Below are 72,089 nucleotides of genomic sequence, written 5' to 3'. Positions count from 1 at the left end.
GAATAACATGAAGACCATGCAATTCTCATATGTAAGAAAATTCAAACACCATTGCTACTTGTCATATTTAGAAATCTTCATGCTAAACCCATGCACTTGTCATATGTAAGCAAATTAAACAATATTGTAATAGCAAATGAAATTCGGCATGAACTTTGCTTACAAAGTTGACAAATGGAGTGACAGAAATTTGGCGAAACAGAAATGAATCAATGTTTGCAAAAACTTTGTCACTCTTTTTCCTATCCCTATGAATAACATGAAGCCCATGCACTTCTCATATGTAAGAAAATTCAAACATCATTGCCACTTGTCATATTTAGCAATGTTCCAAATATTCAGACACCTACCGATACAAAAAAGAGCTATTTCAATTATCTAGTATTGGTCCTGCTGTTGTGCTGCTCTATTATATGATGTACAACTAGTACTATTGCTAAAGTTGAAACCCCAAAATATAAGTTAATCTAGAAATTAATAAGATGTAAATTCTAAACCCTAGAGCGTAATTTATTCACCGAGATAGTATACCATTGGCGGCTTTTCCGGCCGCGGACGTGACGGCGGTCGAGGCAGAGGACGGCGGCGGTGGTTCAGGTGGAGGATGGAGGCGGCGGTCGATGCAGAGGATGGGGGTTGCGCGTGGTTGAAAGTGCAATCATGCCCTTACATCAAGTTTTGATTTTGGTGACAATATACATGTAAGGGACTAACTATGTTCGTCAAGTGAATCTCAGGTGTTAGTCCCCGGATGACAAAGGTGTGTGGATCATGAACATACGGAGTTGATTTTACTCAAGGAAGAAACACCAAAAGGATTGTATCTATGTTTGCTCTTGAGTATAGGGATCCCGCACTATTAAGAGGGCATCGGTAGGGGTAGTGAAGGACTTGCTCATGTCAAAAAACCTAGCTTCTCTATCCCAGTCTCACTCTCTAAAAACAACAGTCAAAACGTTGCCTCTGCTCCTGCACCGGATGTCCGGCCAGCTCGCCGGATGTCCTGCCCGCACGAAGGATATCCGGGTTGCTCCACCGGATTTACGGCCCCTGCTATCCAGAGAACACCGAATGGGTGGTGAAATCCCCGGAAGTCCGGCCTCCTTGCCAGATGTTCGGGCTCTCCTGTGTCCCCAGATATCCGGGATGTCCTGCCGGATGTCCGACTCCTTGCTGTCCAGAGAGCATCTGTTCTGTGATGTTATATCCGGATGTCCGGGCACCACGCCGGATGTCCGGGCTTTACCCCAGATGTCCGGTCTCTCTGTTTTATTCTTGCCTCTCTGCTTTATTACACAGTCGTCACACTATGCCGGATGTCCTGCCCCAGGCCCGAATGTCTGGCCTACCTCTGTCACTTACACTACAACGGCCATATTTGCTCCAATACTATATAGAGCCTTCTTCCTCCACAGGAGAGAGTTGACCATTCACTTTGAGCAATCCCTAGAACACATTTCACTCTCTCTCTCTCTCACTCATACACCAAATCTTAGATCCCGAAGGGATTTGAGAACATTTGTGAGAAGTTGTCCAATCAAGTGATAGATCCACTCATTCCCCTTCTTTGCACCAGAGGAATTCGTGATTTGAGCAAGTCTTGAGCTTTTCCCCATCGTTCTTGTTACTCTTGGAGGCTGGAGATTCCTAGGCGGTAGGAGTTCCTCGGAGAGGAATCGACCATTGTGATTACCCCCAGAAAGTTTGTGAGGGTTTGGAGACCACCCCAAGGTCTACCACTAGTGGTTGAGAATCGCCTTCATGGTGGTATCTCAAAGAGAGCATAGGGTGAGCCTTCGTGGCGTTGGTGTGCCTTCATGGTAACACCCACCTCTCTAAATGGTGACGTAGCTTCCCTCCAAGAAAGTGAACATCGACATACATCCGCATCTCTCAGAGTTGCGGTTATTCCTAACCCTAACTCCCTACTTGTGGTTACTTGTCTCTTAGTCTTTACTTATCATATGTTGTGCTTGGTTACTCATATCCTCGTAGTACTTGTTCACCTTGCTTAGCTCTTAGTATCATACTTGCAATTGTTAGGCTCACCTTTGTATTCCGCTTTATTGCCTAAAATTGCTAAGTAACAATTAAAATTTGTAATTGTACCTATTCACCCCCCCTCTAGGTCCATCTCGATCCTTTCAACGGTCGAGGCAAAGAACGGCGCGGCGGCGATCGAGGCGGACGACGTGGCGAGCAGATCTGGCGGCGGTCGCGGCGTCGGACACGTGGAAGGAGCCGCCGGCTACTCGGAGGGACGGCAGCGGCGGTCGAGGTGCAGGACGGCGCGGAAGGGGAGACGGGAAGAATTGGCAGAGAAAACAGAAATGGTGGAAATGAAAAGGTTCTGGACGGTTGGGCGGGTACGAAAGGGGAACTGTCCGTGGAGAGCAGTGGCGGGCGACAACATACGCCCGCCAGAACAAACTTTTTCAAAAATTTGATTTATTTGGCGCGGCTTGCCAAAATTTCGTTGTGGCGGGCACCTGATTGGGCCTGCCACTACTTACCCATAAGCCAGTGGCGGGCACTAGCTTACCGCTCGCCACTACAATTTCCATCCCGCGGGCATATTTGGAAGAGCCTACCTGTGACGGGTGCTTGGTAGCGCCCGCCACTGGATTTCCCGTAGCTATGATGGATACGTCCAGGTACGCCACTGCTATTTTGAGAAAGTAGCAACAGCGGGTGACCTGCCCTGCCCGCCACTATTTATAGTTCACCTATAGGGCTTTTACCGGTAGTGCACCATCATTCCTCCCCACGACAAGTTACAACAACGAGGATTAAGGGTTACCCCATGGACGCGTTGAATGGTCGGTTCTCTGTTATTCCCCTATAAGTGCTCTAGGAAGGAAGGGAGGATATTACTTTCACCTCTTTTATCTACCCATCCCACCATTGCAACAATAGTAATGTTCCTCATGGACATAAAGGAAAAATGTTGAGTGGTTGTAGCGACCCGGCCTCAGACGGTCAAGTCTCTATGCTTAAGTGTCATCCCTGGATCGGTATGCTGACACACACAGTACTCGAGGATTTGTAACAGAGGAAAATCACATGTATAAAGTAACGTAAATACTATTACCTCAATCCATATAGCGGAAGTAACAACACGGTTGTGGATTCCCATCAACACCAACGGCAAAGTTGAGTGTACAAATCGTAACCCTAAGGTATCACTTACTCGTCGTAAGAATCCTGCAACATATTCAACTATGCTAGAGCCCATAATAGCTTGTGGCTGCACACGAAAGTTTCTAGCATGAATAATCTTATGATCCCTTTGAGCCTGGGTGGCATTCCATAGGGTGATCACACGGGTACTCCGGGATCCCCTTGGGCAAGCACTGGGTTCTCCAGGTGCCCAGACAACCACTGGGTGCTCCAGGGTGCCTCAACCAATCCACCCAGATGTGTATTTAAGTAGCCACCTTAAGTTAAACCTTAGTTAACAATAACTCTCACATCTTTCATGAATTCTCTCAAACCAATCCACGTCTACGAGCATAGCATAGCGGTATAAGCATAACATAGAAGTACCTCCCAAGGTTTTGATATAAATAACAATAGATTCTACCTCATCAACTACTTCCCAATACCCACATCTTATCAATCCTACTCATGCAATGTTTGAGGGTTGAAACTAATGCATAAAAACTGGGTAATAAAGGGATATGATCAAAGTGTGAACTTGCCTCGTACTGTTAATGAAGATGATTCGCACTCATAATTCCTGATAGTTCTACTTGTCACACTCCGGTCAATCTATCGTAAGCAAGCAATAGTAACCACACATAAGAAATCACTCAAAAGATCAGGAAGAACGAAGAGGACAATTTGTAAAACATCAAAACCAAGCAAATAACTCTTCCAACATAAAACAATTTCTAACAGTACCAAAATTAGGTGAATTTGGCCTTACCGGAAATTTTAGGTCAAGAGCTTCGATTTGCAAAAAGAACAACTAAATCGGGGTTATAAAACTTATGTTATGATCAAACTAAATTCAAATACAAATCTGTTTGAATTCAAATTTTAGAACTTTCAAAAACATGTTTAAGTTGTTTTACTGGGTAGAGGGGATCATAACTAAGAAGTGGGCATTGGTTTCGTTGGATTTGGAATAACGGGTAAAAAGATGTGGTCGTTTGAAACCCAGGGGCTAGACTGTAAAAGAAAAACTACAAATAGGTCCCTGGACAGGAAATAAAAATAAAAAGAAAACCCTAAAGAACGAACGTTCGTTATAGAACGCTACGAATGAAAATCGTTCACTGTGTAGACCTAACCAGTGAACGTTCGCAAATTAAAACTAACTAAAAAGAAAACCGAATTTAAAAGGAAAAACCGACGAAAACCGGATCGAGCGGCGGTTATACCGGTTCGCGGCGGTTTGGCGGTTTTCGCGAGAAAACCGGCGACGGTGAGGACGAACTCCGGCGACAGCGGGCTGCGGCGGCGAAGCGGCTCCGGCGGGCGAGCGGTGTGGCACGGAGGTGAGCGCGCGGCAAGGCGGCGGAGGGGCGCGGCGCGGGCGCGGCAGCGGCGACGGTGAGATGTGCGGCGGCGGCGAGACGGCTTGCGCGACAGCAGCGGCGACTGCGCGGAAAAGAGGGGGCGGTGGCGACTTTATAGGAGGGGAGGGGAGCAGGCGGCCTTGGAGGAGGGGAAAAAGGAGAGGTGGCGGCGGGTGGAGTCCGCGTCGGGGACGGCGGCGGCGTCCGGCGCGCGTACGCAAGGTAGGCGGCGGCGTCGTGGGCCGGCTGGGCCTTCGGCCCAGTTCGGTCCGCGGGGATTTTGTTTTTTTATTTTTATCATTTTCAGACGAAAGAAATAATAAAACGATGTAAAATAAAAAAATATACTATAGGCATATAAGATATGAAAAATATCAGAAAAAGATTTTCTACGACATGAACATTTTTCTAAAGTCAAATAAAATCCACACAAATTTAAAATAAAGCAAAAGTGCTACTGCTATAATAAAACCCAATAAAAATCATTTTAAAAATACCAAAATAAATTCAAGTTTATTTCTCTCCAATTTTCTATTGTAGGGAATCATTTTACCCTATATTTCATATATTTTATTTTTGGAGAAAATAATTTGAATAAAAACCAAATAATTCCAATGGGATTTTAAATTTGATTCTTTGAAACTTCCAACTCATATTTCATATGATTTGAAGAGGTCATTTTATCTTCTCTCATGAAAATCATTGAGTTGCCTAAAGTTTCTAAATTTGAAAATAGTTCCAAATGAAATTCAAATATTTTCAAATACCCTTTTCATTTAATTTAATGGAAGAAGTCATGTCAGCTTCTCTCTAGGGTTTTGTATTTGAAAAGAATTTGAATTCACGAAGATCATAAAAGAGAATGAAAGTTTGGGAAAGTCCTTTTATTCCCTCTCATTTAACTTTCAAAAAGTTTCAAACTTCACTCACTTTCAGTCAATCAATCACACAACAATCAAACAAACTATCTATTTAACATAACATTCCAAAGTTTAGAATTTTGGGATGTTATAAACCTACCACCCTTAAAATGAATCTCGTCCTCGAGATTCGGAGAGGCTAGCAAGAAATAGGTTAAGTTCGGGGTCTTCTCAAAATCCATCGATTGTTTCTGGGGTCTGGGGTGTTACCACCCTTAGAAACATCGTTACGGTCCCATCAATACTCATATAGTCCATCCTTATCGTTGACAGTGTCCATCTTCTCAGATCTTCAGGATAATTCCTTCTCTGGGCTCTTCCGGTAGTGGCATAACCTTTTCCTCAATTCATGTGTCCTTTCATCTTGGTACGGTTCTTCCGTGACCGGGTCTTCTTAGCTGACAGGTCTGGCGCCAATACTAAACAACTATCGATATCTCATGGCGGTCATCCATTTATGGTTTCTCCTGCAGGAAATGGGTCTGGGTTGATCCTCACCGTATAACCTACGGTTGGCAACAACTGCCTTGTACAAGGGGAAAAAATTGTCATACCATTCTAAGGTTTAACATCGTCGTCTCTCCACTATAGGCAAGTCACTCAGATTTACCATCCCATATAGCAAGGTGAATAATAAGAGTAAGTCGGTATGGTGATCAATCCATCCCGCACCCAAATCATTACCTTGTATATGGTTTAGCGAATCTCGCAGTCTAACACTCGGTCATCCTCACAAGCATTGCATAATTTCTCTTGTCGACGAACCAAGTTTGGATAAATCCATTGATTCTGCAAACCAACAAACATCTATCGTTCCTTCACAACTCTTGGGTTTTGGCGTTGCTCCTATAAGATCGTCTATTGATAACATCATAACTACTTCCAGGGTTTTTCCTTCAGCAAGAGTGTGCTTGCTTCTTGGCAGGTCCTAGGGCCTGTGGGTTATGGCCCATCTCATCACTTGTAAACCTTGATCTCATCCTCGGGGCAACTGATCATTATTCCAACATCCTGCTTCCTAGCATTCTTAAATCCATCCAATTGTATTGTCTCCCTTCCTTCTACGGGTACCAAGCTAAGACGTGATTACTCAGACTCATCATGGAGTTACAATTGCTCCATATTACCAACATTATACCTCCTTTATATCCAATAGTACTTCATCCCTTCATATTCTTGGGATACCCCTAATATCGAGACAAAACTCGTACTCATTCTGTCCGAAGTCCACTCCGTGGAATATCACTATCTTTTCTAGAGGTCAAGTGTCCCCATAGGGTACTACCACCCTTGAAATGCACAAATTTATCCATAGACCATATTTCTCATATCCTCAAAAATGGTCCAAAATCTTCCTTCATAGAGTCACTACTCATCAAATCCAATTTAGTACCACGATGCTATCATTATTGATTCTCAAATTATTACAATCTCCTGCATTTCCATCACATGCCTCAACTTAACACCTCACTAATAAAATGTCTCCACTACTACTACTGTATTTCTCGTTGCAACTCAACTATTTATCACAAGTCTCCTTCTCCTTGGGGCATTCTCTGGCAAAGTGCCCTGCTTCATTACAACGAAAACATGTTACTTCTGACAAGTCTCGAGGTTCCCTTTTTGGGCAACCGCTGAAGTAGTGCCCTGACTCCTTGCACCTGAGACAGGTGATATGACTCAGGTCCTTCCTGGAATCCAATCTATTTCTCTTCCTGGACTTTTCCGTGCCAATCAGGGCTTCTATTTCCTGTGGGTCATACTCTACTTCCACTATCGGGAATTCTACTAGATCCCTTTTCAAACAATTTTGGGAGATGTGTCCTTCTTCTCCACATGAATAGCAAGACCTGGTGCAGGCTTTAATTGTGTTTCCTTCGGGTGTGTCCTCCACCTCTTCCTTCATCACAGGTTCTTCTAAGATTTCCATGAGGGCTCCTTTCATTGCTTCTTTCTTCTGCTGGATGGTTTGTTGTACCATGGGGTAAATGCGACACTGAGCAGGGTAGTGGGTAGTCCCTTCACACAAGACACAAGTAATCTGCCTAGTTGGGCATTCTACAGCTGGGTGGCTTCTTCACAATGAGGGCATTCATCCTTGCGTTCTTTATGGTTGTGTCCTATTTCTCTACAAAGCTTGCATGCACAAGGTTTCTTCATATCTTTTCCATAAGGCTTCAATTTCTGGGACACAAACCGAGACTTTAGCAGAGTCAACTTAAATTCTTCCCAAGTGGTTACTCTTTGCCATCCATTGATGGTTTGGTACATCCTCCGCCAAGTAGCAGCACCTCTTTCAAAACACTGCAGAGCATGCGGGGCCATATTCTTTCCAGCTATAGTGTTATTCTCCATGTGATCCTCCATGTTCTGAATCCATCGGTCTGTCTCCAATTGACTCATCGGTCCAGAAAATACAAGCTCATCTCCATTCATCCTCTATTGGGTCCAAGGGTTTTGGGGTGAGATGAGAGAGATAGAGAGGAATACACACAATGCAAACAATAGTTTTGAAAAGACAGATTTTATTTTGTGGCTGTCGGAAAAACATCAAAAAAATGACAGCTCACAATCGTCGCATCTAACACAGGTATATAACGGGGTTTGGTCTTCTAAGGGTCAATAAATCTTCAAGGTCGTCAAACTCTTCAAATATTTTTCATGTCTCCTATGGCTTCTTCTGATCGTGCTTGTCCTTCTCAAATTCTTCTACCAGGCCATCTCTGTTGATGCGAAGTCTCTCGTGACGTTCTTTAATATAGTGGAGTTGCATTACAAACTTCTGGTTTCGACATCCTTGGCATGAACCATGGTCCTACTGTCCTTCAGTTCCTGACGAATCTCCGGTATCTCGAGGTTTTGTTCCTCCAGTTTGGCTACTTCAGCTTCTGGGTCCTAAGTTCTTCACGGAATGCTTTCTCGTCAAATACGGCTTCTTGCATGTCCATCTTAAAATTCTTGATGTAATACTCCAGATCCTGGCAATACACCAGCTAAGGTTAAAACTGCATCCTTTGCTGACAGATGCTCCATCAGCCTTCTACCATCCAATCATTCCGAAGAAATGCATGTTTAACTCAGTATGGTGACCATAGCATCAGCGGGCGATGACATCACGGATAACCGTGTTTCTGCCCTTGTCATTGCCATGAGCTATCATTCCATAATTGATATCTCCTACCTTAGGGTTTTCTTGACAAAAACTTCGAGTTTTAATGCTCCATGTTCCGGTCTTTCTCCAACACACCTTGATCTCGGGTATTGACAGCTTCAATAGTCTGACAAGTTCAATAAGGGTAGCTTTCCTAGGTCATACCAATCTGGACATTCTATAGAGCCTTCAAATTCTCCTAGTCTTCGGAGTCTTCAACCATTGTAGTTTCCATTATTATAATGCACGGTAAAATCTCCTTCATTCTGAAATGGTCTTAGTTATCCGATATCTTGTCCTTCTCGGAGTGGTCTCATCAGCTGAATCTTAGTGTGGTCAAAGGGGAAAGGAGTATGGTCTAACTAAAAGGGGATATTTTGATAAAGCACGGAAAAGAAGAGAGGTAAAAGATCTTTTTGAAAATAAGATTTGAGAGAAAATCTTTTCTATGGGCTTGCCAGTTTCTAGGGGTCGCGTCCTACAGTCAACATATGCTCTGATACCATCTTTTAGCGACCCGACTTCAGACGATCAAGTCTCTGTGCTTAAGTGTCATCCCGGGATCGGTATGCTGACACACATAGTACTCGAGGATTTATAACAGAGGAAAATCACATGTATAAAGTAACGTAAATACTATTACCTCAATCCATATAGCAGAAGTAACAACAAGGTTGTGGATTCCCATCATCACCAACGGCAAAGTTGAGTGTAGAAATCGTAACCCTAACGTATCACTTACTCGTCGTAAGAATCCTGCAACATACTCAACTATGCTAGAGCCCATAATAGCTTGTCGCTGCACACGGAAGTTTCTAGCATGAATAATCTTATGATCCCTTTAAGCCTGGGTGGCATTCCATAGGGTGATCACACGGGTACTCCGGGATCCCATTGGGCAAGCACTGGGTTCTCCAGGTGCCCAGACAACCACTGGGTGCTCCAGGGTGCCTCAACCAATCCACCCAGATGTGTATTTAAGTAGCCACCTTAAGTTAAACCTTAGTTAACAATAACTCTCACATCTTTCATGAATTCTCTCAAACCAATCCACGTCTATGAGCATAGCATAGTGGTATAAGCATAACGTAGAAGTAACTCCCAAGGGTTTGATATAAAGAACAATAGGTTCTACCTCAGCAACTACTTTCCAATACCCACATGTTATCAATCCTACTCATGCAATGTTTGAGGGTTGAAACTAATGCATAAAAACTGGGTAATAAAGGGATATGATCAAAGTGTGAACTTGCCCCGTACTGTTGATGAAGATTATTCGCACTCATAACTCCTGATAGTTCTACTCGTCACGCTCCGGTCAATCTATCGTAAGCAAGCAATAGTAACCACACATAAGAAATCACTCAAAAGATCGGGAAGAACGAAGAGGACAATTCGGAAAACATCAAAACCAAGCAAATAACTCTTGCAACATAAAACAATTTCTAACAGTACCAAAATTAGGTGAATTTGGCCTTCGAAAGTTTAGGTCAAGAGCTTCGATTTGCAAAAAGAATCAACTAAATCGGGGTTATAAAACTTAAGTTATGATCAAACTAAATTCAAATACAAATATGTTTGCATTCGAATTTTAAAACTCTCAAAAACATGTTTAAGTTGTTTTACTGGTAGAGGGGGTCATAACGAAGAAGTGGGCATTGGTTTCGTTGGATTTGGAATAACGGGTAAAAAGATGTGGTCGTTTGAAACCTAGGGGCTAGACTATAAAAGAAAAACTATAAATAGGTCCCTAAAAAGGAAATAAAAATAAAAAGGAAAAACCTAAAGAACGAACGTTCGTTACAGAACGCTAACGAACGAAAATCGTTCGTTGTGTAGACCTAACTAGTGAACGTTCGCAAATAAAAACTAACTAAAAAGAAAACCAAATTTAAAAGGAAAAACCGACGAAAACTGGATCGGGCGGCGGTTATACCGGTTCGCGGCGGTTTGGCGGTTTTCGTGAGAAAACCGGCGGCAGCGAGGATGAACTTCGGCGACAGCGGGCTGCGGCGGCGAAGCAGCTCCGGCGGGCGAGCGGTGCGGCGCGGAGGCGAGCGCGCGGCGAGGCGACGGAGGGGCGCGGCGCGGGCGCGTCTGCGCGGCGGCGTGAAGTGCGGCGCGGCAGCGGCGACGGCGAGATGTGCGGCGGCGGCGAGACGGCCTGCGCGGCAGCGGTGGCGACTACGGGGAAAAGAGGGGGGCGGCGGAGACTTTATAGAAGGGGACGGGAGCAGGCGGCCTTGGAGGAGGGGAAAAAGGAGAGGCGGCGGCAGGTGGAGTCCGCGTCGGGGACGGCGACGGCGTCCGGCGCGCGTACGCGAGGTAGGCGGCGGCGTCGTGGGCCGGCTGGGCCTTCTGCCCAGTTCGGTCCGTGGGGATTTTGTTTTTTTATCATTTTGCAGACGAATGAAATAATAAAACGATATAAAATAAAAAATATATACTATAGGCATATAATATATCAAAAATTTCAGAAAAAGATTTTCTACGACATGAACATTTTTCTAAAGTCAAATAAAATCCACACAAATTTAAAATAAAGCAAAAGTGCTACTTCTATAATAAAACCCAATAAAAATTATTTTAAAAATACCAAAATAAATTCAAATTTATTTCTCTCCAATTTTCTATTGTAGGGAATCATTTTACCCTTTTTCGTATATTTTATTTTTGGAGAAAGTAATTTGAATAAAAATCAAATAACACCAAATTGAAAATAATTCCAATGGGATTTTAAATTTGATTCTTTGAAACTTCCAACTCATATTTCATATGATTTGAAGAGGTCATTTTATCTTCTCTCATGAAAATCATTGAGTTGCTTAAAGTTTCTGAATTTGAAAATAGTTCCAAATGAAATTCAAATATTTTCAAATACCCTTTTCATTTAATTTAATGGAAGAAGTCATGTCATCTTATCTCCAGGGTTTTGTATTTGAAAAGAATTTGAATTCACGGAGATCATAAAAGAGAATGAAAGTTTGGGAAAGTCCTTTTATTCCCTCTCATTTAACTTTCAAAAAGTTTCAAACTTCACTCACTTTCAGTCAATCAATCACACAGCAATCAAACAAACTATCTATTTAATATAACATTCCAAAGTTTAGAATTTTAGGATGTTACAGTGGTCGACCTTACACAACACTAATGAAGAACATTAACGTAAACATGCAAAGGAGGATTATATGTACTTTTGGCGTTTAGCCCCTAAACATACTAGGGTTCCTCCATATCCCTAAGAACCAGGGGTTTTACTCGTACACGGAGACAACAAACATCAAAAGGATAATCGTGGTAATCATGGATGAACGGTCAAAGTAATACACATAGGAATCCACCTAGAATTTGGTATTACAAAGACATGAATAGGGAGATGGTGATGACGATGGTTGATACGGGAGTCTCCTTGATCGGGTTGACGGCGTAGCGGAGCCCTTCTATCAATCCTCGGCATGGATCCCTCCCGGAGGCTAGGGTTCTTGGTTCCAGGGAAGTTTCTAATCTCTATGTTGCTCTCATTTGTGATTCGAAGCCACCGGGGTAAAATATTCAACTAGGGGGAGGGGTCGCCAGCTGGACGAGCGGGCACGCTCATACTAGGCATTGACTTTCTCTTGGAAGCATTGTTGTGGCTGGAATTTGCTTCGTTTGATCGCCGCTTCTTATGGTAGGTTCCCGTCACACCAATTAACGTGATTTTGACATGTATACTTGTTTTCTCCTTTATGCTACAGATGTCCTCCTCAGTTAAGATCTTGGTGAAATCAAACAAAAGGTTGTGCGAACTCGGTAAAGTCCTATAAATCCTGCTACTATTGCACAACTTAAAAGAAAAATGTGATGTAATTTTGGACTCATCGGTAGCCATGTCCACGGTTTGGATGGATTCTATACAATTCACACTATTCGGTCATTGTCAACTTGGATGAACAAATCAAATTTAACAAAACCAAGGTGAAATGGATATATTCTAGGAATGTTGAAAATTGTGCACGATGCACCATGATGACAGTCAAAATATCATTTATGTGTACCAATACACAAAGTTAGATAAGATGGAGAAATGCTGGCATGGGAGGCCACAATGAGACTGGTTATGATCTGAGGCAGATGTAAGAAAACCTTGAAGATATCGTTCCTTTATGTTGTATTGCTTTACTGTTAGTTAAAGTTGTATTCTTTTTAACACGGTACAATCGAAGTCGCTCACATACACAAACATACACTCAGCCCTATGAGCGTAGGCACGCAGACTCTAACATTATGAGCACCTTCGAGAGACTGAGCGGACATATCATCTCGAGATTTACAAACTCGCCATAGACGCCTTCGTAGTTGACGGGAACATCTTCTTCCACTGAATACACATCATCGAAAGGCCTGAAAATAAATTCAGGAAAATACGAGCATCAATGTCAAGTCTGGGACTTGAATTCTGATAAGCTGAGGATAGCACTGTCATTCTAACCATCCAACCACATGTTGATCCATAGTCAAGGTTATGTTTGATAAGTTAGAACTGCTATGCTTTCAAGCCATGTATTGCTTTAGAACTGCTATGATTTCAAGCCTCGTATTGCTTTACTCGGTGATATACGTTATTTCGGGTTAACTTGCAAGTACTCACTTGCTCGTTAGTGTAGCTAGATACAAAGTGAGGATTCACCTTTCTTCTGCAAAAATATTAAAGCATGGATGTTACCCCAAATCGAATGTTGGAATGTTTTCTAGCATCGTTTTTATGGCAAATTATGTTGTCGCGAGTGGGGATAGGTTCCGTGTCGGGGAGCCTGGGACTAGCAGGGTGGATGTCGTTCTTCTTTTTGCGTTTGATTTCATCCGTAGTCAGATTCTGCTCTTCTGTATGATGATTGCTATGTATTGATGAACTGTTGTATTGATGTTGTAGCTTGTGGCGAGTGTAAGCCTTTATATTGTATTCTCATCTATTCAGTACATGGTATGTTGTAATGATATCCACCTTGCTATGCGCTCGAAATGCGATTGTGCCCCAATCATGAATTCATCACGTGACTGGGATAGAATCGCATCTTGGGCGCTACAAGTTGGTATCAAAGCCAGGTTCAAGTTATTCCATCGTTTCACCGTCCCGAGCAGTTTTGTTTTCCCACCCGCCCGCTCTTTTCTTCTTGGAACCGGAACCCGTAATCGAGTATCCATCCTACTCATGCGAAGCCCTTGCATTCTTTCCTCACTTATTTCAACCAATGTTTTTCTCTTCAAGTTATTCGTCGGTTCCCCGTTCCAAGTTACTTTGTTTTTGCCACCCACCCGCCCTTTTCTTCCCAGAGTTGAAGAATCTAATCGAGTATCCTTTTGTTCGTGTGAAGCCTCTTCATTCTTTCCTTAATTGCTTCAACCGGTGATTTCTCGTCTAGTTCGTCATTCTCTCTCATTTTCTTCTCCGGAGGATTAACTCAAGTTTTCGGGTCAATCATGTTCCTTTTCCTTTACTCAAATGTTTCCCCTTGCTCGTTCGCCTCTCGCAACTCAATTGTTCCGGAGCTCTGAAGAAATCTCATGCGATTCGTGTTTTCGCTCAAGACTCATTCGTTCTATTCGAGGTTGTCACCTCATAAGTCTTTGATTTGTTCCGGTGCATCATCTCTTCTTCAATCCTTCTCAACGGTGTTTATTTTGAGTGGGCCCATAACCCACAGGTCTTTCCCAAGATCTTACGTGACTCTTCTAACTTCTTTTCCGGAGTTATTCTCTAATTATTTCCAAGTTTGATGTAAGAATGAATTTTCATCAATCAATTGCCGTCTCTGAGATCGCTTTCAAATTCTTTTCAACTTCGGCTCAACATTTCTAGTATTCATTGTTCCGGAGCATCTCTCTAATTATTCACAGTATTTCTCATCGTCATAATCAGCCTTGAAGACCGAAGAAGAGTTTTCCTCTAAATCTTGTCCGTTCTCTCGGAGATTCGCGGTGCTAGCTCGATGTTATCTTCTCAAATTGTTTCCAATCGTGCGATTCTTTTCTTACCCATCCGGACTATTTTAGGAGTTATTTTCCGTTTCGTTTCACCGAAGGTCGTCACTTCAGAAGAATTATTCATTCACGACATTCTTTTCGCGTTCTTAAATTTTTCCGGTGTTTCGATATTCCCTCAAGTATCTTTGTTCGTGTTATAGCTCTTTCCGGCGATTCATTCTCTTTTCATCATCCATTTCAATTCTCACGGTGGATCATTCAAGATTCCTTTTCTGTTGTTATCGTATCAATTCATTCGTTCTTTCCAATCCTACCGGTGGTTCAAGAAGACCTTCCTAAGTTTTTGCGCTATATATCCCCTTAATCTTTCCAACGCGAATAAGTAGTATGCAAATTTACTTGTCATCAATTTAAATTGGTGAAGGATACGCATAACATAATGCTTATTATTGTTTCATCCAAATGATCTAATTCCTTCTTCCGGAGTTTGTTCGCGATATCAATTTCTCGGTTCTAAGTTGTTCATCTTTTCTTTTCCGGAGTTCAAAATTTCCTCGGCCATCTCGTCGGAACCTCCATCTAAATCACTACAAGTCTTTAATCTTATTATTTTCATCCTTCAATTCTATCTCGTCATCCTTTTGTTACCGGAGTTCTTCGCGGTGGTTCGTAAGGATTTAATTCATTCTTCAAGTCCGTCAAGATTCTTGTTGGAGCTCAAGTATCTTTTCCTCTTGCGTCTCGAAGTGCAATTAATTCTCTGCATACTTTTGATGTGGAGTTTTGCATTTCTTCGTTCTTCTTAGCTATTCAAGCTTTTGTTTGTGGCAAGATTTCACCTCAAATTTTGGAGATGTTTTCAATAAGTCCAATACAAGCTTATTCTTTTCGTTGTTGAATTTCCAACAACTCCGTTCAATCCTTCCTTGCAAAGATGCTTTTCAAACTCAATTGTGGTAGAAGATGTCATTTTTCTTCTTCGTTCTTTTCATTCAACTCTTTCAATTCTTCTGGAGGCATTGTGTTGTTCCTCTCGTCAAGTATCGTTCCATCTTGTCAAGTTCATGTTCTATTACATTCCATGTTCAACCGGGATGCTAACCCAATTCCTTCGTTCTTATTCCTTTTCTATCTTGTTCTAACCAGAGTGGTTTCGGAGTTCATCTAATTCCTTGAACTTTCGATTCTTGTCATAATCGTCGTTCCTCTTTTCTACCCGATTGCTCTCGACTTTGTTCATCTTCTCTCTTGTGCTCTTATTTCACCTTGTCCTCTTTCTCTTCCGTCTCGTTCTTAAGATCTCGGGACGAGATCTTCTGTTAGTGGAGGAGAGTTGTAACGCCCCGAGACCGAAGCTTCAGATGCCTTCCATTTATTTTAGTTGTTGACGTGTGTTTATTATGTTTGTTGCATTATCATAATTGTTTTGCATATTTCATTCCTATTTGTTTGTTGCCATGATCATGATGAATGCCATTGCCATATTTTGTTTATTGCATCATGTTCATCTTTTATTATATTGCATTGTGCCATTTCATTTTGTTGCATTGAGCCTCTTGTCATTTTGCATTATGCCATCCTTTGCCTGATGCATCATATTATAGCATTGTGGCATCCATGTTGTTTCCAAGTCCGTCATGTGCTTTGCCCCTACATTATGTTTGTTGATTGCTCCACGTATGATCATGCATCAGCACCTCCTCCTTCCTTCTTCTTTCTTTCATTTTGGCAAGTGACCTTTTTCCCTCCTCCATAAATGTTCAATCTTTTCCTATCTATTTTAGACCATGTCCTCAACCTCTCTGCCAATCTGATCCCATTTGGAGTTGTTTTGGTTGGGTTCAAAAATGGCTCAAGTTTGAATTTAATTCAAACTTGAATTATTTTTCTACCTCTAAAAAATGCCCAAACCAATTTATTCAAATAGTACATGTCACCAGGAGCCTGAGGATATCATTATATCTTCCAAATTCTTTTCCTAGCTCCCCCTTCTTTTCCTGTTCTAAAATCTGTTGATTATAAAGGAAAACAAAAGATAAGAGAAGGAAGGGGAGAGAATCCAGCCCACTTGGGCCTTCCTTGCTCCAGTCGCAGCCCAGCGATCACCTCCCTGGTAAAAATCCCCCCATCGCCAGCTGATCACCCCGTCGACCCCACCTGCCAGCGACCCGACTCCCTCCTTTTCTTCTTGCTCCCTCTCTGTCTCTCACGGTGAAAACCAGGGGAAGCACATGGCCACCGTGGCTTCACCACGACTCCTTCACGCCTCCAAGCCCTCCTATAAAACCCCTGCAGCTCCCCTAGGGTTTCCCTCGCCCTCCTCCTCTCCCTGTCGCCGCCGCCAAGGTGAGATCCAACCCACGTCCACGCCCACGCCACCATAGCCAATGCCCGCGCCATGGCCGAGGAGAGCTCAAGCTTTTCTCTGGCTTGATCCTCGTCGTAGCCGTCTTCGTCTTCTTCCATGACCCCGTTCCCGCTGCGTTCCAAGGCCGGAGACGCCAAGTCCATTGACGCCTTCTTCCCCTGCTTCCTCTGCTTCTCAAACCCGAGGACGTCGCCCCGACCAGTAGCTCGTCGTCGCCCTCTCCTTCATCTCCCGGCCTCCTCGTCGTATCCCTCGAGCCCCTGGTGAGCAGCCGCTCCTCCCAGCCCCTCTTCCGCTTTGATTCTGTCATCGTAGTCGCCGATCCTTGCGCCCTGAGTTCGCCCGCCATGGGCGATCTTGAGTTTGAGCTCGTGCTTGTGTCGCTGCTTCTGCTCGCTGATCCCACACACATAGCCTCCGCGCTCGCTCCGCGCTGCACGCATCCATGCATGTCGTCTCTGTTCCAGTCGGCAGCCATGGTCGTAGCCATGTGACCCATGTGCAGTGAGGCTTGGCCTCAACGCACGCCCAGCCACCCCACCTATGCATCCACACATGCCTCCTTCCGCACACGCTCTTGCACGCACACCACGCTTCTCTTTGCTTGCACAATGCGTTGAATCCGGCCCGCGTATGTTTTTTCTCTGTTCCATGCGATTCTGCATTTATTGTATTACAGAAATGCCATTGTTTTACATTGTCAATAACCTTATATCCATGCATCCAAATGAAACATGTCATATATGTAAAATGCTTAGAATTTCATCTACTTTCATAATATGCAACTTTCATCCCTGTTAAAAATGTTTAAATGGTTGTTTGCATTGTTTTACACAAATGACATGCTAAAATGGTTAATAACTAAAAAACCGTAGCTCCGATTTAAATAAACTATATATGTAACTTGTCTAGAAAAATGCATAGATGAACATGGTGCACTTTATTTCCCTGTTTAACAACATTAAAATGGTGTTTTAGTCAGAACAGTACCAAATTCAAAAATTGTATATGGGGATTTTCCGGAATTGTTGTATGTTGTTTCCAGCCTCATTTAAACTTGCTTTGATGTGATATTCTTGTATGCATCACCTCTTGCCATGTTAACCAGCATTTAATATTGATGAGTAGCTTAAACGGGAGATAACTAAATAATTGTTGTGAAGTTCCGTAGTATTGTTTGTTGTACTTTGCCATGCTATGCTTTATTAAACCGGACATGCATCATACTTGATTGTGCATCATGTCATGTTTATGTGATGGTTGATTACCATGTTGTTTGCTTCTTTCCGGTTGTGCTTCTCCTTGATAGTTCCGATAATGATCCGATTGTGGGGATCCGTTCGACTACGTTGGTTTGCTTCTTCATGGACTCGATCTTCTTCCTAGCAGGATTTCAGGCAAGATGACCGTCACCTTGGATCTCACTACTATCTTTGCTATGCTAGTTGTCTCGATGCTATCGCTATGTCGCGCTACCTACCACTTGTTTATCAAGCCTCCCAAATTGCCATGTCAGCCTCTAACCTTTTTCCACCATCCCAGCAAACCGTTGTTTGGCTATATTACTGCTTTGCTCAGCCCCTCTTATAGCGTTGCTAGTTGCAGGTGCAGTTGCAGGTTGTTCCATGTTGGGACATGGATATCATGGATATCCTCGGATATCACAATATATCTTATTTAATTAATGCATATATATACTTGATAAAGGGTGGAAAGCTCGGCCTTTTGCCTGGTGTTTTGTTCCACTCTTGCCGCCTTAGTTTCCGTCAAACACGTGTTATGTTCCTTGATTTTGCGTCCCTAACACGGTGAGGGTTTATGGGCCCCTCTTGACAGTTCGCTTTGAATAAAACGCTTCCAACAAGGCCCAACATTGGTTTTACCATTTGCCCAACATAATAACTAAACATGATATTAAATTTGACGCATAGGGAGTTAGCGCTACCCGAGGAGTAACTCAACATAATACAGGGGGGCAGCGCTGATGATGTTGGTCCCAAACAGAGCCACTTGCAGTGCCACCCCTTCACCTGGGGTTTTCGGATGCCGTACGTACTGCTCATCCGGACATGGCTTGAGACGAGATACGCGCGGCTACTATCAGGATGTCGGCACGCCAGGAGGTCTTGCTGGATTAGTTTTATCATTGTCGAAATGTCTTGTGCACCGGGATTTCGAGTCTGATCGGAGGGTCCCGCGATGGAGGATTGTCTCCGTGGATCGTGAGCTTGTCATGGCCTAAGTTGGGACACCCCTGCAGCGTTTAAACTTTCGAGAGTCGTGCCCGCGGTTATGTGGCAGATGGGAATTTTTAATATCCGGTTGTAGTGGACTTGAACTAAACTTAATTTAAAATACACCAACCGCGTGCGTAACCGTGACGGTCTCTTTTCGAGTGAGTCGAGAAGAGAACACGATGGGGTTATGTTTGAACGTAAGTAGTTCAGGATCACTTATTGATCATTACTAGTTTGCGACCGTTTGGTAGTTTCTCATCTTACTCTTGTACTCGTAAGTTAGCCACCATACAATGCTTAGTCGCTTGCTGCAACCTCATCACTTATCCTTATCATACCCATTAAGCTTTGCTAGTCTTGATACCCATGGTAATGGGATTGCTGAGTCCTCATGGCTCACAGATTACTACAACAACAGTTGCAGGTACAGGTAATGCGATGATCATGACGTGAGAGCGATATTTACTTGTTTTGGAGTTCTTTTGCTTCTTCGTCGATCTTGGGATAGATTCCTGGTCGACAGCCTAGGCTAGCAGGGTGGATGTCATTTAATTTTCTGTTTATGTTTCATCCGTAGACGGATGTTGTTCTCATGTATGATGTTTGATGTACTAATGTGGCGTATGTATGTCTTTGTATGTATCCTCAACTATTATGTAATGATACGATGTAATGATATCCACCTTGCAAAGCATTTCAATATGCGGCTATATTCTTGATGGGACCTTCGAGTTCCTCTCAGATAGGATCACATATTAGGCGTGACAAGTTGATATCTTTGCCATGCCCAATCTTAATTTGTCGTGCTTGCTGAAGGAATGGAACTAGCTTTTTTTAGTCAAAGTGAAGTGATCTTGTGGTTTAATATGGCTGGGGAGTCGATGTCGTTGCAAAAAGGGAAACGTTTGGGGCCGGGGCACCGGCGGAAACATTGGGCCGGTCTCCCTCTTCCTCGCGTCTCGCGCAGCTCGCCGGGGTGCGCGCCGCCCTCTTCTTCTGCCCCCTCCTCCCCACCCCTTCCCCATCCCTTCCCCCTCCCCCCCCCCCCCCGCCCTCCGGTCGCAGCGCCACGCGCTCCCCTCCCCGCTCGAAGCTCGCCATGGCTCTGCGCGGTGACCATCCCATCTCGCCGGCGACCGAGGGGCGGTGACAACGGGAGATGCTGCAACCGGTGCTACGGGGTGCTACCACGGCGACGCCTCCCTCGCATGCATCGGAGCTCTGCCTACCTCGCCGGACCCGGCCACGCCGGAGCTGCAACCAGCCATGGCAGACTACCCTCCCACGGTGAATTTTTGCTGGAACCGGTTGTAGCGAATTCAATCCCCGGTGGTAGCAAAAATCTACTACGGTTGCAGCAAAACGGCGTCATCGTCATCGCGGGGGTCACAGCTGAGATAAGAAGTTTGAAACTTTTTTCAATGCGGTTGTAACTTTTATAACTACCGGTTGCAACTTTTTTGTTTTTTGTCCATGGCTTTGTTTCCACGGTTGAAACTTTTTTTAGTCGGATGAAGCTTTTTTCATCGCTAGATGAAGCTTTTTCTGTCACCGGTTGTAACTTTTCTTGGTCATCCATAGCCCTAGTGGTATACTGGTTGAAGCTTTTTTCGTAGCCGGTTGAGGCTTTTCCTATCGCTAGTTGTAGCTTTTTTCGTCGTAGGTTGCAGCACTGGGCATCTCCCTGGGCGCTCGATTTTTTTTGTTTGCAAAGCGGGGGATGAGCGCCGTCAAGCACACCGGTGAGCTCCGGTCGTCGCCATCGAAGCTACAACCGCATGGGTGGGCTGTTGCATGGGCGACCAGGGCGGCCGGCGACGAGAACGGCCGCCGAGGGCTAGGACCGGCAACCAGGGCGGCCGGCGAAGACGGGCGGCGATCAAAGACGGGGAGGGCAGGCGAGGGGGGCGGCGACGAGGGGGAAACGCGTGCGGCCGGCGAGACGGGCCGCGCTCGCGAGAGGAAGGGGACGACCTGATTGGATAAAGATCCAACGGATCGGGACGGGCCGATCAGACGGCTAGGGTTGGACTAGCCGAAGCGTTCGGCCGGTGCGCCGGCGCCTAGCATCGCCCTTGCAAAAATAGCATCCACCTCTAACAAGAACCGGTCAACTCGTCTTCAAGCGAAGTAACAATTCAGTATTCATTCAGTATCTGTATTCTTATTTCCGGCCTCACGCTAGGCGGCACGAAATACATAAAGAATACGGGTGCTCACTTGGCGCAATTCACACTTATTAAAGTTGATTAAATATTCGGGCAGCCATCTATCTACGTTTGGCTCACAACAGCAGTAACCATGAAGTGGCTGGCTTAACTGCTCGCAGTTATAGGTTCGGTGGCCTTCCTCAGCCATTCCTTCTCCTGAACATTTAGGTAAGACTCCAAGATTTTCTGGCAGTCGGAGTGGTACAAGTTTACCCATTCGATCTCCGCAGGGGTCAACAAGGCAGTATTTATAAGTTTAGTCTGGTATGGAGCCTGCACGACGTAAGAAATTCATCAGCATACGAGGAAGGAGTGGTACATGACAAGAAACACATGCTCAAGTGAACAGGTGAAAAGAACAGTAGGTTATGGAAATGCCGGTGAGCCTGCAAAGTTTTCTTATATTAAATGTGAATCAGTGATAAATATTGAAGGCTTCGCCTGAAAGACCTCCCTGCAGGATTTAAAGAGATGCTACTTCCCTTATTTTGGAGGCACGATTGGGATTCCTTGCCAGGACAGATTATACATTACTTAAACATAGCAATCATCATACATCAGATCCTAGTATAGTACTCCCTCGGTATCAAAATATAAGACGTTTCTGTAGGTTAGTTTAGCCTACAAAAACGTCTTATAATTTGGCACAGAGGTAGCAGTATGGACTCAGGATACTTAAAACAACTTATAAGACAAGAAATATATTGACTTGGATAAGAAAAACAGCAGCAAAAGCTAAGAGAATGTATTATTTATTGAATAGAAATTCCAGGGCTCATAACATTGTGAAATCGAAGACCCTCCTCAGAGAGCTGAACCTAGAAAAGCAGCTATTTTCCATGAATGTCTTAACTTCATCAGCTACTAACTTGGAAGCGCTAGTTCAAAGTGAAAACAAAGAACATCAATAACAGCTATTGCGGTGGACAATGAACAAACAATACTTACCCATGTTATATGTTCAAATGACAAATAACCCTTCTCCCCAAAATTAAATTTAGTATCAGCCTCTTTGACTATAAGAACATTCTCCAACCTTATACCAAAGTTTCCATCTTCGTAGTAACCAGGCTCTGCAACAAGAGATTATGCAACTTACATTCCCTGGGATTTGAGACAACAGGACTGAAACTGGAGTATAAGTAATTCCATTTTGAACTGTTAACAGCAGTGTGAGCTCAGATATTCACTGACCATCTGTTACAGTCATTGATGCTTGCAGTGGTACATTGCGAGCAGAAGGTCTGAAGCTAATTAGATGAGGGCCTGGTTACAAAGAAAAAGATGGTCACATCATTCCATGATGGCTATTCATTCAGATGAACTAAGAGAAAATAAAGAGGATGAGTCACCCATCTGACCTTCATGGACATTCAAATAAGATCCGATTCCATGGCCTGTGCCATGCCGATAGTCAAGACCACTTTTCCACAGTGGGGTTCTTGCCAGTATGTCAAGAGCATGACCTACAAGCAATGTTGAATAGTTACACAGAACATTCCATTAACGGCAAAAATAAAAGATAATGCCATCTCCTTGTATGTAAATGCAAATGCAGGTACACGTATAAATAGTTAGCTTCGCTAAGAAAATACAAGGATTAGTCTTAATTGTCCAATTCGCCAAGAGAAACTCTGCGCGAGTGGGTGCGCAGCCACACTATCCACGTCGTACCCTTTTTTTCATCCATGATTCCCTGATCTTGGCCGCAAATCGATGGCGGATCGATCATCCCACGGCAGCCCTCCAAAGTCACAATATAGCCCTGAAAAACTCGGTTTCAGCTCGGCACTGATAGAGTTGTGTCGAATATAGTGTACAAGGTAGGTTACAGTTGGACTCTGGGTAGTATTGTGTTCAGATAGGATATGGAGTCGTGTTCTAGTAGGACACATGTATCCTAGGCCTCTCATATATAGCGAGGGTAGACACACGATGTAACCTATGCCAACATAATAGAACAGGCGCGCAGGGGAGCCGACGGCGTGTGCCGGCGCCCGGGCGGACGGGGTGCGGTATTGTGACGGTGTCACGGGGAGGAGCGCCCGTAGTCAAGCCCCTGGGATGTAGCCATATCGGTGAACCTCGTTAACAAATCTCGGTGTCGTGCTTGTGTGATTGCTTGGTCCTCGGATAATCGACTACGCGCCTCGGGTTTATTCTAACAAGTGGTATCATGAGCAAGGTTCGATTTGAGGATGCAGGTCGTCGATTTAGAGAAAGGATTGAGTTGAGATGCAGTCGACTACGGTGTGGTCCTCTGCGATATCGGCAAAAGCAAATCAGAGCGAGATGTGTACAGGCAGCAGACGGGACGTGCGGCGATCGATCGGATCGATCGGGCAAGCGTACACAGTGCAACACGTGCAAGCGGCGGCACGGAGGAGGCGGTCGATGGCAGCAGATGTGTGGCGGCGGCAGAGCAGAAGCGCAAGGGTTCGCAAGGGCGTCCTCGAGGGTTGGCCGAGCCAGGCCAACGTGGAAGCATGTGGCCCACGTGCAGGCGTGCCGCGTGCATCGCGCAAGGAAGCTGCTAGGGCGAGATGTGTTGCGTTGTGCTGTACCAAGGCAATACGCGAGATTTGTTCGGAAAAAAAGGAGGACCGAGTCCTCGTACACGATGCACAGGCAGATTGATTCGAGCGAACGAGGAAAATCCATCAGCGATACAACATCGGAATTAGCGGAAGGCTTTAGCAAAGTTTGCATCGGGTCATGTGTTTGGCAGTAGACAGAACAGTGACGTAGCAGTACAAAGGATCTGGCTAAGCATCAAGGAGCAAAGTTTCGTGAGTAGCAAGTTCAATCAAGTTTCAGTCTAGTATTTTGCTACTAGTACATGAGAAGGGTGTTAGAGACTTTGGGCTGCTAGACGTACACGGACTGCAAGGCATTGTGTCTGGTAGCAGCTTGGTTAATTGTTCATGGGTCAGTCATATGAAGAATCATGGCGCCAACGGGTACTTGATTTGTGGTGGAGAAGTTCGACGGGATTGAAAACCTTGGGTTATGGCAGACAAGGATGAAAAATTTGTTGGCACAACATGGATGCTTGAAGGCGTTGCAGGTAGTCATGTCAGCTAAGATGGAATTATCATGTGATGGATTAGAATTCGCGGAAGATGATTTGGGAGCCTCGAGTGTGTCGTGCAGTCGAACAGGTTCGGCTGGGTCGGACTAGGTAGTCCGATCGACGTGAGTCGATTGGAATAGAAGACGGTGATGAGATCGGCGACAGCGACATAGGAGCGTGATGTTGATGGTGACCGACTTCTGGGCGTGGAAACACGTGGCGCAGGCCCGTGGCGCAGGCCCTGAGGGCTTGTGTGGCTTCGACAAGACTATGGCGCGAGGTTGATTCAAGGTGGCGTGCACACAGAGCTTGAAATCGACGGGGCGCGAGGGTGGACTGATCATCTACCATGGAGTCATGTTGAAGGTGGAGCTGGATTGAGGGGCTACGGTGTAAGGATCCAGAGAGTCGAAGCCTATTTCAGCGGGGAAAAATAAGGGACACGTAATTCGGACTGGAGCCCAATGGTCTGATGGAAGCGTAAAACTCGTCATCGGTCGGTGATGATCGGTGGTACTATGTAGTGGGGGTTGAGTGGTGTGGGTTTGCGACCCTTGAGACTCGACCGGGACAGCAGAGGCTCGCCGTGGTAATAGCGGCAAGGCGTGTGCTATGCACGGGCCATGGAGACGGGCCAGGGCTCTGGTGGTCATACATCTGGTGAGACAACTGCGAATTTGACTCGGGATGACTACAAGCAATGGTGAAATTCTTTCAAGTTTCAGACAGGCGGTCAAGAAAGGAGCGGTGATGAACGGTGATGTTGAGTTCAGGTAACTCTTATGTGTGACACCCAATATGTGAGTTGTTCACCTTCACGCAGGTCAGTGATCAGTGTGTGATGGCGTTGGACGGATACTCTGGAAGTTGGGAGCACAAATTAGAGTAACAATGAACTTAATTTTGCTCGAGTGTTGACTGGTCAAGAAAAGAAGGGACTACAAGTTGCAGGTGGAGTCATATGGAGTAGCAGTGGTACTCATGGGATAAGCTCAAGTCCAATGTACATGAAAGTTTGACGCATTGACGAATTCAAGATGGTGGAGAATATTCGCCAAGGTGGAGTTTGTTAAGAGTTGTGTCGAATATAGTGTACAAGGTAGGTTACAGTTGGACTCTGGGTAGTATTGTGTTTAGATAGGATATGGAGTCGTGTTCTAGTAGGACACTTGTATCCTAGGCCTCTCATATATAGCGAAGGTAGACACACGATGTAACCTATGCCAACATAATAGAACAGGCGCGCAGGGGGAGCCGGCGGCGTGTGCCGGCGCCCGAGCGGCCGGGGTGCGGTATTGTGAGGGTGTCATAGGGAGGAGCGCCCGTAGTCAGGCCCCGGGGATGTAGCCATATCGGTGAACCTCGTTAACAAATCTCGGTGTCGTGCTTGTGTGATTGCTTGGTCCTCGGATGATCGACTACGCGCCTCGGGTTTATTCTAACAGGCACACCCCCTTCTAGGCCCCCGAGCCCGTTCTCCTGCCATCCCATCTCACAACCACCGTCTCTCCCTCTCTCTTGTATCGCTACGCATCTCTCTCCCTTCCCTAGATTCAGCCACCGCTGTCAGCCTCGCTCCCTAGTCTCTTCCCCCCTCTTGCGCACGCCCCTTTTTTTCAAAATAGAAACAAAAAAAAAATTAGGAATAGTGCGGGTGCAACGGAACGAATCAAGCGAAACGAGTCCTCCCAGGCCAGGGAGGTGCGCCGCCGCTACTATCTCGTGCTCGTCAATGGCCTCTTTGAGCGAGGTGCGTTGCCACCGTCTTGTGCTCCTGCTCTGTTGCAACCCACCTCGTCCTCTTCACACAGCTGCGTTCGTTTCCTCAGGCGCCGTCAGATCCAGGCTGCAGAGAACGACATCGGCAACCACAACAGCTTGACTGAGTTGTACGCGGCGGCTGTTTGTCTGTGGAGGCAAGGCGAGCAAGCTACCTCGGTCCTTCGGCAACACGAAAACCGTCGGGGCCGCTCACCACAACCGAGCGCGGATGATGGCCAGCTCAACACCGATGTCAGCGTGCAAGTGAGATGGCAGCGGCGATTGCGCCTGCGGGGGCTAGAGCCGGGGGCAGCTCGAGCGCGCGGTGACCTTGACGGTGGTGGCCGCTGGAGCTCGAGCGCTCACCGAGTGTGGCAATGTGCAAAACTTGAATGTGAATGAGCGCGCTCTCTTCTTGCTCACTTGGTGCGTTCAGCTGTCAGCAGACAACGCTTACCAGCTTATACTAGCAAAGCCAAGCAATCTGGCATCAAGTTTAAAAAGAAAAGGCAAGGCAGCACATGGAGGCACATGCAACATGGCATTTGGCAGCACAGCCACCACCGCCCAAAGGATGCATGCTGCCACGCACAGGGGCACACGGACCAGCGCAGACTGACAAGCTGCGTGCAGAATACATGGTTGTGTCCCCCAGCAGACTTAACACGTGATATGTTGAAGGTGCCAATCAAAGTTGTAAATCTCAGCTAATTACCTAGCACTATGTTGTTACTATGGAAGATTTGTGCGTGCAAATTTAAATTTTGCATCTTACTGTAAGACATACAAGTTTAGTGCTGAAAAGTACTTCTTTGAAGCAATCAAATAATATGAATTTACAAACGCCATTTGTATCTCTTTGAACAACCCAAGTATGTTTTCTTTCGGTGTTTGTTTTAGATGTGTTCACATGCATTTATGTCCCCTATTCCATATAATATGCCGTGGTGGGGCGCGCCAAGGCGCATATCAGCCACTAGTTGTTCATAAATAACTACACAACTTCAGTGGCCAATGGGGTTCTCATTTTGACATCCATGATCGACAACTTCGTCTACACCTCCCGCTTCGTAACCCTTGGACTGGACTCGCCTTTAAAAGTTGCGGAACACGTTATCAGCACGTCTGCTCCCCCAACTCTACCACGTCTGCTCCCCCAACTCTACCCTGAGCCTCCATCGAGCGGGCTCTTGTTGATCGTCACAGAGGTATTGATCCGAAATATTGTTTCAAAAATGGATTCCTCATCTAATTTTGATTATGTTTTTGCAATTCCCATAGTTTACGGAATATTTTGCACCTAGCGAGACCGAGCAAACTTGATGTCACTCACCAATGTTGATTCTTTATTTGCATAAATGAGTTTGTTGACTACACCGGAGGTAGATGGTGCCAGAAGGCAGACAAACAAGACAAGTCTTCCTGAAGCTCATAGTGTGCGTGTCAGCGACTGACACGTCATTGAGCACGACGCACACCGAACTGCCGACTACTATGGCTGGGTTGCACCACTTCCATCATGCATTGGCCTCGATGGCCGCCACAAAATCCTGTTGCCGACTACTTGAGAGCGTCGACATGCCATGCGCGAGCTCCTACGTGCCCTACCACGCCAGATGTGCACTAGCTGCCCAAGCTGTCAGCCATGCTGGACACCATGCGCTGGCATGCCCGTGCAGCTATCGTGCCCAATCGCATTCGTGCCATTGTCGCGCTTTGGCAATGCTCACGAACCGCCCATAGGCCACGACACGTGCACATGCCGCAAACTTTGTTCGAGCCGAGCTCGCCGTCAGGCCCCTGCTGGCCTCGACAACACCTCAAGCCGCCGAACACTGGCCACGCACCGTCGTCTGGTGCACGCTGAGCCACGTGCCACCGCTGAGCTATACCTCGTCGCAAGGCCAAGCTGCCATCGCGAGCTCTTAGCGTGCCCGATCTGTAGTCGTCACTAGCGCGCTGGCTGGCTCCACCCCTGCGGCGCCAACTCTGCTCCAAGCCGTCGAGTGTTAGTCATGCACTGCCTTGCGGGTCAGTTCACACGCCACGAGCATTACCACGTCGTTTGCTTCTGGCTCCCGAGCACCCCACCCCGCCCTGCACCGTGGACTGCTGCTTTCAGCCCCAACCATAGTGTCCACCACTGCCAAGTAGTGGAAACCCAAGTCGCTGCACCCCGGTAACGAGTTGCCATGGTTTTGGGCCGCTAAGGGTTGTGTGGCATATTGCCTGATTCAAAATAAATAGATTGGTTGCATTCGGTGCATATTGGCTCACTGTCTTTCAATTCGACACGGATATTTGTAGTTTAGCCCCTATAGTTTCTATGTAGTTATGTGATTAACATTCATGGTTAATTATTTTACGCATAAGCCCCCCAAACTATCTATTTTTTTTAAATGCACATATTTAGCCTAGGAGGATTCGCTTAGGTAGCTGGAACGTAGGGTCTCTGACAGGGAAGCTTCGGAAGCTAGTTGATGCAGCGGTGAGGAGAGGTGTTGATATCCTTTGCGTCCAAGAAACCAAATGGAGAGGACAAAAGGCGAAGGAGGTGGAGGATACCGGCTTCAAGCGGTGGTACACGGGGACGGCTGCAAACAGAAATGGTGTAGGCATCTTGATCAACAAGAGCCTCAAGTATGGAGTGGTAGACGTCAAGAGACGTGGGGACCAGATTATCCTGGTCAAGCTGGTAGTTGAGGACTTGGTTCTCAATGTTATCAGCGTGTATGCCCCGCAAGTAGGCCACAATGAGAACACCAAGAGGGAGTTCTGGGAAGGCCTGGAAGACATGGTTAGGAGTGTACCGATTGGTGAGAAGCTCTTCATAGGAGGAGACCTCAATGGCCACGTGGGTACATCTAACACAGGTTTTGAAGGGGTGCATGGGGGCTTTGGCTATGGCATCAAGAATCAAGAAGGAGAAGATGTCTTAAGCTTTGCTCTAGCCTACAACATGATTGTAGCTAACACCCTCTTTAGAAAGAGAGAACCACATCTGGTGACTTTTAGTAGTGGCCAACACTCTAGCCAGATTGATTTCATCCTCTCGAGAAGAGAAGATAGGCGTGTGTGCCTAGACTGTAAGGTGATACCTGGAGAGAGTGTTGTACCCCAGCATAAGCTGGTGGTTGCTGACTTTCGCTTTTGGATTCGTGTCCAGCGGGATAAGCGTGCCAAAGTCGCTAGAACGAAGTGGTGGAAGCTCAAGGGGGAGGTAGCTCAGGCGTTCAAGGAGAGGGTCATTAAGGAGGGCCCTTGAGAGGAAGGAGGGGATGCGGACAATGTGTGGATGAAGATGGCGACTTGCATTCGTAAGGTGGCCTCGGAGGAGTTTGGAGTGTCCAGGGGAAGGAGAAGCGAAGATAAGGATACCTGGTGGTGGAATGATGATGTCCAGAAGGCGATTAAAGAGAAGAAAGATTGCTTCAGGCGCCTATACCTGAATATGAGTGCAGACAACTTAGAGAAGTACAAGATGGCGAAGAAGGCCGCAAAGCGAGCTGTTGGTGAAGCAAGGGGTCGGGCATATGAGGACCTCTACCAACGGTTAGGCACAAAGGAAGGCGAAAGGGACATCTATAAGATGGCCAAGATCCGAGAGAGGAAGACGAGGGATATTGGCCAAGTCAAATGCATCAAGGATGGAGCAGGCCAACTCTTGGTGAAGGACGAGGAGATTAAGCATAGATGGCGGGAGTACTTCGACAAGCTGTTCAATGGGGAGAATGAGAGTTCTACCATTGAACTGGACGACTCCTTTGATGAGACTAGCATGCGTTTTGTGCGGCGAATCCAGGAGTCTGAGGTCAAGGAGGCTTCAAAAAGGATGAAAGAAGGCAAGGCGATGGGCCCTGATTGTATCCCCATTGAGGTGTGGAAAGGTCTCGGGGACATAGCGATAGTATGGCTAACCAAGCTTTTCAACCTCATTTTTCATGCAAACAAGATGCCAGAAGAATGAAGACGGAGTATATTAGTATCAATCTTCAAGAACAAGGGGGATGTTCAGAGTTGTACTAATTACCGTGGAGTTAAGCTGATGAGCCATACAATGAAGCTATGGGAGAGAGTCATTGAGCACCGCTTAAGAAGAATTTCAAGCGTGACAAAAAATCAGTTTGGTTTCATGCCTGGGAGGTCGACCATGGAAGCCATTTTCTTGGTACGACAACTTATAGAAAGATATAGGAAGCAAAAGAAGGACTTGCATATGGTGTTCATTGACTTGGAGAAGGCCTATATAAGATATCGCGGAATGTCGTGTGGTGGGCCTTGGAGAAACACAAAGTCCCAGCAAAGTACATTACCCTCATCAAGGACATGTACGATAATGTTGTGACAAGTGTTCGAACAAGTGATGTCAACACTGATGACTTCCCGATTAAGATAGGACTGCATCAGGGGTCAGCTTTGAGCCCTTAACTTTTTACATTGGTGATGGATGAGGTCACAAGGAGATATCCCATGGTGTATGCTCTTTGCGGATGATGTGGTGCTAGTTGACGATGGTTGGACGGGGGTAAATAGGAAGTTTTATGGAGACAAACCTTGGAATCGAAAGGGTTTAGGCTTAGCAGAACTAAAACCGAGTACATGATGTGCGGTTTCGGTACTACTAGATCTGAGGAGGAGGAGGTTAGCTTTGATGGCCAGGTGGTACCTCAGAAGGACACCTTTCGGTATTTGGGGTCAATGCTGCAAGAGGATGGGGGTATTGATGAAGATGCGAACCATCGAATCAAAGCCGGATGGATGAAGTGGCGCCAAGCTTCTGGCATTCTCTGTGACAAGAGAGTGACACAAAAGCTAAAAGGCAAGTTCTACAGGACGGCGGTTCGACACGCAATGTTGTATGGCGCTGAGTGTTGGCCGACTAAAAGGCGACATGTTCAACAGATCACCAAAGAGCTAGCTATGGACAGGGGTGCGTGGAAGCTTGCTATCCATGTGCCAGAGCCATGAGTTGGTTGCGAGATCTTATGGGTTTCACCTCTAGCCTACCCCAACTTGTTTGGGACTAAAGGCTTTGTTGTTGTTGTTGTTGTTGTTGTTGCACATATTTAGGCTTAAGCCTCTCGGGTGCGGTTTTTGCATTAATTTCAGGTTTTGACGCGCTTAACATGCTACCTTAATGTACACGATTTTATTATATGCTTTTAGTGTCATGGATTAATCGTTCATTATTTCTAATCGTCAAGTATTGCATATTTTAGCGTGTTTTAAAATATACTAGAATGCCATTTTGATAAATAAATATGAACCATCATCGCCTTTATGCTATGGATTACCCAATGTAATTCCCCAAAGCTCGCATTAATTGCTGATGGCCAAAATCAATAAACCAAGAGAACAACGGCTTGGCCATAATGGGCTAGATTACCCCAAGAAGCATTCGACCTGGAGATCATCCTTGAATCCAAGTGAATTTAGAGGACGATAGGCTTGGGGACCCAGATGGTCCTCACCACTCATAGGGGAATGCCTAGGCAATGCATTTTCTTGAACTCCCATCTCCACGGGACCCTGCAAAATGAGTACATGGCAGAACACAATGCCCTAGCCCTTTTGGATCTCTCTCGAAAAGCAATTCAAGAGGCTGGAGCACATAGTTTGCCTCCATGAGATGACGGAGTAGAACCTAGTTGCGCAACCACTTTGGAGCAGGGTATCTCCATTGTCCAGAGGAGCACAATCTACTCCTATGATGGCGCCTTAGAGGTGCCCATGGTAGAGGCATTGGCGTTCACCCCTCCACCCTAACTCGATGTTGATGCTACCCTAGCAGAAGTTCTCCTATGAGGAGATGCTTAGCCGGCTTGCTATCTAGGCTGGAGTAATTGGCTCCCTTGTTCACTCCGCCTGGTTTCCCGTTTGTTTATATGGTACCTTAGGTTAAACTAGTACACTCATTTCGGTTGGGTTGTAAGCTCTATGTTAGCTAAACCTTTGGCAATTGAACGATGTTTCGTTATTACTATAGCTCCTTCCTCGCTGAGAATTGCGAATGAGAACCTGCAAACACTCCCCCCTCAAATCCCACCCCCTCCAGCATGCATCGGTAGCCGTTCACATTTGGTATATAAAGAGGAGAGCACCCATACTACGCACAGTAGATGAGAATCACTAGTAAAGAGCTCTTCCCATATTTCCTCTGTCAATTTACCTTCTGTACTTTTGTGTGCTTCTGCGTAATCGAAAACTACAACTATGCCTCCCGCTCCGCAGCCCTTGGACCGGACTCGCCGACAAAGGTTGTGGAACATATTTCATCATGTTCCCAATTCTTTCATTGTAATAACTATGCTATGCAGATAGCAAGGCTTTGTTTGGACTTTTGATAGTGTCCTCCAAATATGACCTACTCCTACTTCAGACCTGGCCTTACACGGACATATTTGTTGTCACACATGATGCATGCCTCACAAGGTTAATCCAATCAAAGTATAACCAAAATCAACATATTTGAGAGGGAAATGAATTCAACTGAAGGCAATCTTTTCAACCAAAGCAATATTTGTTTAGTTCAAGCTCGAAAATGGTAAGCATGGCTGATCACATGTCAAACTTTTGCAATATTTTGATAATTTTCTCTACAAAAGCTTTGCCTGCACAGTGCTATGCATATGCATAGATTTCTTGAGAAGGCACAAGAGTTCACGTCATAAGAACACTGAAAAAACGACTCACCTGTGGTCCCATTAGGAAACACAGCAGCATCTAGGGCAATGTGGCCTTTCAAGACCTATTTTCGATATTCAACACCACTTTGGTATCAGCATGAGGTCAAACATAAGTAGTCCAAAAATAAAAATTAATGTGGAAATTATACTAGGTGTGAGTTATCACAGCATATATTGGCAATGGATCAAACGTAAGTCAAGTATTTAAGATCAGAGTTATTTTACTTAATATAATAAGGTAAATAAAATAGCATGCCTACTTCAAATATCAAACTGCCTTTAGTTGAAATATAAACATGTGTTCTAACAGCAGAATAATGGGACAGGCAATCACAAAGCACCGATAGTAATAGTAGCTGAGCTAACAGGTGAGGTGTTTGGATATTGTGTGACAATCATTGATCAAACTACTAATTGAGTAACAAGGTTAAGCTGTAAGCTCAAGGAATTCTTTAACTCCATAAATGGAGAGTTCATAAGGTGAGAACACATGAAAACACCGTGATTGATGCCACGCTTGAAGAAATAATATTCCAAAAAATATACAACCTGACTCCATATCTCATAATAAATTATAGTATATATTAAGAACAAGTAATCAAAAATATAACTTACAGCTGTGTAGCACGATTTCTGATGCTCTGAGGGTTTACCAAAATGTACAGTTCTTGTAATGTCTGTAGTGCCATCCAGGTACTGCAAGTATACCATCACTAAATTCATTAGATTCTATGGAATCCGCAAACAGAAAATTGCAGTTCAATACAGATATGTACTCAACCTGTGCCCCAGAGTCACAGAGATATATTTTATCAGCATCAAGTTCCGCACATGTATTTGCCTCAGGAGAATAGTGAATTATTGCTGCATTTGGCCCCACAGATGATATCGTAGGAAAACTTAAACCTTTAAAATGCTGCAGCAACATATAATGACTGGTCAAAGCTGATATGTATCAAGAGATTGAATACAAAATGCCCACGAGGAATGGGTATTAAATATAAGTTCGAATAAAACATGCTAAGAAAAGATGTTCCAAAAAAATACGTATTTTAAGAAACAATGTTCCAAAAACACACATATTTCAAGAAACACCACAACACTACATATTAGTACCAATGTCACCGCGACACATAGTTGCAGGGAATCTGGGTCGCCCTGGTCGAGGAACGAGGTCGAGGGTAGCGGGTGGACACCCCACCGGAACGAGGTTCAATGAGGGGTATACTTCTTCAGGACGCTAATTGGTGTGGATCGCGATCCAAAGGTTTTCGGGTCGATGACCCCGGTACGATACATCGGGTTGTGGTACGCAATCCCAATTTTTGCATGGAGGGAAAGAAAGAACTTTACGACCTGCACCAATATACTTCCCAATATTGCAGGAAGGGAAAAGATCCGGCCTGAAATTTCACACAATAAAAATAAAAATTGATTATAAAATGGGGCCACAAGTCAGCCCATGGCGTGATTATTACTTTCCTACGAAGCATTGGTTGCACAACTATGACCAAATCCCTCTTCGTCGGTTCATCTTCAAAGCTCCAGTCTGGCATGGATCAAGCTCCAAGCCTCCCCCCATCAGACTCCACGTTCTCCTGTTTGCCTTTCCCGCCATTCTTTTTGCCTCGTGCTTCCCCAATCGGCGTCGAAATCTCTAGTGGCTCACCGCTCGCGTACGGCGTATTAATGGTGGGAGCAGGACAGGAGACGCCGCATATGGCAGCGGACAGCACAAATGGACGTCAGCTTAGCAGCGGATCGTGGAAGGGCGGACTCCGGCAGGCCGGAAGAGTTCAGATTATTGGAGTGCGATTGCATGGTAAGCATCAATTCCCCATGAATCGATCGGGAATCGATCTAGGTCAGCGTCCATCGATCAAGGTCGCAATCCAGCAATCGATCTAGCTCGACCCGACGTCGTCCCCGGCCCTGATCGGGGTCGATTGACCCCAGGACAGGGATCGCACCCTTGACCTGCGAACCAGGCTACTATGCCTTGACATTGTAACTGCATATTTATGCTCTACTAATTTACTGCAAAAAAAACACCCACATTGGAATTGCAAATAAAACTAAAAGGCACCTAGGGGCCTTATCTTAAGCCTCAGTTTACGGTTGTGACAAACTTATAATGGGACACACAAGAAGTCGGTAAAACTGGCTGATAGGATCATGAAAAGTGGTTTATGTTTAAGCAGATTCCGTGTATACTATCAAGTGACTTGCTGGGATGGTAAATTCCATAAATACTGCAGAATACCTCTTTCTCCGCACGGAAGGCTTCGAGTTTATCACTGACAGAAACCTCAGTAAGTTTTATTTCCCTGAAGTACAAAAAGAGCAGATTAACATAACCAAATCCCTGGTCTCTGACCCTCTAATAAACAACAGTAAAACATATGCATGTGTTTATCATAGGATGCAGAGCGTAGGGCAAATAAATCATTCAATAGGTGACGTAGCATGGATGCAAGATCCTTTTTCATGTACTGAAAAATAAGATGCAAATAGAAAATTCGGTCTGATAGTTGAAACTTGGAACTACAAGGAATGCGCCTGTAGAACTAACGATATGTTATTGTTGTAACAATAAGCCAACAATAGAAGTGCACACTAGTAATACTGCAGTAGAAACAGATCTCATGGTCAGTTAAAACACTCAGACGCCGGAGTGAGATATTTGAAGGAACCACAATTTTTATCAGTACCACTACTGAAAAAAAATGACACTAGCACTCCCCATAATCATCATGAACCAGTTAAGTCTCTTTGCTCCAAAGACTGCCTAATTATGTATCATAATCATGATGACATAATTAGGTGTTCCGTTACAAAAGATTGGTCAATGATGAATCATAAGTTCATTTATCATAAAGCCAGTCTTATAAGACATATGCACTTCTAATGCAAATCCCCACTCCAGAAAACCACGTAAAATGTCTAGCAGACTACTCTAGGAACATATAATAGTTTTCGTTGTGTAGTAATGCTTGGCTCTAGCTTAGACTAAAGACAGCTCACAGGATGCTCAAAAAACAAACTGCAAAAATAAAAGGGTAAACTCACAAATGCTCTTTTTTCTGTGATCCATTGGCCTCACTGAAGTAACCAGAGGCCCCATAGTTCTCTTGCATCTGTGATTAGAGGAAAACAAAATAAACTAACATCAAAGCAAATAGCAAATACCAACTAAACATGTTGAACAGGATCATGGATAAGCATGCCACATCATCAAAGTACATGAGCTCCATATCAGATGCAAATTAAGGGTGTGTTTGGTTGGAGAACCAAGTGGAGTGTAATGTCATGGTTCCATTCCAGCGGAATCTGGAATGGGACTGGTTCCGTACAGATGGAGCAGAATGGTTCCATTATAGCGTTTGGTTGGAGAGATAGAATGGAATAAGTATGATCAGCTCACCTCTTGCATAAGAATGGTGAGATTAAATTACCTCACTCGAATACACATATATTCTCAAAAAACATAGCTCTTTGGATATTAAGCAACATACTTTTTTGAATTTTCATTACCATTTTGTTAGTAATTGCAGCACAAACAATTCATAATATACATCTCTTAAAAGTTAAATAATATGTTTCTATTTTTTTTAAGCAGGAAAACATGTAGCAGTCATGGGCTTGTGAGCGTCCAAGTTAAAAGTAAGTTATAAGAGCATCTCCAGCAGCTCCCCTATTCCCAAAAAAAAATCACGTATAGGGGAAGTTGACAGAGAAAACGCGCTCCACCAGTTTCCCTAAACACAATAATTTTTAGGATCTCACCCAAAAACACCCCAACTTCCCCTATATAGAGGAGATGCATCTTCCCCTATATTTTTCCCAATACAAGACACATCAGCGCGCCGCCGCCAATTACCGTTGGACCACCGTCAATGCTCGCAGGACCGCCGCCGGACCACCATCGTAAGCCACTAGCTCCGCTGCCTACCGCACCAGGCCCCCACCCCACCATGCCGCTGATCGCCGAAGCTCCGCCAGTGTCTTCCGTGCCGGTGTCTTCCGTGCACACGAGAGAAAGAGAGATAAGCCACTGACAGGTGTGGCACATATGTCATACTAAGTATAGGGAAAGTTGTATTGGGGATCTGCTACAGAAGCACACCTGTGAAACCCAATAAATTTATGGGGAGAGCCCCAATACACACTTATAGGGAAGGCTTTTTTGGAAGCTGCTGGAGATGCTCTAAGCAGGAAAGCACGTAAATTGTGTACATATGCTTTCATTACCTTCTGTGAATCAAAATTCATTGTTTCATGTACTTAAGACTTGCATGTAATGGTTGATAAGATAGTCGTTGTCTCCAATGACATCCTTTTAAGGACATGTACAACGTCTTGTGCGCCTAATCCAGGAGTTTGAGGTCAGGGAGGCTTTAAAAAGGATGAAATGAGGCAAGGCGATGGGCCCTGATTGTATCCTCATTGAGGTGCAGAGAGGCCTCGGAGAGAGCGACATATGGCTAACTAAGCTTTTCAACCTCATTTTTCAGGCAAACAGGATGCCAGGAGAATGGAGGCGGAGTATATTAGTACCAATCTTCAAGAACAAGGCAAAATTGTACTAATTATCGTGGAATTAAGCAGATGAGCCATACAACAAAGCTATGGGAGAGAGTCACGGCACCGCTTAAGAAGAATGACAAGCATGACCAAAAATCAGTTTGGTTTCATGCCTGGGAGGTCGACCATGGAAGCCATTTTCTTGGTACGACAACTTATGGAGAGATAGGGAGCAAAAGAAGGACCTGGGAGGTCGACCATGGAAGCCATTTTCTTGGTACGACAACTTATGGAGATATAGGGAGCAAAAGAAGGACCTGCATATGGTGTTCATTGACTTGGAGAAGGCCTACGATAAGATACTGTGGAATGTCATGTGGTGGGCCTTGGAGAAACACGAAGTCCCGACAAAGTACATTACCATCATTAAGGACATGTACGATAATGTGGTGTTTGAACAAGTGATGGCGGCACTGATGACTTCGCGATTAAAATAGGACTACACCAAGGTTCAGCTTTGAGCCCTTATATTTTTGCTTTGGTGATGGATGAGGTCACAAGGGATATAAAAGGAGATATCCCATGTTGTATGCTCTTTGAGGATGATGTGGTGCTAGTTGATGATAGTCGGGCGAGGGTTAATAGAAAGTTAAAGAGCTATGGAGACAAACCTTGGAATCAAAAGGTTTAAGGCTTATAGTAGAACTAAAACTGAGTACATGAGGTGCGGAGTACTACTAGGCACGAGGAGGAGGTTAGCCTTGATGGGCAGATGGTACCTCACAATGACACCTTTTGATATTTGGGGTCAATGCTATAGAAGGATGGTGATATCAATGAAGATGTGAGCCATCGAATCAAAGTTGGATGGATGAAGTGGCGTCGACCTTCTGGCATTCTTTGTGACAGGAAAGTGCCACAAAAGCTAAAAGGCAGGTTCTACAGGACAGCGATTCGACTCGCAATGTTGTATGGCGCTGAGTGTTTGCCGACTAAAATGCAACATGTTCGGCAGTTAGTGTAGCAAAGATGTGCATGTTGAGATGGATGTTTGACCACACAAGGAAGGATCAGGTCTGGAATGATGATATACGGGATAGAGTTGGGGTAGCACCGATTGAAGAGAAGCTTGTCCAACATCGTCTGAGATGGTTTGGGCATATTCAACGCAGGCCTCCGAAAGCTCTAGTACATAGCGGATGGCTAAAGCGTGCTGATAATGTCAAGAGAGGTCGGGATAGACCAAATCTGACATGGGAGGAGTCCACGAAGAGAGATCTGAAGGACTGGAATATCACCAAAGAACTAGCCATGGAGAAGGGTGCGTGGAAGCTAGCTATCCATGTGCCAGAACCATGACTTAGTTGCGAGATCTTATGGGTTTCAACTCTAGCCTACCCCCAACTTGTTTGGGACTAAAGGCTTTGTTGTTGTTGTTGTTAATAGTTTACGCATGTATGATATTTCTTCGAAATGCAATTTTTGTGATAATTTATATGTTTGTGACAATATTTCTTGTAGGATTAGACTTCATACACAAGGATTTAAATTGGTAGCTACAGCCTTTTGAGAGTTCAAAAGCCAAGCTATGGCACTTTGTACCACTATCCTAACGACGACCTCTATAGCATGTGATTTGGTATAGCTCACTATCAGCTATAGCTAAAGTATTATCTTGTACGTGTGCATGGGACAAAAATAGCCTGTAATCATTTGTACACGCAAACTTAATCCAAAACGACCATGTATGTAACTAAATAACATGAAACAATAGAAACCCTAACAATGAAGCATCCAATCTTTCTTGGGAGGTTGTTTGATGTTGGAGCTTCGGCCGGTTGGCGACTTCTTCCAAGCGACTCCCACCGGCACTCACGATGTGACAACCAAGAAAGAAAGTAAGCCATCTATCCATACATTAATTAGTTATTAAATGATGATTCTCCTTTGTCCTTACTTGGCCAGTGTTTTTGTTAGACACTTAATTTTCTACTTTTACTTTAGAAACACTATTGTAAATAGTTTCCACGATAGCTGGCATAGCTATAATGATGCCACAAAACGATTTAAAACCTTGTTCAAGCAAAATATAGGGGTAATCTTACCACATAGATGAGAGGGTCATCTCAAACCCACTTGGTCATGTTCATCCACCACCAACACTCCAACCGACTCATCCCAACCATCTCTATCCCTTGAACCAAACAAACACCCAAACTGGATTATCCCATCCAAAAATAGGGATGGCCCTAACCCATCCTTGACTATCCCATCCAAAAATAGGGATGGCCCTAACCCATCCTTGACTATCCCAAGCAAACACATCCTTGGTCTCCTCTTCACTCTCAACCCCCAACTTAGGTTGTGTTTGGTTGGCCTTTTGTAGCCAACTTCTGGCTTTTCAAAGCTATAAGGTGGCCAAAGGGTGAGAATGAGAAGCAGAAGTTGTAAAAGTTGTAGCTTCCTCGTAGTGCAATTGTCGCAACCGGTGTACCCTCAACTTCAGCTTGGCATTTTTAGCTGTCCCCTGATAGTTGTGTGGTATTTACCCCCCTTTGGCACTGGTAAGTGGAAAACCTTTTGATCTATTCTCTCCCCCCGAACGTAAGCCCACCACGACGACACGAGAGCGCCTCGTCCCCGTCTCTTTCCACTCGTCCAGAGTGCGGGCAGCTAGGGTTCCTAGCCGCCGCAAGCGCCGCCGCCTACCCTCCGCCGTCGGCGCCGCCTCCTGCGTCCGCCGCCACGCTGGACCCTCCTCTGCCCCGCCTCGACGCCTCCCTTGGAGCAACCGCCCCCATCCCAGCAGCGTCGTCGCTCCCTGAAGCCGCCCTCCCGCCCAACAGCAACGCCCCGAGAGCTACGCCGACGCCACCTCCCGCGTCTGCCACCATCTTCCCTCATCCCCTCCCTCCCTCCATCATCTTCTGTTTGTTTAGTACATGGTATGGAGTATGCTTGCAAGGTGTTTGTGAGAATGCCTGTAGGAAGAATAGTGTTTGTTCTGAAATGTTGTGTCAGTACGAGGGAGATGTGTGTACAGAATGGTTATTGGCATGTGATTGATTGTTAAATTGTACATCGATGCCATATTTCGCACGAGAGCAGGAGAGAAACATGCTCATAGTGTTGTTGTTTCATGTTGTCGTCGGTATAGTTTCTTGTTTGTTTGAGATGGAACACACACGACTCTTGACCCCTTGTGCTCAAAGATTGCAGGTAAAATCTGGCGATCTGTGTGACAGACAACACAAGAGTTTGTGAAGCATTGCCCATAAAGTATTTTCTTGAAGACATCATTGCAAGTAAAGTTTGCCTTCAAGATTGTTAATTCAGCATGATTGTTGGCTTGCTGATATGAGCTCAGGTGCTACATGAGCGATTGAAGAAAGCTAGGAGATCACCAACAATTTTAGTGTTTATTAGTAGTTGAGCTGATTATGGTCAGATTTCTTATAACAACTCATGGCTCAATTGGATCCAGAGCTACATTGTATATCATGCGTGTATGAAAATAAATTGCTCTCCTGTTTATGCATGTCCTATGAAATCAAAGATGTATAGTGCTCTCCTGTTTATGCATGTCTTGTGCAATCAAAGATGTATAGTGCTCTCATGTTTGTATATACATATATAGTGCAACATTTAAAAAATGAATTTTTTTTTCTTCCCGAAGTAGTAATTTATGTGTCAATTAACTTGCATATCGGTGTTTTACCGTCAATTAGCATATAAACAATCTCAGGGGCATTGCAGACAACTCAGTCAAATCTACAGTTTAACAGTTGTTTCAACCAAACAGCTTCCAGCTTTTTCACAGCTGAAAGCTCACAGCAGCTTTCTCACAGGTCACAGCTCACAGCAGCTTTTTCAGAATCTGCAGCTCAACCAAACACAGCCTTAGCCTCCTGCTCCTTGGGGAAGCACAGGAGCCATCAAGGCATATGTCTCCCCTAGTGCTGGCAAAGCTCTACCACCCATGGGCAGATTTGGGCCCCAGGCAGCCCAGGCCATTGCCTGGGGCATGGAAAAAATCATAGGCCTATATTTAAAATAAAAAAACTTTGGCCTGGGGCGCAGCCCAGGTCCAAGCCCAGGCCCAGACGGCAGGCCGCCCAGGCCAACTCACCCGCACGGCCGCACGAACTCGCAACAGCCAGACGCTCTGCCCCCGACTCAGTCTGGACTGGACCTGACTAACCCTAAGCCGTCGCCGGTCGCCGGTCACACCCGTCGTCGCCGGTCAGCTTCTTGCCTCCGTCCGGCAGTACCCGGATCCCCCCTTTTCAGCGCCCCCCCCCCCCCCCGGTTGTGCCGCTGCCGCTGCGGGTTGCGGCTGCTGTCCTGTTCGCCGTGTCCGGCGTCCGGCGAGGCGCCGAGGGCGCGACCGCGCGAGGCTGCAGCCTGCAGGCTGCCCGGCCCGGTGTCCAGTGAGGTAGTCCTCACTTTCTCAGTACAATTTTGATGACTTGATGCCCTGTTTTTGTTTATAGATGCCATTGTCTTGTCAGTATTTGATTGGATGATGATGATTTTAGTTGCTAGATGTCACTGTTTGTCTGTTTGTTAGATGTTGTCATGTAGAAACCAATTTTGACATTGAGAAATTTTTGTTTCTCTAAAATTTTACAGGAGCGCAAGATGAGCAAAAGAAACAAGACATTGAATTCTTTTTTTCAAGTTCGAACCACCGAAGCTGCAGAAACGGGTCCTTCAGCTCAAACAACTGATGTTGAATCTGCCCCTAATGTTAGAGCTGAACTCAAACCCGGTGATGTTGAATTTGACCCCGGTAAGAGAATACCAATTGAGGTGTTAGATCCAGACATTAGAGATCTTGCTAGAAGGGAGTACATTAGTATGGGTCCTTGCCAACCAACTAATCATACATATGAAAAGATAAATGGTAGGAGCTTTCATGACTATTGGTTCAATGATCATCGCGGCTGGTTGGAATATAGCATTGAAAAAAAATCAGCCTTTTGCTTTTATTGTTTTCTGTTTAAGCAACCAAGAGCTGAAAACTATGGTATTGAAGCATTCACGAGAAATGGATTCAAATCTTGGAAGGATGGACCTAAAGTTTTTAATCAGCATGTTGGCAAGCATGATAGTGCTCATAATAAATCTAGGCAACATTATGAGGATTTCAAAAATCAAAGACAAAATCTGCCACATGTCTTTGATAGGGGTTCTCAGAAGCAAGAAGAAGAATACAAAGCCCGTCTCTTGATTATATTGGGTATTGTCAAATTTTTGATACTACAAGCTCTCGCTTTTCGTGGTCATGATGAGTCTACTAGCTCAATGAATAAGGGTAACTTTAAAGAGTTGTTGGACTTGTTCATAAAGAAAGACCCAAAGGTGGCAAAATTATTTGGGGATGCGGGAGATAACCATAAGCTGACATCACATAAGATAAAAGGATTTATGCAAGGCTTGTGCAAAAGAGACCACCAGTGCCGTTCTTGAGGAGATTGGAGATAGTAAATTTGCATTACTTGTTGATGAGTCCAGAGATGCATCTATGAAGGAGCAAATGGCTATGTGTTTGAGGTCAGTACATTTGCTTGTGTGTGTGTTATTGTAGCCTTATAGGTGTATTTTCTTAAAGTTCTTATATATTAATCATGCTCCTTTGTCTTATGTAGGTATCTCGGCAAACGAGGGGAGGTGATTGAGAGATTCATGGCAGTTGAGCATGTTCCTGACACTAAAGCAACTTCACTGAAGGTAGCTTTGGATGGTATGTTTGGTAATCTTGGCTTATCTATGTCTAATTTGAGAGGGCAGGGTTATGATGGGGCTTCAAACATGAGAGGGGAATTTCGTGGATTGCAAAGATTGATCTTGGCGGAAAATCCTTATGCTCATTATATACATTGTTTTGCCCACCAGTTACAATTAGCGGTTGTTGCTGTTGCCAAGTGTTGTTCATCAGTAAGGGATTTTTTTTAGTACACAAGCATGGTTGTTAACATTGTTAACGCTTCTTGTAAAAGACATGATCAGTTAGCCCAAGAGCAACATGATGAAATAGTACGCCAAATAGAGGCCGAGGAACTTCTTGAGGGAAAAGGGAAAAACCAATTAACTAACCTTGCAAGACCTGGTGATACACGGTGGGGATCGCATCATAAAACATTGTGTCGTCTTGTTGAGATGTGGAAACCAGTTCTAAAGGTATTAGAAATTTACACAATGATGCAGATAATGTTGCCCAAAGAACTACAGCCGCGGGGTTGATAAGCACATGGAGTCTTTTGAATTTGTTCTCATATTGCATCTTATGATTAGATTATTGGGCAAGACTAACAATCTGTCACAATGCTTGCAATTGAAAAATCAAAATATTGTACGTGCTGTGGGATTGATTAAAACCACATTGGAGGATATTCAAGAGATAAGGCAGAATGGTTGGGATGAGCTCTTCAAAGAGGTAACAGACTTTTGTGTCAAATACAACATTGTAGTGCCAAATATGGAAGATACAAGAACTGCTAATGGCCGTTCAAGGTCTTGGGGTGGGCAATTGGTAACTTACAACCATCATGTCAAAATTGAAATATTCAATGTGTTGCATGATCAACTTATTGTGGAGTTGAACAACCGCTTTGCTGAAAGGTCTACTCAATTGTTGAGATGCATTGCTTGTCTTGATCCCAAGAATTCATTTGCCAATTATAATGAAGACAAGCTAGTAGATCTTGCTAATATGTATGCTGCTGACTTCTCTACATATGAAGTTACTTTTGTCCTTAGAAACCAACTAGACTCATTCATTCGGGAAGCAAGAGGTGATCCACATTTGATGAATTGCAATGATCTTGGTCATCTTGCCATGAATATGGTTAAAAGTGATATGCACACAACTTTTCCCTTAGTTTACCGTCTGGTTGAGTTAGCATTGATTTTACCTGTTGCAACCGCAACCGTGGAAAGGGCATTCTCAGCAATGAGCATTATCAAGACCGGATTGAGGAACAAAATGGGTGATGATTGGATGAATCATAGAATGGTATGTTACATTGAGAGAGATGTATTTGTTAGTATCGAAGAATCCAAGATCATTGAGCGATTTCAAGGTTATCGCACACGTAAAGGTGTTTTGCCTCGTCCTACACGTAAGTTTTCACATTTTGCATCTATTGTTAATTAGTTTTGCCTGCTATATTATGCATTGATTCGCATTTCAAAATTGATGATTGAAGGTTTAGCGATGTCTGCTATTGAAGATGTAGTCATGGGAGGCTCAGATCAACCAATCATTTGATTTGGTATCAATCTTCTGTATCATTTATCTATGCCACATATTGTCTTTTGATTTGTCTTGCTTTATTAGTTGACCCATCATGGAACAAATGCTGCCATTGAATATCACGTTTGGTTTCTTATTAGTTATGCAAAATATAGATTGATTCTTGTATGCCTTGAAATTGGTTTTTAGCCATTAGTTGCTCGCCTGGGGCGTCAACTATTCCTGGGTCCGCCACTGCTACCACCTTTTGATGTGTAAATCACCTCCTCCCATCCTCAAGAGCAGCTTCACGAACAGCACCTCTCTTACAACGTGAACAAACTCGAGAGCACGCCAGAGCAGAGAACTGGGCTAGTAGGCTCGGACGATAACCACGGAAACCAGCAAGTGCATGGTCCTCAAGGGCAAGGATGAGATTGACCAGGTCGGGTTATGTGCAGCCACATTGTCGAGGCCACTCAGCCCAAGGAGGTGATGCGACGGCCTGTGGTGTCAGAAAGGGCATGGAGGGTAGCAGCCGCAGCCGTTTAGCCCGGTGAGAAGAGGATTTGGGCTGTGAAAATGGTTGAAACTGCAGATTGGGGGGGGGGGGGGGGGGGGGGGGCGTGAAGCGGGGCAACCACATCACTAGGATCTCTTGCTGGAGTTCCCATGCATGGCGGCAAGGGAGGCGGCTTAAGACCCTAGAGGTCAGATCCTAGGAAGCGGTAGGGTTATGCCATGTTTTAAGTCACAGAGCATTTAAGTAAAAAGTCTAATTAACTGACCTGATTATCCAGCCAAGCCAGGTATTGCACAACAGCTGCGCCATCTCGAATGTGTGCCTTCCTCAAACCAGTCAGCTCCATGGGATTCTATATCATCATTACAACAAATTTAAAATGTTTAGGCAAAAAAATACTAAATGATTGAACTTGCAAGGACATATAGCTTATCTTACATACCCGTACGTACTAACTGAAATGCACACTTTTAGCTTATGCAAAAATACAAAGTGAAATAAGAAAAAAAAATTGCTTGAACAAGATACACTTTTAGCGTGCAAACTATTATATCTGTATTCTGCATAATAGTTACAGCCTTACAGGATGTACTTCTAACATGAAACATTTGTTTAATGTGATAATATATGTTCACAATCAAAAGGGATATGATCAGTACACACAATTATGGCAAAACCTGTTTTTAACACTTCATTATACTTGATAGCTGATACCAAATTAACTCATTTGAGTGACTCAATGTTAACACTTCTCTTTCTTTCAATGCGTCCTCTTGGTGCTCCTAGAAATTACTGGGCTCATTTATCCAGCGCAATTTAGGCACATGCAAATATCAAGTTCCCATGCTTGATAATGAAGCATAAATTTTCTTAACAGTACTAGATTTAGGGGAGTTTAAAAAAAATGGTATGTATGTCATAATCCATTGGAAAAGCTAAAGGTGATTGCAGTCTACTGGAAAGGCTAAAGGTGATTGCATGCACACGAATTTCTATTAAACACACATGCATAGAAAAGAAAAGAAAAGAAAAGAAAAGAAAAAACCTTGACAGCCTTTGGTAGAGTAATGGGCGATTGCAGCATCAAAGCTTGATCTGGTCTAAGCTTTGAGTAGAGTGCAAGGCAACACGAATTTGAATCAATCCAGATTTTGGACTGTTCCGCCACGTTGATATCCTTTTCCATGTGCAAGCTACCATTAACTGCAGAGCCTTTCAGCTGTCCAGATGCAAGCAAGCTCACATCCAGCTGAACCATATCATACTCTCTGATATCAATACCACTTTCAGACATGTAATTCTTAACCTGCACCAGATCACCATTAACACCACAATGGGAAGATTGCAAATTTAAAACATTCAGTTTACTCACTGACCTCAGTTGTTACTTTTCTCTTATCCACATAAAAGAAGGCACCATGCAGGGTTACAATAGCATAAGAATGAACCACTGGGCTGTAATGCACATCATTTCCCCGAACATTGTACAACCAAGCAACCTAAAATGGGGATTTATATAAAGAGGAAATTAAGATGCTCATAAATCCTATAAAATTTGAGAAAATAGAACAGATTCAATTTAATAGACCGTACGGAATGAGTGAAACTAAGATGCAAATCAATTAACTGTACCTCATCAAGGGCAGTAATTATAATGCCACTAGCCTTTTCATGTTGTAACTTTTCTCTTAACTCCTTCATCTTTTGTGCTACACTACGCCCAGCAAATTCTACAGGGTGCACAATTACAGGTGTAGCATCATTCGGAGGACGATCTTTCCAAACTTCATCGACGAGGTCAGAGGAAAGCTGAAACAACGTCTGATTATTCTTTAAAAATGCTTGCTCATATCTCTGAGCAGAATCCACAGAGATGCACCATGAATCAATTCCAATAACCGCTTCAGCCGAGAGATTCTGAGAACACAACAGCGGATTTAGTTTTCACAAGTTAAATTAGAGACGAGTATTCAATTAACAGATGGTGAGATGGCAATGAAGTTAAGGCGTTCACAATTTTGACATATTCCACAACTCTTGAAGAAATAACAAGCAGTTTCAATTACAGATTGATTGGTGTGTTTCCTTAAATGCTGAAGCTGAACGCTTATATCTATTTAGACAGAACTCTGAGGAGATAACCTTACTATGGTGAACAAGAAAACCACATTTGCAGATTCACATCACTGAAATTGTGGCAGAACTCAAAACGGACAGCATCGTAGGTTCCTCATCATTTGTACAAGTTCTGTGTGGTAGATTAGAAAATTGAACCAAATGTGCAAGGGAAGGTGGTCAATACTTACATCAGCTATCCAGACTTCGACTGGTGGGTCTTCTCCCATGCGCATGAGTCTCCACCGATCGCTAAGTTGATTCGTGGCCTGCAAGAAGTATCGTCCATCCGTCCATAATAACGCCTCCTTTGTAGTGATAAGGGCCAACCCTGTATAGGAATTGAGGATACGAACCAAATAAGACGCGTGACAACTAAGTAAAAGGAAATAATGAACATCAGGCTCGGCATGTTGCAACACCCACACTTTCAGATATCCATACCAACATAATAATTCAAATCAATGAAGTCCTTTCTGATGAAACATGTCGAGAAAATCCAAAATTTTAATCCATGGCAACACACAGATATATAGCTAGCCCTACCCATACTCTTTATGACAGAATTGATGGGGGCGAGCGTCGATGTGCCATGCCATCTGGTGTTCACCTCATACAGGTGGAGGCTCCACAGCCCCAACCAGCTATCCGAGGAGACAATAATGGGATTGGTGGTAAACGACGGTGACAGGAGGAGATGATGTGAGAGAGATCGACATGATGGAAAGGGCATCCGCTATAGGATTCAAGGGAGAAGACAGCAAGTGTAGATAGTATGCAAGGGGGAAGGGGCCAGTGCACAACTGGAGGACGTGATGACGGATTCATCACAGCTGCAGAAAGGAGAAGTGGCTCAGTGCGCTTAGAGGAAAAAATATATGTCGTTCCATGGCAACGAACGGGAACTCAACTAATCGCATAATAAAACCTAACCAAGCCTCAACAAAGCACGAAGCTGATACTGGATTCGATCAATTGTTCACCATGATGACATGCTATCTTAGCTACTTTGAAAACCTCCCTGCTGCCGCTTGCAATTGATGTAGCACACAAGTGGCAAAACAAGTTGCTACAAGCCTACAACAACACAAACCTAGTATTGCCAACTAATAGGCGGTGCTGTCGACCTGAACTCGTTGCAATTGGCAAAGGAGCGATCGACTAAGAGCTAAGAAGACGGATGGATTAACACTTGCCAGCGCTCCCAGTGAACCCGGAGATGAATTGCCGCCGCTTGTCCCGCTCCGACACGTACTCGCTCTGCACGAACACGAACCAGATGAGCAAACCAATTCTCAACCATCGAGCAGAGGAACGAACCAGTAAAGCAGAAGAGATCACAAAACCCTAAACTCGGCGCAGTCGAGCCCGACAGGATCTGATCTACCCTGATCAGTTCCGATCGGCGCGGGCGGCAGGAGCAACAACCTGGTGGGCATCCTCGGAGGGGATGAGGAGCGCGTGGATCGGCGGCGAGTGCGACGCCATGAGCGCGCGGAGCTCATCCAGGTGCTGGTTCCTCGCCGCCGCCGACGACGTCATTATCCTCGGCTTCTCCGTCACGTGGTCGGGGGTGTGTTTGGTCGCTTAGGATGCGATGAGTTCGCGGAGGAAATTGATTATTTGTTCTTGAAGTTTTATTATAACTATTTTCCTGACTACTACAAAAAGTATTCTTAATAAAACATGAAGGTCTCCTTTGGTTCATCGGATAGCAATGGTATAGGAATAAAAAATAATATGAAATGAGATGGCATGCATCCTAAATCTTAGGACGTGTCTAACCGGCGGCCAGCTACCCACTAGCCCTCTGTGGTGGCCGGTCAAAAAGGTAAGTTTTTGTCTCTCTGGCTTATATTAGAAAAAGTAAACAGGTGGCATATGTCAAGAGGATAAATAATTGCAAATCATATATGTGAATGAACGTGAACGCACTTAATTCGTGTTTTCAGTTTTTTTTTAAATCATAACTTTCAAACCGCGCATCGAAATTAAGATCTGTTTTCACTGTTGGAACCCTCGCGACGTGCTCTTTAAAAGTAGATTCCGCATGGGGATGTTTCGACGAACTAGTTTTCTTGCCAACTAAATATCAATGTCTGTGCAACTAGACTACATTGCCGCGCGAACTGAGTATATGTGTGTGCTAATAGTCGTGCCAACTAAACATCAATGTGTGTGCAACTAGACTACATTGCCGCGCCAACTGAGCATGTGTGTGCCAATAGTCCTGCCAACTAAATATCAATGTGTGTGCAACTAGACTACATTGTCGCGTCAATTGCATTTGTGTGTGCATCTAGTGTCCTGCCAACTAAACATTAATGTGTGTGTAACTAGACTATATTATAAGCCAACTAAGTATATGTGTGTGCAACTAGTCTTCCTGCCAACTAAACATCAATGTGTGTGCAACTAGACTATGTTACAAGCCGACTAAACATCAATGTGTGTGCAACTAGACTACATTACAGGCTATGACAATTCATATGCGACTTAGCGGACCAGATTGTGCAACTCTGTGGCCATGCATGTGCCAACTAGGACTACTATGTGTGCAACGGATGCAGCTCCAAAACTGGGTTTGAAAAAATTGCACCATGCAGTACTAAAGTTGCACAAAGCAGTACTGAAGTTGCACAATATAGCGCCAAAATTGGCATCAAAAAAAATTCGTCAAAACATACCCATGGGGATCTAGTTTCAAAGATCTCGTCGCAAAGAATTTAATAGTGAAGACGGATCTGAATTCCGACGCGCAGTTTGAAAGATTTGGCTTTTTAAAAATTTGAAAACCAAAATAGTTGTATGTGAAGCTGTTTCTTTTAAGTCGGACTAACCAATATGAACACATTAAATACTAATAACGGCATGCACTAGCAGAAAAAAAACAACTCATGTATGGCTAGGAAGCCCGACCGCTCGTTGTCTCCAAATAGTGCATATGCACTTTTTAATTTTAGGCAAATCTTATAGATAAACAGATGTCATTTGATACATAGAATAAGAATTTTTTCACTGAGTCTAGGCCAATGTTTTTTTTTCTTTGAAATGTGAAGGATTGATCCCTATCCTACATAGGAATAGGAATTCATTGCAAACCAAAGGACTCCAAAGAAATTTTTCCTACAAAGTTCCTATCATTTGCAATTCCTACAATATTCTTACGAACCAAAGGAGGCATGATAAGAGACTAGGCTGATATACTTAGGATGTGTTTGGTTCACATCTATATTTTAGGGCATTTTGCATACTTGTCCTGGTTGGGTCAATGCAAAGTAAAAATCAACATTTGCATATAGTTTGGTTGCCTGCATTAGGCTCCATGTATGAGGGGGCAATTAGTTAGCACGTTGTTTGGTTGTCTGCGTCGCTGCTGTTAGACAAACAACACGTTGTTTGGTTGCAATGACTAAAGATGTGATCATCACTTCTCATTAGTGGTGACATTATCACACACTGAACATTGTCTTGTCCTACCTAGGAAACAAATGACAGCTTATCCTACCTACTAGTAAACGATAGTACAAATTATTAAAAGCCAACATGGCTGAATAGGAGAAAGTTCAACGATGCTAACTAGGTGGAAGTTCATCCTCTTCCTCTTCTTCTGCTGCTACTATGCTGCTTCTTATTCTCTTCTGCTGCTGCCTCTTCTTCTTCTTATTCTTGTTTTTCTGCTTCAGATCCTTGTCTGACCTTTGTTATACCACATTGCCCGAGCTTACTCCAACCTGTTGTTCTTCCACGGTTCGTTGTCGAACGCCTCCACACCATGGCCAGAGCTGATCACCACATCAGGAGTCACATCTTCCTCCTCCGGCACAAGTTCATCAATTCCCCACTGTAGAATCCAGTCGTGAATGATGCAACATGCATGAACAAGTTTGATCTGGGTAGGATAAGGGTGGAATGGCTTCTGATCCAAGATCTTAAACATATTCTTCATAGCTCCAAATGCCCTCTCGGCTGTTACTCTAAGGCTGGAGTGTCTGAGATCGAACAGTTTATGAGGAGTCCTAAAATAATTCCTACCAGAGAAATCGTTCAGATGGCCTGGTTTTTTTGAAGGGTGGAAGAACACCTGGCCAACATGCATAGCCAGCATCTCCTAGGTAGAACTTGCCATCGGGGATGTTGATGCCATCATGACGACTCATCTGTCACTGAGAATGTTAGCATCATGTGCTGATCCTTCCCAGCAAGATAGCACATATGTGGACTTCAGATTGAAGTTAACAGCAACAGGCACATTCTGACGTGTGTAGTGCTTCCTCCCTCTATATGTCGCAGCTTGTGACCTCGGCACTCTGGCAGTGACATGAGTAACATCTATTGCTCCAATGCAATCCTGGAATGGCATTACAAGATGCTGGAATGGCTACAGCATAACAATAACAACATATCAAGGCATGAACTACATACTATCAGTACTCACCTTGAAGCATGGATACCATCTTGGGCTAGTGCGAATTTTGGTAGGAGTCTGGCTGGGTGGTGACCTGATCATCTCTCCTATGAGCTCTCCAACATCATACAACACTTGCTTGAAGTACCTAGAGATGGTCTCCATTGATCTCCTGAAGGTGTTTTGTACAATCCTGAATCTTTGGTTATGACCAACAACATGGAGGAAGATGGCTACTCGCTCTTCCACGGTGATGTGGATGCTATCTTCTAGCAGCCTCCTGCTCCTGAACGTCTGCACAAGCATGGCGAAACGTGCTCTTCACTTTCGAAACATCCATAAAGCCTTTATGTCGTTGTAGTTGTAGATGTAGTTCAGATTCGCCATCCTATCTTGATCCCGGATTAACATCAGACCATACGAAATGAGCGGTTTGTCATTCTGACGAACAACTCTCTTATGGACCAACAGGATCCAGGCTTGAACCATAGCTATCAGCGTTGCTGCTTGAACTAGAATCTTCATCCGTTCATCCACAACCTAAGCGACATCCATGATGCAGTCAACAATGGCGCGATCGACCCCAAACACTCCTACCAAACGACCTAACAGAGGAGAGGGAGGGGGTAGCTTACCAGCTTTTGGGTCGGGGGAGGCATGGCCGGGACGAGGATGTCCGGACATAGTCAGAGAAGAAGGGGAGAAGCAGCTGCCGCTGCCGGGGAGCGCTGCTCCAGCCACCAACGCCGCCGCCGCCGTTGTCGCAACCGCAGATTTGAGTCGTCGGCGCCGCCGGTGCCAATAACAGAGGAGGACTCGTCCTAGATCCAGGGTGAGGGTATATTTCGCGCCATCCCGGCTCCGTCGATTTCCCCCTCTCGCCATCTCCGACCGGACCCCCCTGCACCGCGCCCTATGTCGCGTCTTCCTTTTGTGATCGACTCAGCCTGGCTCGCTGGAAATGGCCGATTCGAGCGTTCCCAGCGAGCCAAGCTCTGGGGTGCTTTAAGTTTCATGCTGATGCGAGACAGACCTGCTTGCACGTAACCAAATGGCCCATTTTCATCCCGCCCAGACCTGGTTGGGCTGCATGTAGCCTACCAAACGTGTCCTTAATTAACTTGAGGAAAAACAAGAAGAAGCTAGATTAATACGGCCATATACTATATTTTCCCATGCTATATCAGCGAACTGTATATTCCTAGAGCTATCATAATGAAAAGACAAAAAGAATTTGCCTAGACGGTGTATGGAGATGTCGGCGCCACCGCCACTACAAGAAATACGCTCAATTATGACTCCCCATTTTGGTCGTTGATTCGTCATTGCTTTCGTTTATTGACCTTTTTTACCAAATTCAGAAGGTCAATACTTGGCCGTCAAGAACAAACAAATGTGACCTTTTCTGGAATTTTGGTCATGGCCGCCCTTGGCCAAAATATTGGTCATTAAATCTTTGACCAAAATATTGGTCATTAAATCTTTGACCAAAATTACGATCATTATTAATGAGCCTAGACCATGTAGGATTTGATGTGGCCAAGCCAACGTGGCAATGCCCACTTGGCACACGTGATGACATGGCAAAAATGATGACATGGGCGCCATGTAGGATCTGTCGAAATCAGTTGTTTCAATGAGCCAAGCCCAATAATTAGCCCATTTTCATATTTACTTTTGGGCCACAACTATGGGCGAAGCCCATTAATTCGGTTCATTTTTAGATTAACTTTTGGGCCACAACCATGGGCCTAGCCCAACAGAACCGTTAATGTTTGTTCTTGGGCTGAGGTGTTGTACAACCCATTTATTAATTGACCCAACCCTTTTCTCTAAATGGTCCAGCCCACTCACACAATTTAGTAGTTTCGGTCCAACCCTTATTCAAGGGAGATCAACATTTCATTGGACAATTTGGTAGTCAACCAAAAGCACGGGAGAATATAATTTAATAATAATATAATTCTCAAAGTAACACAGCAGTATCATTACACCATAGGATCTAACACAACAGAATGAACAAACAGCACAACATTTCATCAACCTGTCCCAGCAGTATCATTACACCACATGTTTATAAGATAGTACCAACCAAAATAACACAACCAATAACTTAGTATCTTGTACATGAGCATCCAAAGCAGATGCAGATCTGTTGAGTTTCCTCTTGGAGCATGACTCAAGGCCAACATTTCAAAGGAATGTGCTGGAGGGACATTCTTTAGTGAGAATGTCAGCAACAACATTTAATGCTGGCAATAACGTATGGAGGCAAATATACTTCCCAATGATATTTACAAGGCTAATGTATTTCTTACTAAGGTGCATACAGATGTAGTCGAGGATGGGGCACTCTTAAGTTTGAAACACTTCAAACTTAAGAAATGAGAACAGACAATAGACATCAGGTTTGCAAGCTAAAGCAGGACACAGAGTAACTTCTGTGGGACACTGAAATTCTAGAATACCAGGATATATTAGATTTACTTTCTTTTTTAGCTACTGAAAAAACAAACAGTTTACTAAGCTAGGATAGTGGCAGAAATACTAATCCATGTGAGCAGGATCTGATGAATATGACATGAAACACCAACATTGTGAAACTAGAACTACAGGAAGAACAAAAGATAGAGTAAAAATGTTTAAGAAAGGGAAAGAGGGCACATTTGTCACATCAGAGTCAGTATATTTCCTTGGAAATATCATCATAACCCTGCAAAGAACAATGTGCATCAGACAAGAACCACAAGAGATAAAGCATCAAGACAAACTGAGTACGGTGTCCACTTTATGCTACAACATCATCATCGGGATTACAACAACATATAGATACTCAGTGCTGGATGAGACCATATACAATACCACTACAACAAAGTAGGCTGCCGCACACCGCGGTGCACCAGCGTACTTGATCTAGCCTCCTGTTCATGAGCGTGTCAGCCTCCCACTCCACGGTGGGCAGCTCGAAGCTAAACCAAACCAGCCAGGTCACAACGGTTAAGTGACGCTGGACTAGACCGCCCACGAGCGGGAGCACCCTAAGGCGAACCACACCTCATGCACTTATGCACCTCACATATTAAAAGTTTGCATATTAGAAAAGGAAGGAGGGTATTAATCTACCATTTAAAAAACACTAGATCAATTGTAGATTAAAAAATTGATAGCAGCCCATATTCATTTACATGAGACATGTCATATGATTGCATGCCAGAAATGACATCAAGGAATGTAAACTGAGGCATTAGAGTTGACATCAATACACCGCTAAATTGGCTATTAAGCAAGTTTAGGTTTCTTAAGAATGAGAAATCTGCTCCTAAAATAACAATGCTACGTGCAGACTTGAAGAATGAGATGATAGGTTATTTACTACATAAGTATGATTGCGCCTAAGCAAAATACCATTCTACTACCACAACCATCCTTTATTCTCATTTTCCCTTTATTCTCAAGTAGTTATATTTATTTTCTTGATATGATTAGCAAACCGATTAAAAGAATTAAAGCATGAATGCCAACACAATTGGAGTGAACTTAGGAAAAAAACATTGCAACCATGAGAAAATTGTGTCTAGTGTATATTAAGATCAACTATCAAGTAAATATATGTAAGGAATATTCTCGTGAACCATTGTCGGCCAATTACAGCTACATAATTATCTATTGGTTCGCCCATCTAATTTGCCCCAGAACAGTTTTCCGTTTTCGCTCTCTCTAGCAAAGGGCATATGTGACTCAACAAACAGTTCTGCATAATAATAAAAATGATATAGGATACTCCATTTGAACTACAAAGAACCTGTAGGTTTACTTGTAGATATATCTGCCATGTAAGTAGAAAGAAGTGATAGATACATGTAGATATAGAAGGTGGTCATGTTAGATGGATAACTCATGAAACGGCCTTTCACGGGTCAGGAATTATATATGTCTCTTGCAGTTTGTTCATATGCAGGTAGGGCTATTAAGAATCCCACAGCAGGGTGTAGGAAAAAAATAAAAAAGGTATCCTCAATGTCTGTTTTTCTTAACAGTAAGGGTGGTATATACTTGGTAAAATATATTGCATCAGCCCTTGGTTGGTTCCTGGGTGCAAACTACTATGGGAAGCATCACAATATACAGAAGTAATTTCTTTCTTAAACGGAAAAGTATTTCGGCATGGTGCACCAATGAACACATATGCTCAATAGGCATCCTATTGATTTAAATAGACATTTTCTAAAAGCTGCAGATACCCCCTTTCACTACAAATAGAAGTTCTATGGAATCTAAAATTTTGAGCACCTCTATATACAGTGAGCAACTAAAAGACTTATCATATAATATATGATAGGATGTATGCATGATAAGAGATGGATTGACGGAAAAAGTACGTTCATGCACATAATGGAAATCTTCTCACTGTCCAATAGTTATGTATATAAATAGCAGGAAAAAATGTGTGTGTGTTCATGCACAGAGTGGAACGGATTATGAAGTAACCGATTAAACATTAGTTGTACCACCAGTTCCTGATTATCCACATATGCATTGGAGCTCACCATGTGTGGGGGTAGGGGGAGGGGAGAAGGACGTCCCACAATAGCCCTTTCTCCTCATCAGAGCAGCACATGCACAAAACAGAGCCTTCAACATGTCTAGATCGGGAAGAGGAACAGAAAAATTAAAAGGCAGAACAAGAAAGGTGAACCTTCCATGATGTCACGTATTAGGAGGAGCTCCTCTCTCTCCGGCGATGGCCTTGAATTCCTTTCTTTGACACAATACGCACACGCATCAAGAGGAGAAGAAGAGAAGTTGTAGAAGGAGACAGTGGGAGGAGGGATTCGCACCCTCCAGGGCTCCTGGCGCTGGGAGGGAGGCTCCATGCGTGATGTGGGAGAAGGAGCTCCATCTCCATGGGGTAGTGGTGGAGCTGCGTCGTTCATGGCATCGGGACAGGGGAGGAAGAAGCCTTACCATCCTTGGCGTCCCGGTGCTCGAGTGGCGATGGCGCACTAGATCTGCAAGGGAGACGAGATGATGTGAGGGAAGAGACAGAGGAATGTGACGAGGAGTGGGGGGACTCACCTAAGTCACTGGAGCAACGCCGGAGCCACGTCGGCGACGTGCTGGCCCAAACCCTAGCTGTTGGGCAGGGTCACGCTTGGCCGCTGGAGGACATGCATGCCGGATCTGGCCCGATGGGAGGAAGGAGTGTTGGGAGGGGGCACGGTGGTGTCCTTGGCGCCGCCGGAGGACGCTGGGATCGGGCGCCGTCGGTGGTGGTGGTGAGGAGTGGTGCGGGGGAGAGGGAGAGACGAGCGAGAGAGGAGCGATGGGTGGGTGGGTGGGATTTCGCGTTCGCGGGATGGGTCTTCTTTATTTATTATTCGCGGGCTGTGAGATTGAAAACCAAATGAAATCGTTCGCGGGCTGACCCAAAACTCTGTGCGCTAAAGTGTGAGTCTGACTTTACCTCACTTTTTTTCTTTATTATAATTTCTTTCTTTCTTTTCCTAAAAAACTTCTATTCCAACCTATACTTGTAACAAAAAAAGAATCAACTTTTCCCAAGGCATCAAAAGGGAACAAAAACTTAATTCCCGTCACCACTAAAAAAACTTCCCTTCCCGGGCGCGCATGGATGGGGCGCTCCCATCGCTCCCGGCCCGGGCCTAGCCCCCCACGCAAAACCATTACACGGGCCATCTCTCCGGCTTACCCCATCACTCTCGACGACGGCATGTGCGGCGTCCTTCACCACTAAACGACGGCATGCACGGTCAGGATTGGATACTTGATGACGATCCCTGGTGGAAGCATGGTGTTGCAACCCGTTAAATTTTTGTGTTGTATGTCGTTCTCTCGACGGCGGCACACACAACATCCCTCATGATCAGACGTCAAACAAAAGGGGACATGACCTTCCATGACGCTACAGGGGTCCTCGACCATCAAAAGCCTGACACCATGGCTCCCGCATCGGTGGCATCATCATGGAATGGCAAACAATGTTGCCAAAGGGAGTTTACATTTTCTTTGCAAAAAAACAAAATATCAATTTCTATATTTGGAGTGTCAAAAGACATTTTTTGTGAAGAACCTACCAAATATTTGTTCTAAAATGGTACCGCACCATTTTTCAAAAGTATTATACCATATTTTATGTATAATTGACCAAATGGTTGCCCCTCAAAAGCTTTCAATCCACCTCTCGTCAAATTGATAAAATTCTATCGATTCAACAAGAACCATGTCAAATTTGAACTATAGTTCACTACTGCAGGATGCTGCTAACGCGACACTACGATCAGAGACCCTTCGACGAAACTGTGTGCGATGCAATAATCGCAAACGGAGGTGTAAAAAAACCGTCAAAAAAGGCGCAAAACATTTGCGATGACGGATGCATCAAACACGGTTCAGATTTTAGTTGCGTGTGCGATCCAGGACATACGGTTCAGTTCAATTAACAGTTTTCCATGAGTAGGAACAAAAGAAACAGGCAGCCAGATGAAGGTGTGTGCGATGTACAGCATACGGTTCACTCGGATGAACTGTTTGTGATTAGGAAACACAAAAGAAACGGTCAGCCAGATCAAGGTGTGTGTGATGTACAGCATATAGTTCACTCGGATGAACTATTTGTGATTAGGCAACACAAAAGAAACGGCCAGCCAGATCAAGGTGTGTGCGATGTACGACATGCGGTTCACCCGGATGAACTGTTTGCGTTGAGACAAGAGAACATAAACGGTTCAATATAACAAATTCCATAAATATTGCAAGGTTTAAATTCAAAGATTGCAACGCCCAAATTCAAACATTGCAAGCTGTGTCATTTCTGAAAAGGGATCAGCCGCTGACAAGTCATGTATGGGTTTGACACAATGATTTCCAATTGCTTTGCCATATGTTCTTCCCATATGAACTTTGGCATTTTTGGAGGCACTTCCATTCAACAGTACCAGCCGGATCTGCTGATCATACCATTGATCTTTCCTAATTAAATGCGTGTTCAACCTCAGTACACTCAGCACCTTTGCTCTGGCAAGAAAGAACCTGGCGAGTGTAATCTCCGGTGGGGTCCCTCGGTAGGAGTTCAAAGTAATATTTGAGAGATGCAGATCCAGGCATTCGATGTGATTGTCGTTATAAACATCATCCACCGGGCCTAATATGCACTGCAAAAGAAGAGAACGTGTTAGTGCCTACATGCAGTTTTGAACACTGCTACACGCCCATTTGGTTTGCGGGATTGGTAAAATGCACCAACGTGCCATCTTCGATCTGGCATGATTAACATGGGCATTTGATTACAATCTAAAAACATGTAGCCTTCTTCACAAGAGGTTGGATTGGATGAAAAATTCCCTAAGAAAACTAGTACAGATGAATCCAAAGGAGAAATTCTTATGGACGATTGTAACCATATGAATGAAGCAACCAATATGGGGTGGGGGTGTATGTCCTAAAATCCTCCAAAATTCCTTCAGAAATAGTAGTACATTGTCATTGTGAACTTGGGAAAAGGTGCAAAAAATTGAACTCCCTTATGGTTAACATTTAACAGGAAAGGAACATCACCTCGATATACAGCTTCTTCAGGCACGAAAAGCATCTCAGGCAACTGAAAACTTGGTCCAGGTTGGGGACGACAGATTCTAGTGCCAAGACCTTCACTGTGCCCAGAGTCTGGGTGAAGCTTCGCTGGATGACATACGAGTATACATCTTAAAAACTAGTTATAACGTTGATATCAAGAAGGAGAGGTATATAAGGCGACTATTGTACCTGAAAGTTGTAGTATTTGACAGACGAGTAGCCCACCACTTTCAATTTCGGCGCAGAAATGACATTGATTCTTCTTGGACCTTGTCGATCAACTACAAATAATCTCTCAAGTGAAGGTGTGTCCTGGATGACCATATCGTGGTCCACCTTTTGTGATCTCTCGTTGCAGCACCAGCAACACACATAAATAGTGCGGAGAGTCCTGGAGGTGATGTGAAAGGTACTCGACCAATTCATCACCTGAAGACGAAGGAACTCGAGTGCAGTACAGCCGCGGAGCAGGCGCTCCATGTCATCCTTTGGGATGCGGACGGCGACGAGCTCGAGGTGCTTCAGTCGTGGTAGAAAAAGAGCGGGCGCGTCACTAAGGGGGGATGGCAGTTCATGAACTTGGCAAGGCGCAGCGTGGGCGCGAAGCGGAGCACGGACGTTGGCAGCAAGCTCATATGCCCATCATTATAACTTAGCTTCTCGAGCTGATCTATGGCGCGGGATCGGAACCACTCGTCAAGCTTGCCTCGCTCCCTGCCATTGGAAAGGAACTTGCCCACGATAAGGCATTTGATTGGGCCATGGTGACTGCTGAGGATCTGGGAGAACGCATCCAAGCTTTGGCGATAGCCATGGCAGAGCTTGTGGGCGTGGAGGAGGTCGACAGGGGTGCGGAGCCATAGGGTGCGCCACCGCCGGGAAACAGCGGTTGTCCTCGCCCGATTTCTGATTGGGAGGAGGGATATGATGACTATACACATATCATCGGGGAGGTTGTTGATGAAGCCTAGGCCTGCTGGAGTCGCTTGCAGTTCTTTCTCGACCCGCCTCCGCTTGTTGGCAGCCTCGTTCTCCACCTCATCGGCGGGGACGGGAACCTCTATCTCCATATTCATGCCGTGCTCCGGTGCTTCAACAGCCCCGGCGTCGCCACTCCCTCCGATGGGGCGCTTCGGCAGCATCCTCGTACACTGACGGCTTTGAGGACACAGAGCGGCGTCGAGGATGCGGGCGCAGAGAGAGGAATTGTGTGTGTGGCGAGGATGGGGGGTGCGGCCGCTCGGCGGCACCATTAATATAGACCAGTGGGAGCGAGGCGGGCGGCGGTCCAAGGCTGTCTCGCTTCCCGGTGAGAACGACTGCTTAATCTCTAGTATGAATGAAATATATGCTTAATTACTGAATTTTAGTTGCAAAAAATAGATGGTGATACTGATTTTTAGCTGCATATTTTGACAAATCGTAGTGTCTCTTGGCTTACCGCCGAAGTCTGGCTTTAATTTGCATACCGTAATCTGAACCGTTTGCGTTGAAGAGATGTACAGATCCTGCGTTGAACATCTTGTACGCTTTCCGGTGAGCCTACGCACCGGATTGCGGTCGCACGCCTCCCGTTCAGTCAAGCAGCTATCCACACGGCACCTCCTATAGTCATTAAAACCAAGACACATGGCGTCACGTGAATGGTTAACCGAATGCACACAGTTTGAATTATACAAACGTTTGAGATATTAAATGGCAGCTATTTTTTTCAGAATGCCTTTGTTGGCTGTCATTATTCGAGTGCGCCTTCTCTCAAAATGGACACAAAAAATACCACAGCATGTCGGGTGCCCTTCCATGATAGCATGCCAAGTTTCATGAATTTCAGACGAGTTTTGAATTTGCTAGAATTTGAAAACCAGGCATCTCACTGTTTTCCCGGCAATCAACGGTGCCCTGGTGTTTGAATTTCATTCCCATTTCTTGCATGGGACCTAAGCATGCACCCAATGACACATATTTGACTTTTCAACGAATTTATATGCACTGGAGCATGCGCATGTAGTTCAAATTTGAATTATGCACATAAATGCATTGAGAACTCAGTTAATGCATAAAAATGTCCAAACGAACCCCGAAAAATCACAAACATTCACACAACACTCTTGTTGTTCTATGTTGACATGAGAAAAATACTTGAAAGCAATAAGAGGCAATGGATATCGTTTTGTCCCCAAAGGTGGGACATTCCCTACCGAAAACCATCATGCTTGTTGTGAGAAGCTCCGGTTTGTGAGAAGCATATACCCAAACCTGCCCCAGATGGGACAAAATTTGTACCACGGCATGTTGATGCTGCTCCATGATAGCATGCCAAGTTTCATGAATTTCGGATGAGTTTTGGATTTACTAGAATTTAAAAACCAGGCATCTCACTGTTTTGCCGGCAATCAACGGTGCCCTGGTGTTTGAAATTCATTCGCATTTCTTGCATGGGACCTAAGCATGCACCCAACAACACAGATTGGACTTTCCAACGAATTTATATGCACTGGAGCATGCACATGTAGTTCAAATTTGAATTATGCACATAAATGCATTGAAAACTCAGTTAATGCATAAAAATGTCCAAACGAACCCCGAAAAATCACAAAAATTCACACAACACTCCTGTTGTTCTATGTTGACACGAGAAAAAAACTTGAAAGCAATAAGAGGCAATGGATATCGTTTCGTCCCCAAAGGTGGGACATTCCCTACCGAAAACCATCATGCTTGTTGTGAGAAGCACCGGTTTGTGAGAGGCATATACCCAAACCTGCCCCAAATGGGACAAAATTTGTACCACAACATGTTGATGCCGCTCCATGATAGCATGCCAAGTTTCATGAATTTCAGACGAGTTTTGGATTTAATGGAATTTAAAAACCAGGCATCTCACTGTTTTGCCGGCAATCAACGCTGCCCTGGTGTTTGAAATTCATTCCCATTTCTTGCATGGGACCTAAGCATGCACCCAACGACACAAATTTGATTTTTCAATGAATTTATATGCATTGGAGCATGCACATGTAGTTCAAATTTGAATTATGCACATAAATGCATTGAAAACTCAGTTAATGCATAAAAATGTACAAACGAACCCCAAAAATCACAAAAATTCACACAACACTCATGTTGTTCTATGTTGACACGATAAAAAAACTTGAAAGTAATAAGAGGCAATGGATATCGTTTCGTCCCCAAAGGTGGGACGTGCCCTACCAAAAACCATCATGCTTATTGTGAGAAGCATATACCCAAACCTGCCCCAAATGGAAAAAAATTGTACCACGACATGTTGATGCCGCTCCATGATAGCATGCCAAGTTTCATGAATTTCAGATGAGTTTTCGATTTACTAGAATTTAAAAACCAGGCATCTCACTGTTTTGCTGGCAATCAACGGTGCCATGGTGTTTGAAATTCATTCCCATTTCTTGCATGGGACCTAAGCATGCACCCAACGACAAAGATTTGATTTTTCAATGAATTTATATGCACTGGAGCATGCGCATGTAGTTCAAATTTGAATTATGCACATAAATGCATTGAAAACTCACTTAATGCATAAAAATGTCCAAACGAACCCCAAAAAAACACAAAAAATCACACAACACTCCTGTTGTTCTATGTTGACACGAGAAAAAAACTTGAAAGCAATAAGAGGCAATGGATATCGTTTCGTCCCCAAAGGTGGGACGTTCCCTACCGAAAACCATCATGCTTGTTGTGAGAATCTCCGGTTTGTGAGAAGCATATACCCAAACCTGCCCCAAATGGGACAAATTTTTTACCACGACATGTTGATGCCGCTCCATGATAGCATGTCAAGTTTCATGAATTTCAGACGAGTTTTGGATTTACTAGAATTTAAAAACCAGGCATCTCACTGTTTTGCCGGCAATCAACGGTGCCATGGTGTTTGAAATTCATTCCCATTTCTTGCATGGGACCTAAGCATGCACCCAACGACAAAGATTTGATTTTTCAACGAATTTATATGCACTGGAGCATGCGTATGTAGTTCAAATTTGAATTATGCACATAAATGCATTGAAAACTCACTTAATGCATAAAATGTCCAAACGAACCCCGAAAAATCACAAAAATCCACACAACACTCTTGTTGTTCTATGTTGACATGAGAAAAAAACTTGAAAGCAATAAGAGGCAATGGATATCGTTTCATCCCCAAAGGCGGGACGTTCCCTACCGAAAACCATCATGCTTGTTGTGAGAAGCTCCGGTATGTGAGAAGCATATACCCAAACCTGCCCCAAATGGGACAAAATTTGTACCATGGCATGTTGATGCCGCTCCATGATAGCATGCCAAGTTTCATGAATTTCAGACGAGTTTTGGATTTACTAGAATTTAAAAACCAGGCATCTCACTGTTTTGCCGGCAATCAACGGTGACATGGTGTTTGAAATTCATTCCCATTTCTTGCATGGGACCTAAGCATGCACCCAACGACAAAGATTTGATTTTTCAACGAATTTATATGCACTGGAGCATGTGCATGTAGTTCAAATTTGAATTATGCACGTAAATGCATTGAAAACTCACTTAATGCATAAAAATGTCCAAACGAACCCTGAATAATTCCAATTCTTTTATGATCACTGCAGATAAAAGGTCTAGCAATTCAAACATCGTCCATGGCCCCTGTGACCCCATTATGTAATGCAAATCAAGACCAAAACTCAAGTAGATCCCACATAGTTTATTATAACCAACCATGTGAGATGCAGCATAAAATATCTTCGGACCGTGTCTGAATAAGGGACCATGTCTGATGATATTTTGCGCGCCAGTTTTTTGGCTGAAGTGATTCCAAATTTTCGGCTACCGCGGAAATATCTACCTCCCGCCCCCTCCCCTTTACCAAAAGCCACATTTCCCCTCTTTCCACCTACCTTTCCAAGTTGAAACCTTCTCTCCTTGCTTATAGCGCCGCCGCCTCCTCGCCGGCGACCCTCCTTCACGCTGCTCGGCCTCGCCTATCCAGGCAGGTAATCCACACCCGACCCCCATCCTCCTCCTTCTTCCACATCCCACATGGCCCGACCGTCGGCGCAAGCGCGACACCTTCCACCCAAATCACCGACCCCTCCACCAAATAAGCGCCGGCCTAAGCCATGGTGCACGCAGTATAGCCAGGACCTCAAGGAGCATTTGACAGCGGAGAAGCAAATCGCGGCCGCAAGCGCGGATGAGGCCGCGATGGCTGCCATTCGTGTCGACCCCCAGATCTTGGAGGAGCACCTCGCCAACGAGGCCACCGTTGGCGCCTCGCGCGCCAACGCCGCGACGCGGTTGGCTGCTTTAAACGACAGTTCGTGGTGTTTTCTTGAGGCCGCCGTCGGTGCCTTCGACGAAGACTACGAGGTGTTTTCTCAGCGTGCACGTGCTTACCTCATCTCGAGAGCCAGCAGGTTGGTGCCCGGAGCGGCTCAGGCAACTCACCACTACAATGAGGGCACCCACGATGCAGAGGCCTCGCCCTCTTCCATGTCCAAGGAGCCAATCGTCATCGATATCTCCGACAATGAGGAGTAGCTTGTCTTATTAGCTCACTATAAGGACCCATGTTCAGTTTGCTAGCTACTGCCTTTCCTTAACAAATTCTAGTGAACTGTGCTATCTACTTTTACCATGCAATCTTTTGTTATAGTGTATATGTTCTATATGTCGTGCAATGTGGTGTTCAATTAACTGCTTGGTTCAATTCTGCAAATGTGATGTTCAATTCTTCAGGGTGCAATATTTCCAAGTTGTTAAGCATGCTTGGTTTGGTTAACTGTCTGATCTTCTATTAGGAGTATGTTATATTGTTCAATTGGTGTTTACTTAACTGCTTGGTTTATTTGTTGTGGCTTGGTTCACTTGTTGTGGTGTTTAGTTAACTGCTTGGTTCAATTCTGCAATGCGATGTTCAATTATTGTGGCTGCATTCTGTTATTGTATACCATGTGAGGAATAAATCGAATTTGGCTGTACTAAATACATGAGAAACAAATACAATTGCTATATTTCCAAGTTGTTAAGCATGCTTGGTTTGGTTAACTGTACGATCTTCTATTAGGAGTATGTTTTATTGTTCAATGTGGTGCTCAGTTAACGTTTGGTTCATTTGTTGTGGTGTTTAGTTAACTGCTTGGTTCAATTCTGCAATGCGATGTTCAATTGCTGTGGCTGCATTCTGTTATTGTATACCATGTGAGGAATAAATCGAATTTGGCTGCACTTAATACATGAGAAACATATACAAGTGCTAATATTTCCTAGTTCTTAATCATGCTTGGTTTGGATAAATGGGTTTTCCATGTGGCTTGAATTAATCTGATGAATCTGCAATGTGCTTATTTATCATCAACATATTTTACTGATAGCATGCGAACCCTTACTTAACCTGATGACTAACTACCTTATATGTGTTGCAGGTAAACAATGGGAAGCACTGAGGTTTACAAGATGGTACTAACTATTAGACCTTGCCTTTTTGTATTCCTTTGCCCCATTTCCAATATAGAGAAGATATTTATGCACATCCTTGTTTTCAGGCTTCACTGATGATTACCTCTCAAACCACATCTGTGGTCAGGAGGCGAGGAAAGTTTTCATACAACACCCACGGTTCAATATTGAAGTGTTCCTGAAGAGGTTGAAGGATGGACGGTCAATCATCCACAGGCACTGGCCTAAAGTTGCAAAGACCTTCAACATGAATGAAGGCTCAATATTCGCCTTCCGCTTCAGCAGTTTTCCAGATGAGATGCATCTCTCTATGTACCGTCTAAGATGCTAATTTCGAAAGGTTCTAAATGTTGCATGTGAAACTTGCTGCTGGTGCAGTTGTGTAATGGGGTAGCTGAGTGCTGAAGCTATATCATGTTGTACTCTGATGTATTTCAATTATGAAATCCCGCTTCCTTAATATGGAAATGGAATATATTATGTGCTTAATATGAATGTCAATTAGATTAGTAAATGGATTATTAATAATAGGGCAATTAGGTTGCTAATTGGGTTTTCCTATTGCAAACGGTTAATGAGAAACCACCGTGGGCGATGACCTCAGGCAACGCACACAGTTTCTAGGAATAAACCGTGTTGGATCAATGAACAATCACACACGACATTCTCTTAAAAACTGTTTGCGTTGCGCCACCTTGCGCAAACGTTTTCCTTGGAGCGACCGTGTGGAATGTACATACGAACGGAAACGTTTAGCGGGGACTGACCGTGTGGGATGTACTTGCGACCGGAAACAATTTCGCCGTATAATTGTATTTTTAGCTATACTGTACGTATTTCCGTATTTGCGCGCTCGCCGGTCGCACACGACCTCATTTTGCCGAACGTGTGTGCCAGGAGGGCATATCCCCGACGGTTTCTGGGTCGTGTGGGAAGGACCCCCTATCGCCTACACTCACTTGCCGACGGTTCCAGATGCCGTCGCGGAAAGGGGTTAAAACCCGTTTGTTTAGGACCGACATGCACCAGTGGTTGTCTCATAGTTTTCTCTTGATTTTTTCCCAAAATCATTTTTAGGTAAATAAGTAGTCATTTCATCAGAGATACAACAAAAGTTTGTCAATATTCCAACCCTAGCTACGAACGATCATGCTTGCCATTTTGACAACATTTTGAAATCGGCATAAGAAATTCGAATATTTTTTAAAACCTTCGCATTGTGTCATTACATGTTACCTAGCTTCCGGAAAAAAATTAAGAAACTTGGACTACAATAAGTATTTTAAAAAAGTGTTCTCATAAATGATCTATCATGTATGAAGATTCATGGGTTTCAAGTCGAACGACCAATGTTATGGCTACATTCATGACATAGTTTGTTCAAATAATCTCATATTGTGCACAAGGGTGAATCTTGGAATGGCAAATAATGTTGTCAAAGGGAGTTCTGTTTTTATTTGCACAAAAAATATTCTCTATTTTCGGAGTGCCAAAAACGAGTTTTTTTGAAGAACCTACCAAATATTTTCCACTCCATTTAAAAATAATAATAGGCCATATTTTATGTAAAAAGTGACAAATGGTTGCATGTCAAAAGATTTTCATCCACCTCTCGTCAAATTGACAAAATTCTGCTGATTTTGGCAAGATTCAACCCCTAGCTATGAATGGTCATGCACGTCATTTTGACCACATTTTGAAATTGGCATAAGATATTTTAAATGGGAAACCTTCACATTGTGTCATTATATGTGACCTAGTTTTCATTCTAAATTTTCCGCTTAAGTCGAGAACATTTTTCTTTCTTTCTTTTCGTTTTCATTTTACATGTTTCATATATGTCAAGCACATTTTTAATACACGTTTAACATTTTCCAAATACTTGTTTAACATTTTTTAAATGCTTGATTAACATTTTTAATACATGATCAATTTTATTCACACACATTGTATATTATTTGTATACATTTTTCATATACATGAGAAACATTTCTTTATACACACTGAACATTTTCAAGCTATTGGTTAACACTTTTTGAATACATAGTCAACATTTTTATATACAAAATTTAAATATTTTTCAAATGTTTGATTAACATTTTTCAAAAACAGGATTAATATTTTTAATACATGGTTACATTTTTTCTATAGACATTTTAAGATTTTCAAATGCTTATTTAACATTATTTAGATACTTGTTTGACATTTTTTTCAAATGCTTGATTAAAAATATTAAACATGATCAACTTTTTTCACACCCATTGTATATTTTTTGTTGACATGATAAACATTTTCTTTATACACATGTAACATTTCCAAATGCTTGGTTAACTTTTTTTCAAATGTTTATGCGATTTTTTTTAAAATATATTTATTTAGAATATTTGGAAGCATAAAGGTAAAAAAAGAAAGTAAGAACAAAAACAGAAAAAAACAAGGTCGCGGCCCAGGAGTTGGCCGAGTCGGCGCACGAAAAAGAGGTGGCCTCGTCCCACGGAGGCCCAAGCCCGCTAGGCGCTCCATTTCAAATACTGGCTAGGCACACTTGCGTCAGCTGCTTCGTTGTGGGCTGATGGTTTGGTCCTGTAGGCGATAGCTAGGGGTCGTGAGTTCGACTCCGAGGAGCCCTTTTTTGCTGGTTAATTCGCCCATCTGAGTGTGTGGCTTGCTTGTCAGCATAGGCCACAGGTCAGATGTCCCACATGACATGTTTGTGGGATGGGTCCCACATGTCATGAACTATGCTAGTTCGTCCTGCCTGTCAATCCAACAGGTACAATTGACACATATGCTAAAATGACATGACACGTAGGCAAGAATGATGATGTGGACGTCCACTCATATAATTTCATCCACATTTACTACATCATGACCATCTAGATTGGTCGTAATCAGCTAGAAATAAGGCTGTCAACCACTCCTCGGTGCTTTATGACCATTTCGTCTAACGCAATTATGAACTTTTTGACAAAGATGGTCGTTATGGTTCAGGGTTTGAACCCTCTCATACAGCTTACGACCAGTTGGCTCAAAATGGTCATAGATTCATGACCATTTCTTTCAGGGTCATTGTAGAAGGTCATACTTTAGCATATTTCTTGTAGTGCGCCTCCATTGATGCTCTTGTGCTTGACCATGTTCTTGTTGTTATTGTCATTTTTAGGCAATGTTGTTGTCTTCATGTTCATTGCCATGGGAGGATTGCATTTTCTTTCCTGAAACCATTGTCTGTGACCATTGCCAATTAGGGCTACAAACAAGTCGAGCAGGGCTAGCCTGTCATGTTAAGGGCCTTGCGTGAGACCACAAAGAGGAGCCTTCATTTTTTTCACATAAACAACTATCTTTTTTTATTGCAATAGTCGGTATAAATATAGAAAAAATATTGCAATTTTGTTTAGTCAAGTAGAAACCGAAATATACTTTTAAGCACTTGAAGCTCCTGAAATCTATTTATCAATGAAATGTTCGACTTGTATCTAACCAACAACAAATTAACTTCAAAATCTTTTTCAGTTACTAGAATCACCTCAGCATGATCATTAAACAAGGAATCGACCCATGGGACTAGACCAAACGATGAACGAAATCGTAGGGCAGTGAGAAAATCAAATGAAATAGTACTCCTGGCGTATCCACCTTCCAAAGGAATTTGCGCAAACAAAAGTATTTCTACTAATCATTGTAAATTAACAAGGGAATAGTTGGGAATCCATCAAAGTCATCTTCATTTAATTTGCATTTGTATAAAACGGTTGGAAATCACATGCAAAAGGTAATAGAAAATCGTCATTAACTGGTGGTTTCAGACTGGGGAAATAACAGGAGAGGAGGGAGAAGAATGAAGTAACGAGTGGTTTTGGATAGGAATAGAGCCATATGCAACACATGCCCGCATGCACAAGCTGGGGAACATATGCTCGCATGCACAATTTGTCACGGTCTCAGTGACTCGGCCTCTTCTCCCGGGCATTGAATATTAGCTGGGCTTTTATTAATGGATGCGTCCAGCGAGCACACATTGGCCCGCTAGTGCTCTCGGGCGACCGACCATAAAGGCAACCACATGGTCCCCCTCATACCAAAAAGGTAAGTACACCCCGCCTAGCCCCACGAGACACGCGCTCTCTGCCAAGCACCTGTACACCCCCCAGCACGATCAGAGGGCCGTGGGGATCACGTGCCTCCCCCTCCCAATGCCTTCCTCCCTACAACTGGCCCATGCCCCTCCCTTTGCTCCACCCCAACTACCCCACTACATCTTCTTATTTCCCACGAAAGAACTCCCTCCCCCTGGACGATTTCCCATCGCCATGCCTGCCATGGCAATTGAAGCAAACTGGAACTCAAGTGGTTTTTCCTTGTTTTGTTTCCAATAAGAAGAGACAAAAGAGTAGGAATACGTACCAGGAAGCGCCAGGAGTAGGAAAAAGGTGAGGTTCCATTGAATTTCCTCCTCTTTCACTTTCGCTTCACCTCCCTTCAGAACTTGTTCACCCATGGCTTTGTCAATCTTAAAAAAAAGCATTGTTTCCTATGCTAAAATGGAAAAAAGGCAAGAAACACATGACATTGTGGGAGAAAAAGGTTCTAAAAATATGTGCGAATTTTTGTTGTTTTCATGCAACTCCTCCAAATGCATCAACCAACTTTTGGCACACTCTGTGCAACAAAAAAGAAATCGTGTGCATAGATTAGAAACAATCATATATTAAATATTTTTGTTCACACACTCTAGTAGATATATCCAGAGTAGAAAAAAGAAAGAGATAATCTGCTATAGGAATTATGGAATATAACTAATAACTAGACAAATTGTTGTCAACTAATTTCGCTTTGCTCTTTCCAAGATAAGTAGATCTGACATGGTATTTGGAGGTGCATTCTTCTCTACAGCGGCTCCTCCACCCATAAAACCTGCAGATGGTGCAAGAAAAAATCCTTCAGAAAAAATGCACCTATTCCTGTGTTGTATCCGTGAAACTTATATACTACATTTGTGCAACTTACATACTACGATTTGTGCAACTGGCAGCACTTCTCTATGCAACTACAAACAACAACAAAATAGCTGAGGTGGTTAGTTGTTTGAGGGTTCCAAGTTGTGTGATTGTTATGTGCAATTGTATATAATCACCTAAATGAACAAAATTTGCACCTAACTGGGTGGTGCTATGCAAATTTTATGATTATGCGTGCAACTTAAAGAACTCATGTGTGCAAATGAGGATTGACCTGTGTGCAACTAAAAAAGATGAAAAACAAATATAGCAATTTTCTGGAAAAATATTGCAATAGGAAAAAAAGTTGGCTAGTTTTTTTAGTCTCACAACCAATGGTTGTTTTCACTCTTCCTCTCTTGCATCTATGCGGTTATTTTCTTGAAATTAGTTTCAATAAAATACCAAAAAATGGTGGTTGATGTGTTTGTTCCCCCTTCCTCTCTTGCAAAATGCAGGTTTGGTTGGCAATAAAAAACAAAAAAAGTCTTCAGAAGGAAACATGATTGATCTCAATGAGATGCCTCACGATCTCAATGAGCTGCCTCCCGACCTCAATGAGGTGCCTCACGATGATGCTAGGGTTGTGCAGGCAATGTTTTGCATGCAACAAGATCTAGGGTGGGTTCTTATGGATGGTGTTGGTGTTACGGGGCAGTCACTAGGCCCTACTATCCCTATAGTGGCATATTTGCAGTTAAACATATATACCGAAAGGATCGATACGGTCGACTAGAGGGGGTGGATAGGAGACTACAATTTTTAGGAATAATTACCAACTTTTAGGTTAAGCAGATAAATAGGGTTCACTGGAAAATCAACTAGGTGAACACAACCTATATGGCAAGCAAACTTAAGGCAAGACACTAGTACAACGAGCTGCTATGCAAACGGTTTTTAACTCCTTTCCGCGACCGCATTTTAAACTGTCGCTTTGCCTGTGTGTGCGATAGGGGGATCCTTCCCACACAACCCAGAAACCCTCGAGGGTAGGGAGTAGCAATGCATACATTTTGCATAACTAAGCGTATGAGATGCCGACATCTATCGCAAATGCGAGTCTTCAGGCAACTGTCTGTGATATGTCAAATATCCCAAATGCTCCATCCTTGCTACTCGTTTGTGCTCACTTTACCATCGCAGTCGGTATTCTGTGGTGCTACGTTGATGCACGCCCCATCACAAATAGTTCACGATTATAGAACATGTATGATAAGCAGACAATCACACGCATTTGCTTTTCCTTGACTGTATGCAATTTGATGTAAGAGTGGATACAATTGTCCCTATAAAACTGTATGCGAAGCTTGAATATATCCCACATGAATCAT

The 72,089-nt window shown here is 44.0% G+C and overlaps 4 protein-coding genes across 5 annotated transcripts; 1 reads left to right on the top strand and 3 right to left on the bottom strand.

The window, feature by feature from the left end:
- Nucleotides 1-21,283: 21,283 nt before the first annotated feature.
- Nucleotides 21,284-48,949, bottom strand: LOC109740368 (aminopeptidase P1). 2 transcript variants are annotated; one of them, XM_020299419.4, is made up of 16 exons: nt 48,721-48,949; nt 48,489-48,552; nt 47,484-47,623; nt 46,810-47,094; nt 46,554-46,676; nt 46,223-46,483; nt 45,443-45,529; nt 35,963-36,030; nt 35,157-35,220; nt 33,675-33,809; nt 33,509-33,589; nt 32,901-32,955; nt 22,735-22,839; nt 22,568-22,639; nt 22,322-22,446; nt 21,284-21,646 (listed from the first exon to the last, which is right to left on the bottom strand). In XM_020299419.4, the coding sequence occupies exons 1-16, from the start codon at nt 48,832-48,834 to the stop codon at nt 21,479-21,481; spliced, it is 1,947 nt and encodes a 648-aa protein (XP_020155008.1). In that variant the 5' UTR covers nt 48,835-48,949; the 3' UTR covers nt 21,284-21,478. The 2 variants fall into 2 exon arrangements, with proteins under 2 accessions (XP_020155008.1, XP_020155007.1); XM_020299418.4 differs by having other exon boundaries at nt 48,639-48,897.
- LOC109740369 (uncharacterized) lies at nt 41,081-44,941 on the top strand. Its single transcript, XM_040387069.3, has one exon. The coding sequence runs from the start codon at nt 43,671-43,673 to the stop codon at nt 44,574-44,576; it is 906 nt and encodes a 301-aa protein (XP_040243003.1). The 5' UTR covers nt 41,081-43,670; the 3' UTR covers nt 44,577-44,941.
- A 2,067-nt stretch (nt 48,950-51,016) lies between the features above and the next one.
- On the bottom strand, nt 51,017-51,400 carry LOC141021794 (uncharacterized). Its single transcript, XM_073497643.1, has one exon. It carries the CDS (start codon nt 51,398-51,400, stop codon nt 51,017-51,019), a length of 384 nt encoding a protein of 127 aa, XP_073353744.1.
- A 48-nt stretch (nt 51,401-51,448) lies between these two features.
- LOC141021793 (uncharacterized) lies at nt 51,449-52,006 on the bottom strand. Its single transcript, XM_073497642.1, has 2 exons — nt 51,731-52,006; nt 51,449-51,643 (listed from the first exon to the last, which is right to left on the bottom strand). The coding sequence occupies exons 1-2, from the start codon at nt 52,004-52,006 to the stop codon at nt 51,449-51,451; spliced, it is 471 nt and encodes a 156-aa protein (XP_073353743.1).
- Nucleotides 52,007-72,089: the final 20,083 nt, after the last annotated feature.

The sequence above is a fragment of the Aegilops tauschii genome, chromosome 4 (assembly GCF_002575655.3).
Source record: "Aegilops tauschii subsp. strangulata cultivar AL8/78 chromosome 4, Aet v6.0, whole genome shotgun sequence".
Taxonomy (NCBI): domain Eukaryota; kingdom Viridiplantae; phylum Streptophyta; class Magnoliopsida; order Poales; family Poaceae; genus Aegilops; species Aegilops tauschii.
This window is presented reverse-complemented; position numbering and strand designations above follow the sequence as displayed.

What these genes read in the sequence shown, in the direction of transcription:
- LOC109740369 (XM_040387069.3), top strand. Translation starts at nt 43,671, where the DNA reads ATGGAGTCTTTTGAATTTGTTCTCATATTGCATCTTATGATTAGATTA.
- LOC109740368 (XM_020299418.4), bottom strand. Translation starts at nt 48,797, where the DNA reads ATGAGCTCCGCGCGCTCATGGCGTCGCACTCGCCGCCGATCCACGCGC. An exon ending in TCGACTGCGCCGAGTTTAGG is followed by an intron (nt 48,553 to 48,638) that starts GTTTTGTGATCT and finishes GTGTTCGTGCAG; the next exon opens with AGCGAGTACGTGTCGGAGCG. An exon ending in CGGGTTCACTGGGAGCGCTG is followed by an intron (nt 47,624 to 48,488) that starts GCAAGTGTTAAT and finishes ATTCCTATACAG; the next exon opens with GGTTGGCCCTTATCACTACA.
- LOC141021794 (XM_073497643.1), bottom strand. Translation starts at nt 51,400, where the DNA reads ATGCTGGCTATGCATGTTGGCCAGGTGTTCTTCCACCCTTCAAAAAAA.
- LOC141021793 (XM_073497642.1), bottom strand. Translation starts at nt 52,006, where the DNA reads ATGCTTGTGCAGACGTTCAGGAGCAGGAGGCTGCTAGAAGATAGCATC. An exon ending in GATGGTATCCATGCTTCAAG is followed by an intron (nt 51,644 to 51,730) that starts GTGAGTACTGAT and finishes ATGCCATTCCAG; the next exon opens with GATTGCATTGGAGCAATAGA.